Source organism: Malus sylvestris, chromosome 11, assembly GCF_916048215.2.
Source record: "Malus sylvestris chromosome 11, drMalSylv7.2, whole genome shotgun sequence".
Classification (NCBI taxonomy): Eukaryota; Viridiplantae; Streptophyta; class Magnoliopsida; order Rosales; family Rosaceae; genus Malus; species Malus sylvestris.
In genome coordinates this window covers 19,696,875-19,768,963 of record NC_062270.1, presented here as the reverse complement: position 1 = coordinate 19,768,963, position 72,089 = coordinate 19,696,875, and the positions used below count along the sequence as shown (strand labels likewise).

The window sequence follows — 72,089 nt, the reverse complement described above, 5'->3', positions numbered from 1 at the left end:
CGGAAGCAATTATAACAAATTATCAAAGCTATAGTCATGCAAATCCCCTTCAAGGTTCATAGGTTTATATATAATGCATCAAATAAAAATTTAGAGAAAAGAACAAAGTGAAGGTTTAGTCTTATACCTCTTGATCTAGACTTGAGACCAAGGATGGACCACCTCCAAGCCCTTTGTTCCTTGAACTCCTTGAGCCTAGCTTCCCTCCTTGCCTCCTCCACTTTGATAGAATGAGTGCTCCTAGGTTCTCTTCAAGTTTCCAAAGTAGGAAACCTCTAAAGATCCTCACCCACTAGAGTAGTGAGAAGGATGAAGGAATAACCAAAAGGGTGTAAGATATGTTAGTAAAAACACCCCTAAGGTGGCCGGCCTTTGTGGTTCAAGAGAGCTATTTTCTTTTGCCTCTTTGTTGTTCAAAACTCACAAAAAAACCCTTAGGAAAATATCACTATAAAGTTCCTTATATAGACAAAGAAACCTAGCCAACAACTTGACTAAATATCTCACCCTTTCCACACCTAAAATGGCCGGCCTCTTTGTTGTTTGTTTGGGCTTTGGGCTTTTATTATTTCAAGTCATCCAATGCTTGAATAAAAGCCCAATGCGTTTAGGCCCAATGGGCCCAATTAAACCCGAACGTTTCTTTAAGCCAAAAACGATCTTTATCGCTTTTATGATTTCTTTAGACTTTCTAAATCAATCACAACACTTAATTAATCCAATTAATTATTTTCTTCATCCATTAGTTACTCACTACAATAGTGTATTGGTGAACAATCTTTTAGGTTCTAATTAGCAAGGCAGTGAGGTGATTGGCATCAATCCAATTGATTATATTTAATTCAATCACTTAGTGAATTAAAACTTCATTTTAATTCACCTTTCTTCTTTGACGACTACATTTAATCGTCTAGAAGAACTCACAAGCTATGAGTGACATCTAACCATATGTCATAGCTACCCAAGCTAATGTAGAAGTTTATTCGGAGAACCTATTCAGTTGGAATTACAATGTAATTCGATCATTCTCTAAAACAATACTCTCAATCACATCATTAGGGTATGGATATATTATGTCAAACACCTAATGTGATTATTCCTTCTTATATGATTCAATTGAGTCGTATAGGAACGCTTTCCTTTATTACGCTCGATACTTCGGCTGAAGATTCCCAAATCATATCTTAGAGTATTCTTCCTCTCTTATCGAGGATTAGAGATTCGTTGTTGCGCATACACTTACCTTCATGACTAAGTGGCTTAACCCCAACTATGCCGTTGACATTCTGATAGAGTGACTTTTGACATAATCAAAGATCAAGTACTTAACCACAAGACAACGACGATGCCTCAGGTCAAAGGACTACTTACATTATTCCAACCATTAGAGTTACTTGCTTGACATGTGAGTAGACCTCCATGCAAGTACTCTCGTTCGATTGTGTTCAGTGAACTCATTCCCTTAATGAGCACCTACATACTTGTCTTAGTGTCACAACACGAATGGGATGAGACTTTCCATCCTTCCAATTGAAGCGGACACAGTATGTACCGGTCTACGTATTGTCAGTATCCCTCCGACAATCCAATGACCAGGAACCTTTTTGGACATTTGGTTATGTGAAGAAGGTTTTTGTAGTCTAACATCATTAGATTACTTCTTCAATCGATCCATTGTCCATGGATACACTATTTAGGACATATATCGTTTATTGAGATAGTCCTAATTAGTATCTTTGCCATTTGATGTATAAGAGTCATCCATACATCGATTCAATTGTCCTGAAAGGTTTCTTGCAAAGATTGACTTTCAGGGCATATTTCCAACATCAACCACATTGTTTGGTTTTATAGTTTATTCATGTCTACTATCCAATGTGATTATCTTACTTATATGATTACTTTGAACGTGATTTGGAACGACTTCCTAAATCTCATTCATACTTTGGCCAGAGATTCTTAATCATATTATAGCGTATTCTCCCTCAAACGATTTGAAGGTTAAAGATCCCTTGTTATGCATTCACTTGCCTCCATGGCTAAGTGGCCTAACCCCAACTATGTTGTGGACACCCTTTGACAGAGTGACTTTGACATAGTCAAAGATCAAGGACGTAACGACAAGACAACTATGATGCCTCAGGTCAAATGACTACTTTGCATTATCCCAATCATGAGTTCTCATGTGACATGAGTATGAGAAGTCCTTGTTGATCGTGTTCAATGGACTCATTCTCTATTAAGCACCTACATGTTTGTCTTGGTGTCAGTCACACCAATGACTTGAGACCAGTCACTCTCCCTAAGAGAAGACATAACACGTACCGATCAACGGACTATCAATGCCCAATTGGCAATCCTATGGTAAAAAACGTTTAAGATATGTATACGAAAGGGAATGGTCTCATAAATCTAACTTCTTTAAATCATTCTCCCAATTACATAATCCTTGGACTTATTGTTTAAGCATATAACATTTATATGCGAAGTGTGACTCGGCAAAAGTGAATGGCTTGGTGTCGCCTTGTATCACCTTCACCCCTTCTCGGTAAAACTTTAGGCATTGGTGGAGGATGGACAACACTATTCTATTCTTATGGATCCAAGGCCTTCCCAAGAACAAGCAATAGGAAGTTCTTGCATCAATCGCATGGAATAGGGTGCTTGATTTGAGTTCGCCAATAGTCATCTCCACGCGGACCATGCCCATCGCTCTTTATCCTTATTGGTTAAAACCTTGGATTAGAAGGCAGCTTAGGGATAGTTCATCAACCTTGATGCTGATTGTAGTCATTGTTGACTTTGGCATGATGTTTATGGCATATCCACCATCCACAAACATGCGATTGACTTTGTACTCTCTTACGTACCCTGAGATGAAGAAGGGATGGTTGTGAGGCTTTGATCCCATCAGCAAGTCTTCATCAATGAAGTTGATTGCGTCATGGGCGACACAACATGTGGCATATTCATTTGGCCGAAGCTTCAAGCCTTCATCCTTGCTTTCTTGCGCTTCGTGGACGTCGGGGCTCACCATGACCGTTACTAGTGCTCTTCACATCTTCTTAGGCAATCGCAGCGTCTCATCAATGCTAAAGTATGACGCCATGCTTTCTTCAGGTGTGGGAGTTTTCTCTTCATCAATGGCGATAACTTTGCCTTTTGAAGGCTCTTCTATCTCCACTTCAACCATATGCGGCAATGGTAATGCACTGTTGGAATAAGTCATTCAGGAAGCACTTGTGCAAGAAGACAGGAATGTGTAGATCTTGCTCCATAAGTTCCCCAGCGTACGTCGACTTAGCAATTCTTACGTTCTTTTAGGTTTCTTACTGTTGCGGCGGAGGTGCTTTCTCCCTTATTCCACCTTTGGCTTTATGGCTTGGGGTCTTGGCTTCCTTGTCTTATTGTAGGTCACCAGTGTTCATCCTTCTTCATCATCGGTAAGTGCATTTTGGTCACTTGCCCCCAACGATGGCTGTGTAGAAGGTGTCGTGCAGCTTGAGTAGGGATAGGAATGGGCATGCATCACTTGGAAAGGCACAAGATCGAAAGATCCAAACATAATTGAAGTAGTGTATGTTGCTGTCGTGTCTTCAAGGTCAAGCTCAATCTGCCATTGTTGTGCCAGCTTCATGATGAGCTCTTTGAGGACGAAACACTTGCTAACTAGATGACTTACGATACGATGGTATTTACAGTATCTAAGATCATTAATGCAATTAATCTCTTTAGGGCGTTTGCACTCATGTAGCTCGAACACCTTTTTCTCTAACAAGTCGTCTAGCATTGCGGCCACATCAAAGTTTAGAAAAGGGTACGTCTTTTGCTCTAGTTCCCTTAAGGTGTTTTTGTACCCATCTTGGGTGCGAGAAGCCTCACCTCTTTTTATCTCTTTCGCTTTGTTCTAGGAAGAGATCTTGACTAGGGCATGGGAGGTCTTGATAGGGGTAGTGTTGACGGCAAAAGCTTCCTTGGCGGGCTTATTCCCAGTCTTGTCTACCTTCGAAGTGAACACCTTGTCCTTCTTGAAGTCGGTGGTTGGCTTCTTTTTCCCTTGGTTGGCGACGCTCAGCTCCATATCGTGGGAACGAGTTGCCAGTTCCTCAAATGTCATTGGCTTTATGCCTTTGAGGATGTAGTGTAGCCCTCAATGCAAGCCTTGAACGCACATCTCAATGGCAGAGGTTTCAAAAAGCCAATCTTTGCAATCCAGACTTAATGAACGCCATCTGTTGATGTAGTCGACGACCAGTTCATCCTTCCATTGCTTCGTACTCGTCAACTCCAGCATGTTTACGATGCGGCAGGTGCTATATAAATGGTTAAGGAATTCCCTTTCAAGTTAATCCCAGTTGTTGATGGATTCAGGCTCGAGGTCAGTGTACCAGTGAAAGGCATTACCCTTCAACGAGCGCACGAACTACTTGACAAGGTAGTCTCCCTCTATCCCAGCGTTGTTACATGTTTTGATGAAATAGGCAATATGTTGTTTATGATTGCCCTTTCCATCGAACTGCATGAATTTTGGTGGCTGATAACCCTTTAGCATTCTCAAGGCATCAATCTTCTTGGAGTAGGGCTTTGAGAACAGTACAGAGTCATGCGAGCTTCCTTGGTACTGCGCCTTGATGGTGTTAGTGATCATCTCTTGTAGCTGCTGGATAGAAAGAGATCCCATGAGCATTGTTGCTTGGTCCAGTTTCTCCTCCGCTTTCTCTACCAAAGGCTCTTCCTTTTCGTCGGTTTCCTCAATTGGTGGATCAACCTTTAGGTTAGCTTTGTCGTCGTGCTGCTCATCTAGATGGTTAACGAGCATAGCAATTTGCAAGTCTCCTCCACAGTCCATGTCAACCTTGAAATTGCTTCACTCACTTGAGCCAGCTGCTCCTAGATGAAAGTCGCACCAGTAGTCATGACTTGCATGGCTACAGGACACAAGCTGTTTGAGTCAGCGTCAAAAGTCAAAAACTCAAGACTACTTTCTTGGACTTTCTCCCATTGGCGGCCTTAACGAGGCCAGGGTGATTATAGGTTCATGCCTTGGGTACTCTTGCTCATTCGGCAAAGTTGATGGAAGGGTGGAAGGCATGGCAAAGAGAGTTCTTACCTTGCTTGGGGTTGTGACGCCCAAAGTGCCACCACTTGTGGCAATGATGCCCTCGTTCTTTGTGTTGGTAGCTGGAACAACTTGATCATTTCTTGATGCCATTTGTGCGGGTTTTGAAGACAGAGATGAGAGGCAGAGAGATCCCACCAGGCTTGCCAAATTTGTAAACATGAAAATTCTATATTGAATGAAACGAGAACATGTGTACAAAGTACATTTATATTAATTTGAATTTGTAGGTTACAATCTCTGTTTACAATTTTCCTCTGATTCAATCTTCAAATTTGATGTAGATGCATGATTGTTGATCCAAGGGTCGCGATGACTTGATCTCGGACAAACGGTTGAACAATCGCTTTAAGTTTTGAGCTTGAAAACAACATGTGGATGATCTTCACCTCAAGGGTGCAACAAAGGTAGTGTTTGATGCGGGATTTTGTTGCTTCAAGAGTTTTGGCAACTTGATCTTGAAATGAGTTGCCACAAGTTTATAAGCTTGCAACAAAGTCTTAAAGGAATTAGCACGAGCGCTTGTTGATTCTTCAAGGAAGTACTTTGTCTTTGGTTAAGAGAAAGCTTCTGCTTTAGTTGAATGTTCTTCGAAGAGAGCTTTGGCAACATATTAGTCTTCAATGGTTTGGCAGAGGTTCTTCTATGTAGAGATTTTTCGACCCTTATGCTTGTGGGAGGACCTTGTATTTATAGGCTTTTCAAAGCTTGCCTTTGGGTGGATTTGACTTTGATTTATGTCCTAATTTGTCCATGTGATAATTTAGGCATGTTTTATGTTTTAATTTCAACCACTTTACTCCCTTGGCCGAAATTATGAGGCCTTGTTGCCTATTTTGTGAGAAATCTTCAATTCTCGCTTGTTTTATGAAGATGCCTTAACTTTCTTTCCAGTTTTGAAGGTATTTTAAGCCCTTGCCGAATTTAAGAGGGATTCTCCTTGTTTGCCGAGTTTTTGGGAAAGTTTTCTACTTCCTTTGCTTAATTTGTGCCACATGTCATTAATGACTTGTCCATTTATGATGAGTCATATGCCACGTGGAGCTTTGTGATGCATCATTTGTATACAACGAAATTTACATGTCTACATTACAATGCATGCCAAACCACAACATATAATTATCAATAAATTCCACAAAACTTAAAATGAAATTCAGCAGTTGAGATAAAAATAAAAGCACAAAATACTAACCCAAGCGCCTGCTGTGACAGCCTGTCCCGAATTAAAATATATTTTTATCCTCGAAAATGTGGAAATGATGAATTTGCCCTCGTGGACCTTGTGACATGAATGTATACATATGGTCTAAGTTATTTTTGACGTTACAAGAATGTCGACGCAATTTAGGGGCTAATGCAAAAATTATCTTAACACACAAATTAAACCCTCTTGTTGTCAATTGTAGTAAAGAATGTAAGTAGGGATCGTTCTAGGCCGGGGATTAGGAGGGATTGCTAAAACACTTGAAACTGACTTAAAAACGTAAAATTAAGTTTAAAACACCAAACTAGACTCAAAAGATGCAATACAAACTAAAAAGACTCAAAACTAGTTTAAAAGACTCAAAACTGCTTAAAACAATGAATTAGACTCTAAACTGACTCTAGGGATGGTTTTGGACGAAATTAGGTTCTAACTTGACTTAAGACACTTAAAAACACAAATCAAAACAGATTTTGACTAATAAAACACTTTAAAGTAAAGAGGGATTTGATTTTGACGAATTTGAAAACAAAACAAACAGATTGTAAACTAAAACAGATTTTGGACGAATTTGGGTAAACTATGGATGATGGGCTAGCTAGAGGGTTCTTCTCCACATATGACATACTTGCACATAAACCAATTTTCAGTTGTTCTTTCGATCAATCATGAAACTCAACACCCCAGGTTAATTAAGTCCACTTAAATTAACCTTCAAGTTCTCCTTAAGTTATTGAATTGGATGGGAAAGCGCATACAACAATTCAAGCATTCTTCAAAAGTCCTTTACGTGAACAGCACAATAAGGATACAATCAAAGATCATTAAGCATTAAGAAAACTATAAGTATTGACGAGGCATTCGTTACTATGATGAGCATGAAACTCCTGCCAAAAATTCATTTAACGCGATAGTTTATAAGCGACCTCCACTACTTGTGAATATAAGTTTGTAACTATTAGGTGAAACTCCCTTATACTCTAGCATCATATTCATGCATGCAAACTAAGTGTGCACTCTTAATAAACATACAGGAATAAGTTATCAATCAAGCAGTTAAACAAATTGAATTCACAACTTATGCAATCACAACTGAAGGTAATCAAATCATATTGCAAGCATGAACATAGTTTCGAATTCTCCCCTAGCTAAGGGGGGGTTTAGTTCCTCATACTTACAAAGCAAAGATAAACAAATTTAGACATTGAAAACAAAAGAAAGAAAACACCTAAACGCTTTAACGATCCAAGTTGGATAGCATGCACGTCCAAGCACTTTCCTTCCCTTCCTTTGCTACGGCACAAGGTGTTGGTGAGTGTTTGAAGGGTTGGTTGTATGGAGGAATGGATGTGAAGATAAATGGATGTGTTTGGATGAAGGGTGTATTGTCTCGGCCAAGGGAAATGAGTGTATCGCGTTGTGTTTTGAGATATATGGGAAATGAATGGATGAATGGATGGTGCTCATGGCCAAGGAATGAAAGTGTAAGTGTATGGAGTTGTGAGATGTGAATGTAGTGTCTTTGGATGGATCTCCCCCCCTCCCTTTGTTATGGTGAAGGGTGGATGTATTTATAGGCTAGGGATATGACCACCATCTAATTAAGGTGGTAGTGGTGTATGTTGTGGTAGTGGTGTATGTTGTGGTAATGAGTGAATGTAATGGGTGTAGTGGGTGAGTGTTTGGTAATGAGCGGATGTAATGGGTGTAGTGGATGGATGTTTGGTAATGAGTGGATGTAATGGGTGTAGTGGATAGATGTTTGGTAATGAATGAATGTAATGGGTGTAATGGATGAGTGTTTGGTAATGAGTGGACGTAATGGGTGTAGTGGATGGATGTTTGGTAATGAGTGGATGTAATGGGTGTAGTGGGTGAGTGTTGTGGTAATGAGTGGATGTAATGGGTGTAGTGGATGGATGTTTGTAGTTATAGGTCAACACACTTGCACACACACATGCTGATCTAGCCTTCAAATCTTAAAAAAAATTTCCACCCTTATGTCTCCATGCTTGCACTATCCAATCTTGGCCCAAGAATGCTCCAAAATGCTCCAAATAGCACTTTGTTGCCAACTTTGTTATTTGAACCTACAAACACACGAAAATAGCTTGAAGTACTAAAATAACTAGAATTAAACTAAGTAAATGCCAAGAAACAAGCTAACTAAGTTGCATAAATTTGCTCCTATCAGGGGCCGAATTGGGTTTATAGTGGAAATATTATTAAGGAATGGAGGAAATTGGATCGGACCTAAGTTTGCATAAGTCTAGGCATGCAGCCCAATTGGGCTTAGGATAATTTAAAATTTGCCCAATCCAGGCATGTACACACACACCCACACGTTCACCCTACCTTCTCTCTCTCTCTCTCTCTTTCTAGAACCTTTTTCCCCGTCCGTACAAACAAACCCCATAACCTTCAAACATCTTCATACAACTATAGATCGAGTGTGAATATAACATTCTCGTGCTTCCCTCGACCTCACAAGTCGAGCCGTACCCTCTGACTTGTAGAACTTGAGATACCCGAGCTCCGGCAAGGAGAGTAAATTGCTCCGACGTGATCACAACCGTTTTAGCTAGTGTTGAGACTTAAGAAGGTATTTTTCTAGCTTTTACGGTGTGTTGGAGTAATTTGGAAGTAGTTTGGACGTCGGGATAAGCTTAACTGTGGGTTTCTAGGTTTAGCCAGAATTTCGATGAACTTCCCGACCAGTTTTCGTCAGTTTTTGGACCTCTGAGAGGTAAGAAAATGTTCTACTCGTTTAGGGCTTCAATTTGACATAAATTTCGTGGAATTTGGTTGAAAAACAAGGAAGATATTAAAGTTTGAAAATTTTTCAATTCCCGACGACGCAGACAAAGGCCAGCGACGGCTCCGGTGAGGACCATCAGAGAAGACAAGGAATATTCCGTCAACTTTGACAAAATATGCTAACGGCGTCAGGTAACACCGTTAATTTTAAACAGAATATGTTGTTATTTGATGAAATATTCCCTAACGTCGTTAGGGATTCTGTCCATGTGCCAAGCACGTGCCTGCGCGTGGTCGGCGCGTGAGGGCGCGTGAGACGTTGGAAAATTTTTCTAAAAATATGGGGATGCTCATGGTGTTGAGTAGGCCACGAAGGTCTATTCAAACACTCAAATTGAACAACGTATGAGATGTTATTACACGATTTTGGTTATGTGCTTAAAATTAACGTTAAAATAGTGGTTTCACATATAGGTGAGACGTTTTCGGAAGGCGAGCGCAGCCAAGCGAGACTAGGGGTTACGACCCGGCTACATACGAGTGAGTGGGCTTTTTATTTTCTATATATACGTTTATATATGCTTTACGTTTTCCCAGAAATAGTTTTAAATGGTTTTTACATTTTAAAATGCCATGTCATATTTGCTTTATATTTAGCATATATTTTAGTATAGCTTTGCATAATATTGCATATTATTGCGGAGGCCAAGGTAAGTTCAGGTGAGTATACATTGTTGGTATGATTACGTAGTAGTTAGTAATGAATTGTTGTACGTAGAATTCATTGTCCTGCACCTCGGTGTTAGTGGTTCGCCCGAGGCCCGGGCCTAGCCTTCATGTGATCATTCAGCTCTCGCACCACACGCTCACCATGGATCCAAGGCTGGTGCCAACCTGTCATACAGACCACATTAGGTGGTTTCGACTCGTAGGTGACTTGCGATACTTTGCACATTCTTCACGTGATCGTAGCACTTGAGCGTATTTATTTACACCTAGTCTGTCGTACATACCACATTAGGTGGTTCCGACTCACTGATGAGTTATAGACTCAGCTGTATAGGTCACGTTAGGTGACTCCGGCTAATATGTCATTTTATATTGATTCATTTCACTTGGCTTACTTATGCATTGGAGATGATTGACATGGCATACATGTGGGTTTTGCTACTCTCGAGCATGGTTCTTACATACGTACGTAGTATTATTTTCTGGGAAATTATACGGGTTTTACGATGATGGGTTATTACTTTTGGAAAAATAAATTGTTTTGAAAAGCTTTGTTTTTGCCCACTCACATTTTCTGTTTTGTGCCCATCCGGGTTCTAGATAGTTCTTGCTGATGGCTCACGATGACTCCACAGCGGTTCTGACAGATATCCATCAGTGTAGGGTTTCTTTTATGATCTGTATAATTAGTAATTAGACTTCTGGACTGCATTATGATACCTACGCTCTGGTTGTGTATGTACCTACACTCTAAACACTTTCACTCGCACTGATATGCTAGTCCAGTGTAAATTAGTTAGTTGGCTTTTATTTATCCGTATTTTTACATCACGTTCACTTCCGCACAGCGCACATGGCTAGGTCACCCTCACGTGACGGCCAGCATGCCTCGATTGGGTCGGGGTGTGTCACCTGCACATATAAAAATAAAAAATAAAAAATAAACCAAAAACAACATAAAAAAATTACAAAAATTGTAAAAGAAGTCCAATTAAAAGTTTAATAATTCAACTCAAAGGAAGCTCTGTCAGTAAATTCGTTAGGCAAAAAAATTTGGATCTACAGATACTCACACAAAAGAATTCTTTAAGCACCGATTTTAACACCCACTTCAAAAAACCAAACTAATAGCATCAAAATTAACTAAAAAATATGCACACACTCATCAACCATACCTACACGAAGATAAAAAAACGGCGCAATGGGAGAGAAAGCTCTGTAAGTTAATTCGCTGGGCAAAAAAAATTGCATCAACATATTCTCACACAAAATAATTCTTTAAGTACCGATTTTAACCACCCATTTAAAAAACTAGACTAATAGCATCAAAATTAACTAAAAAAAACATACACACACCTAACAACCTTACCTCCACGAAAAGAAAAAATGGCAGTGCTCAGATACGACCAATCATTCCTCGCATTTGCACAGACACACAACTTTTTCAAATGGACTCGAACACGTGGGTTGGAGATAGAAAAGAAAGAGGCTTTTGTCCCAAAAATAGTGACACAGAGATAAGGACCCTTGAAAGCTAGATAATAACAATTGATAAGCAACGAAAATGATCTGTGAAGACGAACACCAAAAACGAAAGGTAAAGTAAGGAAAATTGACGAAAATGACAGGGTCCAAGGATGACCGACACGTTGCAAAAATGGGCAAAAACAACATTTGAAACCACTGAGTCCATCGATGAACCCACCCAGTTTCAATCGAAGGGCAATTCGAGAGAGAAAAGTGAAAAACAATAGAATGGCTAACAACTGGAGAGCAAGGGCATAAACACCTTTTCACTATGGAAAAGAAAATAAAAAACCCCAACCAACAAAGTATTTGGAGGGCATTTTCGCCTGTTCACTATTAGCAAACAATGATTTTGTGTTGGGTTTTAGGATAGGGATAATTTGGTAAGTCTATAAAGTTTCTTTACATTCAGTCCTTTACTTGTTCTTTTTTCTATTTTACTTTTTGTCTTTACATTTAAAAAGGGAATTGCAAACTGACTTAGACTACTTCTGAATAGTTTGTGGTTCTTTCTTGGCACCAATACAAAGAAAATATATAGTCCTTGTCACCAAGGCATAAAAAAAACACATAACATGAATTTAACCCTTCCATAGCACAATCCTTTATAAAAGGCTCAGTTTACTTGTGCCATAAACAAACAAACTTTACAAACATCTAAGAAACAATCAATCTGTTGGTCTTGGTCAATAGTGGCATGCCTAATCAATTCATTTAGAAGAGCCTAAAAGCCTGCTCAAAGCTTTGGCAAGACACCTTTAAATAAACACAAAGTCTATCACTTACGCAGGGAGAGTTACGTGTGGATCTCACATCTAACAGCTTCTCAGAGTACTGGATATGACCCATCGTTAATCTTAAACCGCAAATTCCATAGACGTTTGAAGAAGCCTAGATCGTGACCTCACATTGTGCCATGACAATACAACGTTATAAAGGTGGCGTACCTCGAAGTTGTCCCTGATCGTGACCTCGCGTTGCTCAAGCTCAGCACATTTTGGTCTCGTGCTCCAAAGTTTAGATTTTGAGCTTAATGGGCTCAGATTTCTTTAGGTGGTTCTGCTCGTGGGACAAGAGATGATGGATGACAAGGAATGACAAGGAATTTCTTTAAGAGGTTTTGCTTGACTGAGAAGATGGTGGTTTGTGATCTGTTTGTAATAAAGGGATCGAGAGAAGCAGAGAGAAAAAGGAAAAAGAGATAGGAACAGAGAGAGGAGAGAGAAACATACATTAATAAAAGGTTGATGGGTAAATGTAGAGAGAGGAGAGACCCGCCTTCACCCTATGCTTGCCTTCATTGCTTTGTTCCCAACCATTGAGATCATATCTAATGATCTTCATTGGTCTGTGGTTCCCAAAGACCAGTCTGTGTAAAAGAATTTGCGTTGGTTGATTTACTATATGAGAGATTTTTCAATATGTCCAGAAATATGATGATACACTATGTGTCATTATTATATAAATAGTGAGATACTTATATTGAAAAATTAATAACTTAAAATATAAAATATTCTTCTATCTATAAAATAACACGTGGTGTACCACTATGTTTGTGTCACATCCCGACCCGAGCCCCCACCACATCCCGAGCTCAACTCTGTTGTAGCACAATATTGTCTGCTTTGGGCCTCGACCAAGTCCTTACGGTTTTGTTTTTTGGAACTCACATGAGAACTTCCCAAGGGGTCACCCATTCTGGGAATGCTCTCGCACGAACTCGCTTAACTTCGGAGTTCCAATAGAACCCGAAACCAGTGAACTCCCAAAAAGCCTCGTGCTAGTTAAAGATGGGAATATATATATAAGGCTTACAGGATCCACTCCTCCAGACGATGTGGGATGTTACAATCCATCCCCCTTAGGGGCCCGACATCCTTATCGACACACTTCCGGCCAGGGAGCGGCTCTGATACCAAATTGTCACATCCCAGCCCTAGCACTCACCACATGGCTCGACTCTACCGTAGCACGATATTGTTCACTTTGGGCCCCGATCACGCTCTCATGGTTTTGTTTCTGGAAACTCACACGAGAACTTCTCAGTAGATCACCCATCATAGGATTGCTCTCGCGCAAACTTGCTTAACTTCGGAGTTCCGATAGAACCCAAAGCCAGCTCCCAAAAGGCCTCGTGCTAGGTAAATATGAGAATATACATATAAGGCTTACATGATCCACTCCCCATGGCGATGTGGGATGTTACAGTTTGGATGAGGGAAATAAACTTGGAATTTGGTAAAAGTCGGAATTTATAAATTGACATGCACCAATTTCTTTTTTTGGATTCATAAACATAGAAATTTAGAATTTCCACGTGGAAAAAAAAAAACTTGGAATTTAGAACCTTCAATTTCCAAGTTTAAATTCTATGAAAATATGTGTCATTTTCCAATTTCTATGATTAAGAGTTTAAAAATAAAAAATTTTGTATTCAATTTCATTATTCTTTAGATTAACAAAACAAGAAAAGTCACAAATTCTAAAAAATAAAATCTCGTCATTTCAATTTCTGTCATTTTAGATTTCTTTAATAATTTTAAATTTCTTTTCCCAAACATGTTGTTACCGTACTACCCGACACATACATATAAAGAAGAGCAAAGACCCTCTTCCCTCCTCGACTAGCTTCTGGTGATCGCCATTTTGCACTTCTCTTACTGCAAGCCTTTACTCTCCCTCTCCCTCTCCCTCTCCCTCTCCCTCTCTCACTTTCTCTCTCGTACCTTTCTGTGAGGTATTTCCATATCTCATTCTGCAGCTTCATTCAACCATGACAGTCGTGACGCCTGCCCCTATTGATGTATGACTCTCTCTCCTCTCTCTCTAAGTATACATGCATCTATGTGTTTGGTGTTTGCCGATATCAGAGGTTTGGTTTTTGGTTCAAATTTGTATGTATTTCCTAAGATTATTGTAATTGGGTTTTTTTTTTCCAGAACTAAAATTGAAATTTGGGGTTGTTTAGGGCTTTGGTTTCCAAATTTCTGCAATATGGTTATAATTCTCTCCATTGCTGTTTGAAATTTAGGGTTTTGTTGGAAATAGTAATAAGGGTTTGCTTTTGGTAAATGCTCAGAATTCTTCGTCACCCTTGTGTTTTTGTTTCAGCAACCAGAGGACGAGGAGATGCTTGTCCCGCATTCGGATTTGCCTGAAAACAATCACCAACCCATGGAAGGTATTATGATCCTTACAGCATGTCCATTCCCTGTAATTTTAGTGTTACTTGTATCTGACAAGTGGTTGTCTTCACTAGGATTATTTTTTTTGCATTTGAAAGCAAACTCTAGGAAGTTCTCATACAGTGTCCATTGAAAAAGATCATATATACATGTTCTGCACAGTTGGATACTGAAATAGATCCTTTGAGTTTAATATTTTAGTTTTCTGGCAGTACTGTTATTTTAGTTGTACGTTCAACAACTAACAGCAAGAAAATTTTGTAACATATTTATGTTTCATTTTTGTTTCTTTGCATATTAGTCGTTGCACAACCTGAAACTGCTAATAATGTGGAGAACCAGCCAGTGGAGGATCCTCCATCATCAAGATTCACATGGAGAGTTGACAACTTTACTAGGATGAATACAAAGAAGTATTATTCAGATGTATTTGTTGTTGGCGGCTATAAATGGTAATGGTCATCTTCTCTATTTTTTTTTTTTTACATCTTCACTTTGCTGTGATACATTCCTCTTTGACATGTTCCTCTTTGCTTTGCTTTGCTTTGGCAGGCGCGTGCTTATTTTTCCGAAGGGAAACAATGTGGATCATTTGTCTATGTATTTGGATGTTGCAGATTCTTCATGTTTGCCATATGGGTGGAGTAGATATGCACAGTTTAGCTTGGGGGTTATCAATCAAATTCATAACAAGTATTCAGTACGAAAAGGTAACTCCTCGGATATATATTCTTCTAATCTTCCAATGCTCATTAAATTTCGGATTGGAGCATTTGGCAATATAAGAATTTCCGGACTTAATCCATGATGTTGGGTGTGATTCTCTATCTATCATAACGTGTGTGCGTTTAAATGTGGAAATCAGGAATGTTGCAAATAATGGTTTCTTATGTTGATGAAAATAAGTAGATTTGCTAGGAAAGAAAATCGTTCATGGTTCATTACAAGTATCAGAGCCCAATGAATTCAGTGGAGGACTTGGTTGTAAGGAGTGCATTATGTAATAGGGAAATTCAGAATGTAGATGTGTTTGGCCTTTCGGTTTGCTTCTGGTACTTAAGCTTCAGCTCATGTGATCTAGAAATTCAATAGTTATGTTTAGGCTTGTATTAGTTGGAGTTGTTTCGAAAACCAAAATTTTACCAATTCCGTAAGCCGGTGCTGACATTTTGTATACTTACAGACAGAAACCTGCAGAATTAAACAAAAATGTGCATATAGATTTCAATTAACTGAGCGCAGTGGCATTCTAGGATTCTTCAGCCAACCCCACTTTGGGATAAGGCTTTGTTGTTGTTGTGCATATAAATTTCAACTTACTGTATTTGTGTGATACAGACACACAGCACCAGTTCAATGCGCGAGAAAGTGATTGGGGTTTTACATCCTTCATGCCTCTTAGTGAACTTTACGATCCCAGTAGAGGGTATCTTGTGAATGATACACTTATAGTTGAAGCCGAGGTTCTTGTTCGTAGGGTTGTAGATTACTGGACATATGACTCAAAAAAGGAGACAGGTTATGTGGGGCTTAAGAACCAAGGAGCAACGTGCTACATGAACTCTCTTCTCCAGACTCTGTATCATATTCCTTATTTCAGAAAGGTTAGCGGCTGCCGACATTTTTCTTCTCCCTCATGCTAACTTGTTTGTTTAGAGATCTGAGGAAAACAATTTCTTGGATTATATATTTCAGGCTGTTTACCATATGCCTACAACTGAGAATGATTTGCCATCGCAAAGCATACCATTGGCTCTGCAGAGTCTATTTTACAAGCTCCAGTACAGTGACAATAGTGTGGCGACCAAAGAGCTTACAAAGTCTTTTGGATGGGACACATATGATTCATTTATGCAGCATGATGTGCAAGAACTCAATAGAGTTTTGTGTGAAAAACTTGAGCACAAAATGAAGGTAAAATTCTAACTAAACTTAGTTTGATAAATTTGAAAATCTTATGAATTGGAAGCTCTGGATACTTAATGAAAAGTACACCAGGGAACTGTTGTAGAGGGAACTATACAGAAGTTATTCGAAGGACACCATATGAACTACATTGAATGCATCAACGTGGACTACAAATCTACAAGAAAGGAATCATTTTATGGTACTTTGTTGTTTATGTTTTGCGCTCTCCCATGTTATGCTCCTTTTGCATAACATTTTTTAATATGTGCCTGGCAGACCTTCAACTTGATGTCAAGGGCTGTCGTGATGTTTATGCTTCTTTTGATAAGTATGTTGAAGTGGAACGTCTTGAGGGTGATAACAAGTATCATGCTGAACAGTATGGATTACAGGTTGGTAGCTCTATTAAATTTTCAGGGTGTAGATAATTTGGACAATTTTGCATGAAATTCTGTGGGACTTATCTGCTTGCTAATTTGAGAAAATTTTAGATAATTCGTTGCTTTGGAGCGTTAAACTTATTTCTGTTGACTAAGCTTCTGAGCAGCTCACTTTTGCTTGCTCCTTGCATTGATCAAGATTGCAGGATGCTATTTTTGCAATGCCATCCGTGCCTTTTTATTTCGAATTTTAGTTTTGTGTCTTAGGACACTTTTGGCCCCAATGTAAACAAATAAACCTGATATCTTGGGTGGAGACAAATTAACTTGAGGCAGTCAAGGTAAAAATGATTGCAAATTAGATGGTGGCTAGCTTTTTTTTTTCTTCAACTTATCGAACCATTGCTTTTGCAAGGCATTTTCAACCCAAACAAGAGAAGAAAATTATAAAAAGCAAAGTCGCAAGGGTTGGGCATTCACAGGCCCTTCAAATTGATGAATAAGATTGAGGCGTGGTAAAATAGGTGTTACAACTGAGGGAGGGGAAGAAATAGGTTGGCAGTTGTTAAACTTAATTTTCTGAATACTGGAATGGATAGTCTACACAATCCAAGTTCATAAACCTTCAGGATTTTGGAAATATGATGAGTTATTTTATTATGAGAAAGAAAAAAGAAAGAAGAAGAAAATAGTGGATTGTTCTTCTCAGCTGCAAGGGGATAAAACAAATTCAGAAGTATGGTTTATCTGATTTGGTTGGGATCTGAAGGTTGTGGCAAGAGATACAAGTTGCTGCCTATCGACAGATCTTTCTAAAGGACACAGTTTAAAGTGAGGTTTTGGGAAAGACAGATGGATTGAGGATACAGAGTTTTGTTCGTTATATCTGCATCTGTACAGGTAATCACAATTTCATATCTATTCCAAGAATGTGTGTCAGTTCTTTCCTTTGCCTTTAAGTTGGGATTTTGGGTTTCAAAGGAATCTGAATGATCAAGAAGCAGAGTTGTCGCTGTTGTCAACTCTAGGACCAGTCTCCCTCATCCCTCATAAAGCAAAATTGGAGAGTTTGGAAGTTGGAGCATTCTGTAACGTTTTCTTCTAAGTCACTCAATACACGTTGGATATCTCGGCTCCGTCTCTTCTACTGAAATTTTGGAACTTTGGATCATTTGTTGTTGCCTTGTCCTGTGGCTTTTTCTTTGTGGGCTTGGTTAATTGAGGAGGCAGGGTTATGCTGGTCCATTCCAATGTCGTCTAATAAGTTATTATGTGAAAAGCTTTGAAAAGGGGGTTTAGTGCTGTGAATTTTTCCAGTGGTACGTGGAGATAAGAAAAGCAGAAATTTTGTGGATATTGTGAGGAGGTGGAATTCTTATGGGAAGGGGCATGCTGTTGGGCATCTTTGTGAGTGCGTGTAGCTTTGGAATTTAAAGAGAGCTCGTTTTCTGTTATTTTTCAAATTGGAAAGCCTCTATCTTGTAATTATTTGTTTTATGCTGTTTCTCAGAAATGGAAAAGCCTGTCTTGTAATTTAGAGAGATCTCGTTTTCTGTTGTATTGTTTTAATCTGAAATAAAAGTTTGGTTCTTTTTAAAACAAAATGTTTGAATAATGAGGCAGAACAAAGTTTGAATAGCCTAGTTGTACATGATATTAGGGGTGTTCAAAAGAAACTGACGGTCTTTTCAAACAAGTTGCTGCGTAAATTCAGTAGAAGTTGTAAAAGTGGATCTTATCTTAGAAAGTTGTAAAAACTTATATAAATGATTTGGTGGGTAGATTTAAGCATCAATATTTACGTTCAATTTTTTCTTTTCCTTGGCTTCTTCCTCTTGCCTACCTCTCTCCTATTTATTGTTCCTCTCTCTCTTTCCCATGCTAAATCTACCTTTGTCTTTTGTTTTGTGGAGGGATTGTAATGTCCCAATTCTAATAGTTGGTTTGCTTCAGCCACAAGTGTGATTATTTCTTCAGTTTGTTGCATTTTGTTTTTGGCTGTCTGTCATAAGAAAAACTATTGTTTTATTGGCTTATATTTGTTGGATGATCATTTTGGACGTTGTGGGATCTTTTCAGGATGCCAAGAAAGGTGTTCTGTTCATTGACTTCCCCCCTGTGCTTCAACTTCAACTGAAACGATTTGAGTATGACTTCATGCGGGACACAATGGTGAAGGTTGGAATTCAATAAGGGGAAAAAATTGATATAACATGCCATAATGACTGTTATTTGTGCATGATTAGTTTGTTACCATGAATTTCACTATAGTTTGTCCATCACAATTGTGTCCAAATGATTGTTTGAAAATGAAGATGGGAAACTGTTGTTTGTATTTAATGATCCATTTATTCGCAATCAGAGTATATTTACTTGATAAGTTGTGGTCAGTATGAATGCTGAGGAAAGAATACAAAAGAGAGTAAATTTAGACTGAAAGTTCAGTTTCAGTCAATTAAACCAGTTTTAATCAAAGTTTAGACAAAAAAGGGTAAGGACCCATGTTGTGTTTGCTTTAAAGTTGTCCTTATGATTGGCATGTCCTGTGATCTGGCCATTAATGGTTCTATTATCAGACATTTGACTTGAATGACCTGTTTATTAGACTGGTCTGTCATATATAGCGCCTTTCTAACCATCCATTCATAATTTATTCCAGATGAGATTGGAGTGATGTGATTAGCATTTGATTACATAAGACTGATAAACTGCATTTCTTTACTCGACATTAAATATAGTTCTTGATGGTCTCATTGTGTAGATTAATGATCGTTATGAGTTCCCTTTACAACTTGACCTTGATCGAGAGAATGGAAAATATTTATCGCCTGAAGCTGATAGGAGCGTTCACAACCTTTACACACTTCACAGGTACGTTTTCAGCACCATTGTTATTTGTCATGTATCGGAGGCCACTTTGTTTAGTTAAATCTCTTAGGGAAGCTTTCTGGTGATCCCTTTCATGTGATAATAATAGTTATGAGGTTCACTTACTGGTGCTTGATATAGTTGGGGAAGGATTCTATGTAGCTCTTGTTATTGAAAGAATTCTAAATTCCTCATGCATGCTTTGTAGGAAACCCCTTTGCTCTTTTAGCTGCATCTCCTTTTTCTGGACAGAAACATTTTTGTCCTTTAAGGAATCTTGGTAGGGTGCCAAAATTTCTGCTGTGAGGATATTTTGGTCGACGTTACTATCTGATAGTGATGCTGAATTTCACTTTTGTTGCACATTGTTTGTAAGGAAATAAATTGGTATCGAACTCGCCAGCCACAAGATTCATAGTACTAAGAGAGAAACAAATTTGATATGTAAAACCCACATTTACATCTCATTTTACATTTCCGGGAGGTGTAGTGTTAGTTTTACTCCAATGGGAGAGATGTGAAATTTGGAATTTCATTCATTGTTCGCTCTTTGATTGGCTGGGCGACCTCCAAAAGATGTAAATTTACATCCCTCCATTGGAGTGTTTTCAAGCCAACCAAAAAATGTAAATATCAATTTCAAGGCATTTTGCATCTTCCATTGGTGATGCTCTAAGTGGCCGTGTTCCTTTAGTTGTTATGATGTTATATGTATGTACAGGTTTCATTTTATATCTGTGGTGTGCATTCCTATTCTATTTTCTTCTTCTTCACCTTTAGTTGTTATGATGTTATATGTATGTACACGTTTCATTTTATATATGTTGTGTGCTTTCCTATTCTATTTTCTTCTTCTTGCTTGCTTTTTCCCTGTCTTGTACTGCTCATTCACCTATAATGTTTTTTTCTTACAAAAAAGAGTAAATTGTAGCAATGGTCCCTCAACTTTAATCAAATTGGAGCAATGATCCCTCAACTAAAAATCCATTACCATTGGTCACTCAACTCATCAAAACGTGCAGCTATGGTCCTTTTCGTCAACTTCATCAGAATTTTGTCAAAATGAGTTATGTTGGAAAGACCATTGCTGCAATTGAGTTAAAGTTGAGGGACCATTTCTCCAATTGGGTTAAAGTTGAGGGACCATTGGTAATGGATTTTTAGTTGAGGGACCATTACTCCAATTTACTCTACAAAAAATTATTGTTGTGGAATAAACAAACACTCTAAGGCATTTTTATGTCTCCCTTAGACACAGGATGACCATGTTTTGATCTCTCTATAAAAGAATTAGTTTCGATTTGTAGTTAATCTTTCTATTGTACTTACCCATTTTATGGTTGTTTACAGTGTTTTGGTGCATAGTGGTGGGGTGCATGGTGGACACTATTATGCCTTTATCAGGCCAACACTTTCTGATCAGTGGTATGTCACAGTTCTGTATCCATCTCTCAAGTGTGCACACATGTTTTGCTTGTCTGGAAAACTCATGATTGATTCTCATCACCTTGCTGCATCAACCCCCTAGTTTGGTTTTCATATTGTTTGTTTGAAGCCAGAATTTCTAGAAGCACACATGTACAAATATGCCTATATACTTTACGTTTTAAATTTGATCAACTTCTTTCCTAGCATCAGGAGGACCCTTTTCTGCATTTGTCTTTTCAGAAGAGACAATTTTATTGCCTATAAACAGTAGAAATCCAAATTTCAAAATTGGGAAGTGGACCACTTCAGAAAAGCTGGAAAAAAATAAAAAAACAAGAAGCTTATCTAATACAAAAGGGACCTTATATGTGAATTCTTTGAATCTTAAGGCAATTAATGACTCACTACAGTTGTATTGTCAACCTTTCTGGGTGAACTGTAGTTTGATTTTTAGCAGTGTCTATCTCTATCTATATGAAGATGGATGTGGTTGTAACTTTTATATAGCAATCTATCTATATGAGTATAACTAAGCATACCACCTTCATATCAATCTCCTCGATAAGTGGCAACCACACTCACATTCACTTTCAGTGTGCCACAATAAGGTAATTATAACATAGTAAATGACCATGCCATATGGATGTTTTGAGGCCTTGTGTCATAATAGGCACCTCAGTAGGTATGTTTCTTTGCCAATTCTGTTTCCCAAGTTTTATGCTAATTCTAGACATTTGATTGAATTTTGAGAAATGCTGGGAAAGCAAGGAACTGAAGTTGCTACTATCTTCAATCAAGCACCCTTTATTTCACGTCATTAAGAATGTGGTTCACAGGTATAAATTCGATGATGAGAGGGTAACAAAAGAAGATATAAAGAGGGCACTAGAGGAGCAGTATGGTGGTGAGGAAGAGGTATGCTTTTCCATTTTCTGCCTGCGATATTGAATCAATGTTTATAATTTTTTAAGTTTTTTTTTCTTTTTTTCATAATTTGCTTATTGTTTTACAGTTACCGCAGGCAAACCCTGGGTTTAATAACACTCCTTTCAAATTTACTAAATATTCAAATGCATACATGCTGGTGTACATTCGGGAAAGTGACAGAGATAAAATAATCTGCAATGTGGATGAAAGGGACATTGCTGAACATCTTAGGGTGAGATCCTGTTCTTAAGGCCAAGTTTTAGGGTATTTTATTCATTTTTAAGAAATTGGATGTGTGGCTTCTCCATTTGACGATGTATTTGAAAGAACCTCTGAACAATGCTTATCTCAATTATCCTGTTGTTTGAGATCAAATTCCCATAATGATCCAAGTGAAGTTCTACTTGAACTTGGAATCAGAAATAAATGAGATACAAATAAGGTCATGCTTTGCTTGTTTGTTTCATACATTTGGCACATCAACTGCTTTGTAGACAAACTTGCTTAATTTATGAGTTACTTATATACAAATGAAAACAAATACACTTTTGCCTTACGGGAGATAAGTTCCAAATAAATTCATTTGACTTGTGTCAGGAGAGGTTAAAAAAAGAACAAGAAGAAAAGGAGCACAAGAAGAAAGAAAAGGCAGAGGCACACCTGTATACTATTATAAAGGTTGGGGTTTAGCTGTTAATGTCTCCCTTATTAACAAGTGACTTTAATGGTCAATTTGTACAAGTTTCTAGTTTGAATATGCTTAAGAGGTATATGAATCGTCTAGGTTGCCAGGGATGAGAACCTCATGGAGCAAATTGGGAAGGATATTTATTTTGATCTTGTGGATCATGACAAAGTTAGAAGTTTTCGTATTCAGAAGCAGACCCCTTTTAACCTTTTTAAGGTACAATTCAGAAGGTGCTTGTTGCACCTGATTTCAAACCTTTTTTTTTCTTCTATCAATAAGAAAAAAAACTTTCTTGTCCCGCTGGTATCCAACTATCCATATTGTCTGCTAAATACGTTATGGCATTAATGGTTGCTTATGTCCTCTTTCGTTTTGCAAGATATTAGTTAGTGTATTAAAACTCGAAAGGCTAGAGTTATTGCTTTACTTGTCAATAGTTCTCCTTTTTTCTTAAAGAAAATAAGTTATTTTCCCCCCTTTGTAGGTTGGATGTAAGGTAGAAGCAGAGGATAGAACTCTAGATGCTTTCAAGTCCTCTTACATTGTCTAATAACAGTTAACTGACCTGTGTGTGTCATTGTTTTTTTCATTTGTATAGTTACGGTTTAGTAACTGTAACCATTCTACACAAGCAGAAGTACACACACAAAGAGGAATATATTTTATATATGTATATATATATGGTTTAGGATCTGGGGACACATGCTTTAAACACACATTTTGAAGCCCATTTTGTAGGGCCCACCTTGTAATGTACTTTAATGATCCAAACCATCTGTGTTTTAGATCATCCTTGCAGAAAATTAGACAAATCCAAAACCATTAAGACATTCATTTGTAATGAAGAAAATGCAAAAATACAGTTCTACAAGAAATATAGCAGAATCAGACGCTGTGGAACTGTTTGAATTCAAGGATACTGGAAAAAACAAGAAACTATTAAAGTACAGTGGAAGGAAAAGGCCGGCTTGCGTATCAGTCAAACATGAGGCACAAAATCAAACGTCCAAATTTATGTCAAATATGAAAGTTTCTTTGGTTCCTCTGAAAAGGTCTTTATTTCATGAAATGAAAACTGGGAAAGTTAAAGTTAACAAGATTGTGGGTGGAAACAAGGGAGACAAGAAATTTCAAATGGGCATAATCAGATTTAATGAAGATAATTAGCTGGAATGTTAGAGGATTGGGAAGTAGGCAGAAGAGGTTGATTTTGAAACAGCAGTTCCGACGCTTAATGCCCGATATCATTATCTTACAAGAAACTAAGAAAGCATCAATCGATAGGAGGCTTGTGGCTAGTGTTTAGGGAAGTAGATTTAAAGAGTAGAATTATGCTCCTGCACAAGGAAGTTCCGGGGGTATAGCTGTGATTTGGAACACCAAACACATCTCAGTTATTGAATCTTTGGTTGGAGCTTTCTCTCTCTCCATAAAAATTAAGGCCCTCAACGAGTTGGAATGGTGGTTATCAGGTGTTTATGGTCCTTGCAAAAATAGAGACCGAAGGGAGTTCTGGGAAGAATTGGCTGGCCTTTACGGCCTTTGCGGACCAAGATGGTGTGTAGGAGGAGATTTTAACGTGGTGAGATTTGTAAATGAGAAATCAAACGGGGGAAGGATGACTACAAGCATGAGGAATTTTAATGATTTCATCCGAGATACAAAACTCAAGGATTTGGAATTGCTTAACGCTCAATATACTTGGTCAAACCTCAGAGAAGAACCTGTGTGTCGAAGGTTAGACAAATTTATGTTCTCCGTAGGCTGTGAAGAGATTTTTCCAGAGGTAAGACAAATGGCTTTGGCAAGGGTCATTTCTGATCATTGCCCAATCCAGCTAGATACCAACAAGGTGAAATGGGGGGGCCAAGTCCTTTCAGATTCGAAAACATGTGGCTACAACACCCAGATTTCAGGAACGAGTTCAAACAATGGTGGCAATCTGAGCAGGTGGAAGGTTGGGAGGGTTATAAGTTTCTAATCAAATTAAAAGCCATAAAAAAAAAAGATGCAAAGATGGAGTAAGGAGAGTTTCGGTGATGTCGAGAACGACATTAAAGAAGCTGAGGCCAGCTTAGAGGAGTTAGATAGGAGAGAGGGGATGGAAGGGCTAGATGTTGCTGCTAGAAGTAAGAGGGAAGAGCTACTTTTCCTTGTGGAAGATATGGCTTACAAGGAAGAAGTGAAGTGGAGGCAAAGAGGTAAAGTGGAATGGGCTAAAGAAGGGGATGGTAATACTAAATTTTTCCATCGAATTGCAAGCGGGAGAAGGAAGAGAAACTATATAGAAAGGTTGGAAGCGGATGTCGGGGGAGTGATAGAGGATGCGGAAGAGATAGAACAACATATTGTCAACTTCTTCAGGTCCCTGTTTAGCAGCAACGAAGAGGCTTGTTGGGGCCTGGAAGGCATCAATGGGCCTCAATAAGCGAATCTGAGGCAGCTTGGCTTGAGAGGCCTTTTGAGGAATTGGAAGTTCAAAGAGCAGTTTTTGATTGTGGAACGGATAAATCGCCTGGACCAGATGGCTATTCTTTGCAAATGTTTCAACATTGTTGGGATATCTTGAAAGCAGATATTTTGAAGGTCATGGAGGAGTTCTTTGACACGGATAATAAATGTGGTGACAAATGAAACTTTTATTTGTCTAATTCTGAAAAGTCAGACTCTTTGAAAGTGACGGACTATAGGCCTATAAGTCTAGTTACTGGTTTGTACAAAATTATGGCGAAAACCCTGGCTTCAAGATTGAGGGAGGTCTTGGGCAGCACAATCTCTCCACATCAAGGAGTGTTTGTTAAGGGTTGACAAATTTTGGATGCTGTCCTTATTGCAAATGAAGTGGTAGAAGAGGTGAGGCAGAAGAAAGAGGAGGGATTGGTGTTCAAAATCGATTTTGGAAAGGTTTATGATCATGTCGAGTGGAGATTTTTGGACGAAGTCTTACAAAGAAAAGGCTTTGGCAATAGATGGAGGAAATGGGTGCAGGGATGCTTAAGTTCTGCAAATTTCTCCGTTTTGATCAATGGGAGGCCTAGGGGAAAATTTCAAGCTTCAAGAGTTCTGAGACAAGGCGACCCACTGTCACCTTTTCTTTTTACCTTAGTAGTTGATGTCTTGAGTAGATTAATGGAGAAGGCTCAAGAAAATCATCTGATCAAAGGTTTATGCATTGGGCAAGAAAAGGTGGAGATTTCTCATCTTCAATTTGCAGATGACACCATTTTCTTCTTGGAGGAAGATGAGGAAGTTTGGAACAATTTATTAGAGGTCCTCAATTTATTCTGTACCGTTTTAGGATTGAAAATCAACAAAGCTAAGTGTTATTTGGCTGGAATAAACTCAGATTGTGAGAAATTAAAAAGGTTGGCAGATTCTTGGGGTTGTGAGGTGGGTAATTGGCCAATAAAGTATTTGGGACTCCCTCTTGGGGGTAGGCCAAGAGCACTTAAGTTTTGGGATCCAGTGGTAGAAAAGATGGAAAAAAGACTTAAAAGTTGGAAGAAGGCCTTCTTATCCAGAGGAGGTAGATTAACTTTGATTCAATTTGTTTTGGGAAGCTTGCCGATCTACTACATGTCCTTGTTCAAAATTCCTTGCAGGGGTGATTGAATGCCTAGAAAAACTAATGAAAGGGTTTCTTTGGGAAGGTGTGGAGGAAGGAAAGAAAGGCCACCTGGTAAAATGGGAGATAGTTATTAAAAGTAAAGAGGAAGGAGGTTTAGGTGTGGGGAATTTGAGGAATCGGAATGAAGCCTTACTGGCTAAGTGGTTGTGGAGATTCCCAAAGGAACCACATTCTCTCTGGCACAAGGTGATAAGAAGCAAGTATGGGCTGCATAATAACGGGTGGAACGCAAATCCTCCGCTGAGGGGTTCATGTCGTAGCCCCTGGAAAGATATTTTGTGTGGTTCTCATTTGTTTCTTCAATTTTGCAAGCTTGAGGTGGGCAACGGGGAGAGGGTGAGATTTTGGGAGGATGGGTGGTTGGAAGGGGGACCATTGAAAGAGCAATTTCCTAGATTATTCTTGCTATCGAGATTGCACAATCAGAATATCTCAAGTTTTGCGGATCATTCTATCAATTCTTTGAGCTGGAATTTTGATTTCAGGAGAAATTTGAATGAGGCGGAGATAGAAGAGGCGGCTAGATTATTACAGAAAGTGGAAAATGTTCGCTTGGCTCAATCAAGAACGGATAACAGAAGGTGGAAACTGGACGCATCAGGACTGTTCACATGCAAATCCTATCGCTCTTTCTTGAGTAACAATGGGATTGTGCAACATTTTCCACCCTCTTCACAGATTTGGAAATCAAAAGTTCCTCCGAAGGTCAAAGTTTTTGTCTGGCTTGTGGCTAATGGGAAGCTCAACACTTGTGACCAAATTCAAAGGAGAAGCCCTTTTATTTGCTTATGCCCCCATTGGTGCAGTTTGTGCAAAGATAATGAGGAGAGTGTAAACCACATTTTTCTCCATTGTTCTTACTTGATTCAACTGTGGTGGAAATTGTTTCAGGAGGTTAGGTTAGTTGGGTCATTCCAAAGGGTTGTTTCGAGCTTCTAAGCACCAATTTTGAGGCCCTAGGAATTGGGAGGAATGCTAAAGCTTTGTGGGGTTGTCTGGTCTCAGCAGTTTTTTGGAACATTTGGTTGGAGCGTAACAAAAGAATTTTTGAGGATTATATTGGTGTGGGGGTAGAAGTACTTTGGGGAAGAGTAAGATTCTGGGCAGCCCTCTGGGCTTCAGTTTCAAATGATTTTAAAAATTACTCTCTTTCTCAGTTACTGTGGGATATGTTAGCAGCAGTAAAGTGATTTAGCTTTAGGTTTTGTTGTTTTAGCCAGATCCTCTTGAGAGATCTTCTTGTTTTTGTTCTTGGTGGATTTCTTATCCACTTCTGTGTATCTCTGTTCTTTTATAAAATGTTTGTTTCTTCTCAAAAAAAAAAAAAAAATTCCAACGGTCATACGGTTTTGGATTTGTGTGATTTTGGTAGACATGATCTTTGAGGTAGGACATAAAAGATGGACGTTTGGATTGTTTAAATACATTACGTAGTGGGCCCCACAAACACTTGTGTCAAAATGTGTGTCAGATGCGTCTCCACTATCCGGATCCTAACTAAGTAACTATATATACGTACGTACGTACATGTATGTATGTATGTCTGTATGTATGTGTGTGTGTGTGTGTATTATTGAGGGTCTGCACTATAGGGAATTAAAAGTAGTAAACATGACAATATTATGGCAACTGGCAAGTGAAGTGATAAATAGAGAACAAATGTATGATTAAATTTGGCGTTCATTCAATTGATAATCATGTGATGCTTTTGAGCACTAGATGACATTTATAGGTATACCAAAAGATATGTTCTATTTGTTTCTACCATGGATTTGGGACGGCAGGTCCTTGTTTTGTGTTTTTTTTTTTTTTTTTTGTATTATTTTGATTAAGTTTCATGGTGAGATATGGCTATTTATATTTTTCCTCCCAGTGGCTTAAATTTGATGCCATTGAGTAATTGTTAAACATATGATGCAGGGCTTAAATTTGTAGGAATCACTCCCAGTGGCTTTGCATGTAATTTTAGGTTTAGGTTGCAACACACAATCCTGATAGAAGCAAACCGATTTTCCTTCTGCTCAACCGGTGACTAAGTGCATCATGGTTTGGACTGCCAGATTTGATCCACGCTTAATTTTGTTGAACGGTCTTCAAATCCAGCGGTCCAAACACCAGTTGCATGTGGTGACCAGTAGTACCCAAGAAATATTGGAAGGAAATTATACAGCTGTAAATTTATTCAATCTTCCAAAATCCTCTAAGGGATTACAGTTGGAAACTTATAGAACCTAAACCTAAGAAAACCCTTGGGTAACAAAAGTACTAAAATACGCCAAACTAAATAATATGAAATAACAAGAGTCCAGCAGAAAACCTAAGGGAAACCGTAGGTAACTAAAGTACCTCTAACTTTATCGCAAATATTCCTAATACAATGGCATCATCTGGGATGTGCCAAATTAGGCTTGAATGGTATGTATGCTCGTCTGGGTTTTCTGGGCATACTCTGTTTTGAGAGTTAGGTGCTTTAGCTGTTTTTAAATTTCTCTGACTATGATTGCTCAATTTGTATCCCGATTTTATTAAATTTCTGGTTTCCTGTTGAGATTTAAAAATCAAAGGTATAAGTTTATGAAAATGGCAGCTAGGGCTCCCTTGCAGTTTTGTAGGTGGCTTTTTTGTTACATGGATTGTAGGTTAGGAAAACTTGTTGGTGAACTGGCTGGTAGCTCAGTGAAAAGTTTTGCTAGCAGATGAATCAAATTTCAATGAAACATTCCAAGGGATTTATGCCTTTTGCATAGTATTCTAAGTGGACTTCAAGGTATATAGCATATGGTGATTATATCCATTCTGAAATTTATTTAATTTATTATATATAAAAAAATAAAAAATAAAGCTGCTCCCAAAAAGATTTGTATAAGAAATGATTGATAACTAGGTACCTCCTCCAAATTCCGAATATGTATCACTGTCTTCACTTCCAATCTTGTGTTTTCTTTTTAGTGGTGATGTGCTGCTTCCAATAACATGGATTGTGTTTCCTTGCTGCGCTTCTTAATTGCTTTCCATAATGATTAATTCAGGAGGAGGTTGCAAAAGAGTTTGGCATACCAGTGCATTTTCAGCGTTTTTGGCTGTGGGCAAAGCGTCAAAACCATACATATCGTCCTAACCGTCCATTGACGCCTATGGAGGAAACACAATCTGTACTTATCTTGTGCTGCTACTATTTTTATGTTTTAAAGTTTTTTTTTTTCTTCTTTTTCTTCAATGTTTGTGGGACAGATGAAATTCATCTCCATATCCATTTGATGCCTACCATGCTCTTGATGATGCTTGCATGTACAAGCTAATGCTTTTTAGAGAGTGCGTTTTTTAAAATGGAAAAAAAGCTATAGTTTCTGTCTTTGACTTGTTGAAGCAGTTCTTTCATGTTGCATTACATCGGATGCCTTGCTATATTTTTTTTCTGTATAGAAGTCTTAATTCCATATTTGTGCACTATGTAGACTTATTGTTACACATGGTTGACTGGTGGTGAAGCCTGGCCAAGATTATATGATTTTTTTAGGCCACATTGTTTCAATGAGAATTGCTCCACATTGTTTCAATAAAAATGGTTGAACAATTAGTATGTCTTGGTTGGGAAAGGTTTTCCATGGAAAATTACAATTTTGAAGAAAATTAGTTTTTTATTTTTTGGAAACTCAGAAATATTATTTCTATAGCATCAAGTAAAGAGTTTTTTGCTTTTGTATTTTTAAATGAAACATTTTCTGGAAATAGCTGATGTGTACAGTACAGTAATAAAGGCCACATGGATGACTTGACTTTGCTTTTTCCATCATTAAACATAATCCAGAAAAGTGCTTTTTACATCAGTCTTTCTTTCATTGCATTGTAGGTTGGACAGTTGAGGGAGGTATCGAACAAGGTTCATAATGCAGAACTAAAGTTATTCTTAGAAGTAGAGCTTGGGCTGGTAATTGTACTTTACTGCTAAAGATTGTGTCATTCTTGTATGGAATGTTCTTTGTAGCATTTACCCAGATTTTCTGCATTTTTATTCAGGATTTACACCCTATTGCACCACCTGACAAGACAAAGGATGATATCCTTCTGTTCTTTAAGCTTTATGATCCAGAAAAAGAAGAATTACGGTACATTAATTTGGCATATTTGGGTTACTCTTACTCAATAAGTTACGGAAGAAGATGAAGTTTTATGTTTTTTGCTTATTTTCTCCATAATGTCAGATACGTTGGAAGACTTTTCGTGAAGAGTACTGGTAAGGCAGCTGAAATCTTGTCAAAATTAAATGAAATGGCTGGCTATGCTCCCGAGGAAGAGATTGACCTATATGAGGTTTGTATGCAATCACATCTTGTCTCAGCTCCTTGTGTCATTCTGTAGGCAACTTCTAGAACTACATGGTATATCTCCTTATGACAATGAAACTAGCAATTTAGCTAAGGATGGCACATTAGTCAGTTCACGACAGTAACCTTGACTGGGTGAAGAAGTTTCTGATTGTCTCATAGCGATATGATTTGTTTGTCTCATCTATAAACAAGTACCCAAAACCTTGTGCCTTTACCAATTGAATCCAAGGTTCATGAGCCATAAGTTGAGTTTGTCTGGTGTAGAGCTGCCTGATTACTGGTCTCTGTTATTTACTAATTATTTATGTGGCGGTTGATTTATTTTGATTCTTTCTTTAGTGGTCAACCATGGTTTCTTACCAATGCTCTGATTCCCAGGAAATTAAGTTTGAGCCCAATGTCATGTGTGAACCCATCGATAAGAAGTTCACATTTCGTGCCTGCCAGGTATTTTCTAAATATTATCAGTGTTCATTAGTACTTTTGCTCGTCAATATTTGAACTTGTTGTCATTGTATGCAGCTTGAGGATGGAGACATTGTCTGCTTTCAGAAGCCAACTTCATTTGAAGGTGAACATCTCCGCTATGATGATGTCCCATCTTTTCTGGAATATGTGCACAACCGTCAAGTAAGACTTCCTGAACTTATACTTAATGTGTTGGAATTTGGAAACTACTATTCCTTTGGTGCTTTATTTTAATTGGTAGTCATATGAGAACAGACTTTTGGTATAGCTGTGAGACTCTTACTGAAGCTTGATCTCATGCTGGTCCTGTTACTAGAAAAAGGATTTAAAATACATGCTTGTTTTCTGGATGATTGATTTGTTTCACCCCACCCATATAAGAAGTTAACTGTGGTAAACTGTGGGTGCTGTACCGTCATCATGTATAATAAGATGGAATAGTCATGTTTTCTAATTTCTGGGTAGACTTTTATACTGTAGATTACTAGACCTTGTTCTCTCATGACTATTGTGTCTGAATATCTAGTTGGTTCACCATAAATATTCTTGAGGAGCATTATTTCAGATAATGTATCCTATATCTCTATTATGTATGCTTGTGTTGGTGATATATTCTCATTGTCACAATTCTGTGATTTCAGGAGGTAAGTATTGTGTATTTTAATAAAATTGTTTCTCATAAAAAAAGGTACCTTAGTTTGGCTAAGTCTTTATCATCTGATATGTCACAGGTTGTTCATTTCCGATCCCTTGAGAAACCCAAAGAAGAGGATTTCTCCCTAGAACTGTAAGCCACATTATTGTTGGTTAATGTTTATCTACATTATTTACAATACCAATGCATTTGTGTTGATTAACTGTCCTGTATATGATCTAAAAGTGATTTTGTCATTACAATCTCACGGGTTGTCGTATTGATTTTAAGGTCAAAACTCCATACCTATGATGATGTTGTGGAACGAGTAGCTCAACAACTTGGTTTGGATGATCCATCCAAACTTAGGCTTACACCGCACAACTGTTACTCACAACAACCCAAACCCCAGCCAATTAAGTATCGTGGGGTTGACCACTTGACTGATATGCTGGTCCACTACAATCAGGTGATAATTCCACATCCCTAGGGGATATTTATTTTAATACCTAGAACAAAACTCTTACAACAATCTATGACAGACTTCAGATATATTGTACTATGAAGTGTTGGACATCCCTCTGCCTGAATTACAAGGTTTGAAAACTCTGAAAGTCGCATTCCATCATGCTACTAAGGAAGAAGTGAGTACACCTACAAGTTCGTACAAAGTTATGGTTTGTTAGTTTTAATTATTTTCTGACATTTCTGTCTTTTACCAGGTGGTTATTCACACCATAAGACTGCCAAAACAGAGCACTGTTGGGGATGTAATTAATGATCTTAAAACTAAGGTGGAACTTTTTGTTTTTTGGCCCGCTTTTTTGTTGATCTTGTCAATGGTTTACTTTAATCGTTTATTTACTTAGTTTAATACCCTGAGTTTATGGCTCTAACTGGTGTATCCCATCTTGGAACAGGTTGAATTGTCTCATCCGGATGCAGAACTTAGGTTGCTTGAAGTTTTCTATCACAAGATCTACAAGGTATGAGCTTCATCTTCCAATAAAAACGCTCTGACTACCATACCTGTGAAGTAGATAAGAAAAAATTGATAGGTATTGGTCTGATTAATGGATTCTTTCTAAAGTAAATTATACAATACCATCGCAAAAATAGGGTTTTATTTGTAATGTATACAGTTTGTAAGAACACACTTTGAAAGTAATGTTTTCTATGTCCCTGCTGTGTGAGCTAAGTGTTAATTGGCTTGTTTTCTATATCTGTGCATTGTCAAATGTCTCTGCGATATTAATGTTTTCTATGTCCCTGCTATTTGAGCTAAGTGTTAATTGGCTTGTTTTCTATATCTGTGCATGTCAAATGTACAACATTGTGAATTCTGCGATAGGCATAGCTTTTTATCAAAATTTATATTTATCAAGTATTACAGGTAAGGTGAGGACATAAAATCCAACCGTGAGTAAAATGAATCATGAGTCCACCACAAAAACCTAGGCCCTTTTTGTGTGGCATGACACTATTCTGTTAATTTACCTTTTGGGCTTTCCGTGGTTCTGTGAGATCTACCTTTCCTTTTTTCTAGTTCTTTTCTCAATCAAATGTTGATATAACTGGTTGGAAGAATGGGATTATTCACATTTGGGGGTTTTTATCCATTTTTCCATTTTCTATGGCCGTTAGAATGCTTATAAATACAAAGTTGATTTTTATTGTTATTGCTACTAATCAATCTTGCTGTAAAATATCTGCAGGTTTTTCCTCACAGTGAAAAGATTGAGAACATAAATGATCAATACTGGACATTACGAGCTGAAGAGGTCTATGTCTCTCTCTCTCTCATGCTTATGCTCTAAGAGGTCTTAATTCTAGCTATTGGTTGCGTTTTTTATGTTATGAGTGTCTAATCGATGTTTTTTTGTACCCTTTCAATTCATAGGTTCCTGAGGAAGAGAAAAATCTTGGTCCTAATGATCGTGTAATTCATGTTTACCATTTCACTAAAGACACAGCTCAAAACCAAATGGTAGTTGCAACTATTTAGTTTCACAGTTCTGCTATCCTCCAGATGTATGCTTGCCTTTCAAAAATGATTATCATATGAAGTTGTGTATCTTATATGCTCAAATTTTCCCTTTCCTAGCAAATTCAAAACTTTGGGGAACCTTTTTTCTTGGTCATACATGAAGGTGAAACTTTGGCTGAAATTAAAGCTCGAGTACAAAAGAAATTACAGGTTGCAGATGAGGAGTTCGCTAAGGTGCAACCTAAGTTATCATTATCATCATATTCACTTTTATAATTTTGTTAGAAAGATGGACATTCTCATAAGTTTTAAATGAAGAAATGGGATTTTTGTATTCTAATGATGAAACATCACTTTTTTTCCCTTTGCCAGTGGAAGTTTGCATTTCTTTCCCTAGGTCGCCCAGAATATCTTCAGGACTCGGACATTGTGTCTAGTCGGTTTCAGGTGTGAATTAGAAATTGCAAATCAGTGATATGGAAATCTTTAGAAATAGAAGTTTACATTATTACTTTCGTAGTATGTTTCTAATCTAAGATTTTATTTCCGTTGTTTTGTTTTTCATCTGCCATCCTATATAGAGAAGAGATGTCTATGGTGCTTGGGAGCAATATCTTGGGCTGGAGCACTCTGACAGTGCTCCTAAAAGATCTTATGCAGCTAATCAGGTGAGTTGCATATTTCCGTTTTGTTCGTCTTCCATGTGTCCATCTTTCTTTAAAAACAAGAATGGCATTGAAACTAGTAGATTATATTTTTGCTCAAATATATTTGTGGATAGGCTTGTATGTTGACGTGACTGCCATTTTTACAATTTGTGTTTTGCAGAATCGTCATACATTTGAAAAGCCAGTAAAAATTTACAACTAGGAAGTAGTTGGATGATTGAGCTTTTTGTCGTTCCAGAGATGCGTTGGGTAAATTCTTCACATCGTGTGGCTGTGAAGAGGGAATTGGTGAAAAGTGATTGTGCAGCCATCCAGTGATATTAACTTTTGAAAAGGCGTCTGGCAACGTTCGGTAGTCGAATTTGTTAGCTATATAATTCTTTATCCAGAGTGGTTGGGGACGACTCATTTCCTAAATCAGTGTCTTGAAGAAAAATCCCCTCTTGAGCTCGCTCAACTACAGTTTTGGACAGAGGTGCTTCATCTTTGGGTGACGTGTGAATGGACTTCCATCATCAGTTCAATTCAATGTAAACTTTGACAGTAAGTAAACAAGATTTTTGGACTAGTTTTTTGCATGTTTTGCTTCGCGTTTCTGGTCGGTTTAGATAGCGAGATGGACGGGGTGGCGTATGGGTTGATCAGTCAGTTCCCGAACATGTTTCTAAACTTTTGTAAAAGAGATTTGCCAGGCGCTGCTATTGAATTGAGGGCAGTAAATGCACCTGCTTTTCGTGTTTCAGCAACAGCTTCTGTTTTGCTTGTAGCAACCTTTTCAGAATCCGGGAACCAACCTTCGTCTGTTGATTTATCCTCTAACCTTGCGTTTGAACGAGGGAGTTAAACTTGAAATTTAGACGAAATTTTCTCATCGTCATCACCATCTCTTTCACTCTATTTATTTTAATTTCCCACTTACCAGGAAATATCCTTGGTTTTTTTTTGCAAAGCTTTGGGATTGTTCACCCAGAATGAAGATCGGGAGGGTAATAAGAAGAAAAGGGAAGCGTTCGCTTTGTAAACATCCTTCCACGGAGGATTTCAAGTCATCCTAGATGATTTTGATTTCTCTTTCAAACTCTCCCACGGTAGTCCTCATGTGGATTTGTATACCTAATCTCTGCATAACATTCTTGTTAGTTGGAGTTTAAAAAAAAAAACACTCAAAAGAGAGGTGGAGAGAGGAAGGGACGCGGCGGTTTTGTGAAAACTCAAAAATACCTCAGGGGTGTTAGTATAATTAATCTCTTACTAGTGGGTCCAACTATTACGATAAAACATTTTTAAAGTAATACTCTACAATGAAATTTATCAAAAGTTCCGGTCCCAACTTGGGCCCAACTATGTATTGAATCACTTCCATGTTGTAATAAGTTATAAATTTTTCTTGGTCTCATCTTAAGGAAACTCACCTCCACATATTTCTAATTGTCAATGAGGACAAAAATATGCAAGAAATAAAATACTTGGCGCTCAAAGAATCTTATTTAGTAAATGCAATATTCATTGAGGATAAATAAGTCAATAACTAATATTTTTTTAACTACACCTCTATTAAGTAAGAACCTTCCTAAGTTATAAAATTGGTTTAGTCTCAACTTTGTACAGGTTTTATTGTATCCATTCAGGTCTAACATATACCGAGTTAAGCCCATAGGTCGTTAATTCAAGTCCAATGACAGCCTAGTTGGGCTTTCACATGACTCTCTTTTTTTATGGGTGATAGATGTGGGCTAAGCAGCATAATAAGTTTTTCATAAGAGTAGTAATACACTTACTATCTATTTGTACCATATGTCTAATAGAGTTAGGATCCACAAACACATGTGTGTCGCATCTCTAATAAAGAGATGGTACAAATGACGGTAAAAATAGCATTATTCTTTTCATAATAACTTTGTATCAAACTCATTATCCACGAAATTCGTCTTAAAAACCTTCAACTTACAAGTTAAAGACGGAATATTTACCAAACAGTTGGAAGTCAAGGTCATGACAATGAAATAAAACTCCAAAGTAAAATAGTTTTCACACACCCATTTTACCATTCTAAGCAACCTTTTTTTTCTATGTCCCTTTTCTTTTTCGAATTATTAAATTAATGCCAAAAATAGAAAGAAAAAAAATTGAAAAAAGTTTCTTTTTCTTTTCCTTGCGAAAAAGTTCTAAATAAATAAGTAAAATAAATATATATAAATAAAAATAAATAAAAAAAACAAAAAAAAACAGAATAAGAGTACCGAAACTGAGCTCCACATACTCATTTAACTTGTATCCATGGCCACACTTTCCTGCTATTCCCTCCACCCTCTTTCTTCTTCTTCTTCTTCTTCTTTTCCTTCAACATCTCAATCTTTTCCACACCAACCTCAAACAAAACCCGAAACCCCTCCTCCGCTCATCCGCTGCTCCGCCACCGGCATTGCCACTATTGCCGCCCCCGGACGTGAAATCATAATTCAGCCAACCACTCGGCTGTTGGTCCAACCTATTCTCCTATTTGCTGGCTTCGATAGACCCTTGGACACCCAAACTTTTCTTGCCACTATCAGTGTCTTGGCCGCCATTGCTCTCTCCCTCTTTCTCGGCCTTAAGGTAACTACCTACTCCTTCTGCCTTTGTTTTTTCAAAAAATTATAAGGGCAATTAGCTACAATAAACATATTTTGACATTTCTTTGTAGAAATGATCAGTGTTGATTATGTCGTCATCATAACATCGTTGTGTTGTTGTGTCGTTGATATATGAGATCAATATGCCGTCTTTACTGAAAATTAATCATTTCTGCTAACCAAATATCAAAATACGTTTATTGTAGCTAGTTTTCCAAATTATAATTATCTTTACAAAATGGGGATTATGGATTTTAGCTTTTTTGGGTTAAATGTGATGAATCTTTTGCAGGGTGACCCTGTGCCTTGTGAGAGATGTGCTGGCAATGGTAATCACTTTCCGGTTGCTTTTGTTATCTTGGTTTTTAATTTTGAGATAAGAAATGAATGATTGACAGCAATATGAATATGATATGGATAAAGTTTCAGCACTTATGTCATTGAACTAGAGAAACACGTTGAACTTTTATTAAAAAACCCAAGTCTCTCAAAAAAGCACTTCTATGGCCCGTATGTACTTTTAAGTTTTTCTCCCAAACTAAGTCAAAAGAACTTTTGGTTGTTTGAAAACGCTTTCGGTTCTTCTCCTAGTAGTCCCATACAGGCCCTTAATATGCCACTCAGGTACTAATCAAATGGTGCAAGCAGAGACCAAGCAACTTTTCCTAATGGAGGCTTTAGGCCGCTAGGGCTCATGTCCACTTGTGTGGCATTTGCATTTTAGTTAGCCCTTTTTTTATGCATTTTTCATGCTAATATGGAAGGGAAAATTGTAACACTAATCATGCAGTAGAGTCTCTTATAGTTGATCAATTTTAAACTTAGGATCTGCAGCGAAGAAATAAGCCGAAGACGGACTTGGTTGACAACATGTGTTGTTTGGATCTCGATTAATATTATTTTTCACGTAGTTTCAGTCACCAGACAAGTAAGATTTTCCCAGTGCTTACCAGCGTAGGTTGAGATTTAAACATGGGACTGAACCCAACCAGTTTAGACTGAAGGGTTTTAAGTACAATTAGCCCTTTTGTAGCTTGCACTGTCGCACATTATAACTTGGGAACGGTCTACTCTGAATTTTATCTTAATCATGATTTTGAACTCTCTCAGTTTCAATGTGATGTGATTGCTACGATTTATCTTCTTGGAGTCTCTTTTTGTGAGCATTTCACAGTATTGTGCACAGTTTGAGCTAGGTTTTGGACGAGTTCTCGAGTCAGGGGAATCACGTTGGTACTCAACCATTAGAACGTCATGTAGTGTTGAACATCTAATTGTTGATCCCTGCTCTACAAAACCTTAGTTTGAAGCATCCAAGGATCTATCATATAGGATTAGGATCACAATGCTGCAAGCAAAAAATGTTAGTACTGGAATTAAAATATACGGATCTGTAAACCATCTGTTTAGTTTCTTTGTTTCAACATTTAGTAATTCTTTTATTTGTTTCAACATTTTGTCTATCACTGAGACTTGCCCCCGGTGGTGTCTCAGTACTGTCCGTCTTCTCCTAATACATAAATATTTTTGGGACTGGTAGGTGGTACGAAATGTGTCTTCTGCAACAATGGCAAAATGAAGCTAGAGACAGGCTTGGTTGACTGCAAGGTTTGCAAGGGTGCAGGTAATAGTTTCTGACATCTTCTTTGCTGAATTATTACGATCCTTAGACCTTAATTAGGCATGTATGATCATCGAAGGACATAATCGATCTAGGATTTTGGTTAATAATACTCTCTCGCCCTTCTGATTTTTTTGATGTCTGTGGTACTACAACTACAAGTACTACTGAAGTACCGTGTCGCATGTCACAAGTTGTAGTACTGAGCGAGTACCCAATAAGTAAATCGTGTAGATTAATACTAATGCAACCCTAATCATATCACTACTACTACTAAGTACTGAAATGCCATTGAACAAGTGAAGTAGTAGTCTTGTACTCCTATTGGCTATTCCTATTGGTTTCTGGGGACATAGATTATTAGGATCTTTTAGTCTTGAACTCTGCATGCCCCTCAATGATTCTGGTAGTAATCAGATTGTCAAGTTATTCACCAGATTGTGAACTTCTTCGATATTTGTTTTGTATGGTTCAATCTCTCATTTTCTCACATATTTATTTATTAGGTCGTAGCTTTCGCAGTAGCTTCATCGATTTTTTTATTTTTTTTTATTTTTTTGTAGGATTGGTACTTTGCAAGAAATGTGCAGGTTCTGGCTACTCTCGACGGCTATGAACTATGTAACAATTTTTAGAATATTACTCTGCTCTCTCTCTCTCTCTCTCTCTCTCTCTCTCTCTCTCTCTCTCTCTATTTGCAATTCTGAATGAACTTTCTCTAGCTCCAACTCCTTTTTGCCTAGATGTATATCTTCTTTTTGTACATTCAAGTGGTAGCCACATACTCTAATGTACATGTGCTAATTCCAAAAATTGCATTCTAATTCGTATTTTCTTCCGTTGTGTGTGTGTGTGTGTGTATTATTAGAATCGAAATCTTCTGAAGCATTGTTGGTTTAGTTGTAGTTTGAGATGTAAACCTAGTTAAACTCGAACACGCCTATCTAAATGATAAATCTTTATAAACAAATTGGATTCAAATCAGACCATGCTTAATCCTAATAACACAAGTTACGAGATTATAATGTGTTAGCCGCCACTAAATTAACCATATGATCCCATCATGAGATGACGTCATAAGCCGAACTTAATGATGAAAGTCATCATAAGATAATTATGATGTGAAGGAATTTGAACCAAACAGTTCATTATTCATAAATAAAAGCAACTACAAAGTGTTACTAATCAACCCCCCCCCCACTTGGGGACACATGTTCAGTGATACAATCTCATTATTATCACAACATACCATAGCTAGTAGTAGTTTCATACAACAGTAAACACAAAGTAGTGCAATGTCATGCATAATCGAAAGTATGATCATGCAATTATTACAAACTAAAGTAAACTGCAATAAGAGAGTCATCACCAAAATCTGAAGGTGAAGGTCTCACTGCCAAGCCCACTTGCCACTTCCTAAATTATCCTTGTTCTCTCGCTATATCCCGAAGTGTCGAAAAACAAAGTGTGAGTGGATCAAGTTTATTCTAGTCAAAATCATTCGAATATAATAACCTCCGTTTTGAAATCCCATAGATAGTTGAAAACTACATACATAGAGTACTATCGTAATAGTAATCAAGTTCTTATCACATCACTCGTCATATTAAAGAAAGTAATCTCAATCACATTATCAAAGTAAATAAAATGTATAGCAAGCAGGTGAAACGACATCTACCTGATTGATGACTAGCGTCTACTAGCGAATCTAGCCTCTCCTGAAAATATAAGTACCTGCAAAATAAACCTACAGCTGTGGCTAGCTATACGACGATATGTATGACTGCCATGAGGTTGATGACTACGTACACAACCTTTAATTTGACTGCCATGAGCAAATACACCAATTTTTGTGAAAGATTATTGATCAATCCTTTCAATTGATTGAACTCACGATGAAATATTGTTGATTAATAGAGTGTTTTGATAAATAATGAAAATCAAAACCATGCAGACTAAGAAAAAAATCAGTGGAACCATTTTACCCCTCCGTGCATTTTACACTCACATAACATGAATATTTAGGAAGACTAAGAAAATATAAGAAATTTAAATTCAAGTCAAGGCATGAAAATTACTTAACATTCCACTATGTCGAGAATAAAATATAATATTTTAAGACATGGGTTGTAACAGTCTACCCTCTTTAAGAGAATTTTATCCCCAAAATTTTTACAACAACTAGTAGAATAGATAGGGATATTATGCTATCATACTTTCAGTTACACAAACTGGTTCATCTTCATAGCTTATGATTGATGTTAGACAATCTATTGTTAATTTCAGCCTAGGTAAATGTTAGACAATTTGTTGTTAAAACCACTTTACGCCCTACTACAGTGCTCATGATTGATCAGCACTCGTCTCATTTTACTACTCTTAAGTATAATGAAATTCCCACTAATTTTCATTTTACTACTCCTAGTTGGGGTGAGAAGAAGTGAACGTGCTGGGAATTTGTAGAGACTTGACCTCGAACTAGACCACCAGCATAACGCAAGCCAAGATCGTGGTCATTGACGACCCACGACATCCGCGAGCAGACGCCAAATTCGACCCGAGATTAAAGAAAAGATAGGAAATCTGTCTTTTCAGAGCTATCGTCCCACTAAAAAAAATATTCTTGTGATAGGTCCGGTTCCTGGTCAGAAATATAGTGAAATCACCTTTCCTATTCTTTCCCCGAACCCCGCTACTAAGAAAGATGTGCACTTCTTAAAAACGTGCTGGGAATTTGTAGAGACTTGACCTCGAACTAGACCACCAGCATAACGCAAGCCAAGATCGTGGTCATTGACGACCCACGACATCCGCGAGCAGACGCCAAATTCGACAGCCTATTGACTGACAACATGGGAGCCATATCCGCACCTAGTGCCCCATGAAAACCCTTACATCATATCAAAGTCATTCTGATTTTGTAGTTCACAATCAAAGTCATTCGTTTTGCAAATGTCAACAAATGAAGAACAATGAAACTAGAAACGTCACAATTTCCATTTTGTATGTACGCTTTTTTTTTTCTTTTTGACAAAGGGGCATAGGCCTGAAAGAAAATGAAGATTACAATAGAATATCACAAGGCCATGAGACCCTAATTATATCTGCAACTTGCAACCGATGACAAGAATAAGGAGATTGCTTAAAAAACACTGGACCAAATGAGCTAAATCATCATCAGCAACAAAATTTCTTTTCACAATAGATATGACAAATTTCACAATACCAGATTTGGTGCATAACTGCTCGACAATTCAGTACTAAACTTCCCAGAGGGTGATTATCCACTTTTGCATTAAAAATCAATTGAACTGCAAGAGCAAAATCCGATTCTACCATAATCTTCTTAATTCCATTATTCCATGCAAATTACAGCCCAAAAAAAACATCCTAAACTTCAGAACATAGAATCTCACCTCGACCAAGATTAGCACAAAAACCAAAAACCCATGCCCCCGACGAGTTTCTAAGGACACTGCTAGCACCAATGAAGTTGGCCTCCCCCTCCATTATCCTAAACAAAACAAAAAGGGATTGAAATCACTAAGACAAACATAAACGGTTACTGCAACAAAGTTACTACGAAATTGAAATTACATTACCAACACCCAAAGTTGTAATTAACTGAAAATTGAAGGAAGATTGAATATCAGAGTAATAAAATTATCAAATAAAATCCACAAACATAAGCAAAGCCAAAAATTGAAACATTCAAGTTCAAAATTTATTACAAAATCACAAAATCATCAATCCAATGCAAGTAAACAATGAAAAAACATAGAAATAATTGAATGCATAGAACATAATTGAAATATAAAAACACACTACTCAATCATAAAATGCCAAATACGATTGATCTCCAAACACCACAGAAATTTGAAACTCTTAAGAGTATTTTGAGTCATAAGAATCAACCAAGCATCATGATCGAACTTGAAGTAAAAAATCGCAGAAAAAAATCCATCGCCATTAAAACTCTGGTGCGATACTTCAAGCTATTGAACGCGAGGGCTCTATTGGTGCGCCTAAATTGAAGAGGCTGATTTAATTGGCTGATGGATTTTTAAGGGTAAACACGTCATTTCCAATGAACCCATTAATTTTTAACAAACGATATTATCTATACTAAAAGAGTGGGAGAATAGGCTAAACCTCACAATGAACTAGCAATAATAGGGTTCAAATCCGTCTTTGGCGAGAATTGATCCAAAGACCTCTCACTTACAAGTGAATAGAAATACTACTAAACCGTAGTACTAAGTGACATGAGCCCATTAATTAAATCCAAACAAAACTTATGCATTGGTACATGGATAATTAGTAAACCTTTTAGTGATTTATGGCCAAACTCCCTCATAGAATTTGGAATGTTCATGGGATAGGAAATCTCAATCCTATCCTAAATGATTCTCTTCACCTAAACCCATTTACGTAGAGATTTTTCAATGTGTTGGGAACCCATTTTGGTATACAAAGTATAATAATATAATTAATTGAAAACTAGTAAAAGAAAATTCTAACTAATTATATAATGACACTTGATGCAACGAGCCGTATTTTTTGCACACTAAAAAATTTCTCATTTCATGTTAGTAGTGATTTTGTTTTCTGTTTTGGTTTACAACTGTGAAGACATACTACCGGATGTGTGAAAAATAAAAATGGATGTGTGAGTAACACTCTTCTTAGGATATTAGGTAAGTAGTGGTTATATTTTCAGATTATTTTAGTTGATCACTGAACGTTGATGTTTTTACAAAACAACCTATTATAAATGATTGTTGATGTAATAAGGATATAATATTATTTTGCTTTGCTTTTTAATTTGTTAGCAAACGCAAATGTGGAAGCGGTAAAATGATGCGAAAATTAACTTAAGACACAAATTAAAACCCTCTTTTGACTATTGTAGTATGTGTATAAGTAGGGATCGTTCTAAACCGGAGATTATGAGAGAATGCTAATCTAAACCAAACTGACCTAAAAACATAAAAACTAGACTCTAAAACTCTAACTAAGGTTATATGACTCAAACAACCTTAAAAGACTCAAAACAGCTTTAAACAATCAAATTGACTCAAACTAGACACTAGGAATGACTTTGAACGAAAATTGATTTGATTATGACTCAAGACATTCAAAAACACAAAATAACACCGATTCTAACCTAATTGACACTTAAAACAAAGGGGGGTTTTGGTTTTGACGAATTTGAACTAAAACAAGACAGTAACTAAACTAGACAAAGTTTGATACAAATTTGGATTTCTGGATGGTTTATGGGCTTAGCTAGAGGTTCTTTATCCACACATAATTATATGAACATGAATCGATTTCCAGTTACTCTTTTGTTGAATTATGAACGACAATGCCCCAGATTAACCGTGTCAATCACTAATTAACCCTCAGATTTTCCTTTAGTTATTGGATTGGATGACATCATTCGACAACCCAAAACATTCTTCAAAAGTTCCCTACATGACATCATAATGGAGATATAATCAAAGATCATTATGTTCTGTGAAAATCATAAGTATTGACAAAGCATTCGTAACTATGACATCATGATACTCATGCCAGGAATTTAACTTAACGCGATCGTGATTAGCAACCTTCACTACTTGTGAATATAAATTCCTAACGATTATGTGAAATTCCCTTATATTCTTGCATCAAATTCATGCATGCAAACTAAGTGTGCACCCTTAATCGACATACAAGAATAAGTTCTGAATAAAACAGTTAAGCAAATTGCATTCACGATCCACAAATTCATAACTGGATTTAATCAATTCATATTGCATATAAAATCATGGCTTCAAAGTCTCCCCTAGCTAAAACAAGTTTAGCCTCTCATATTCACAGCAAAACAAACAAAATTGAATTTAAACATTGAAAACAAAAGATTGATTACACCTAAAACGCCCAGCGAATCAACTTGAATGCCCTGCACGTTCAAGCTCCTCTCTCTTCTTTTCCTTGCTGCGGCACAGAGGTTAAGGGATGATTTTGGATGTGTTTTTGGGTTAGGAATGGATTTGGGTTGGTAAGGGTGTGCGGCAAAGTAAAGGGATGGTGTGTGGATGTGTTTTTGGTTGTGTTGAATGGTGGTGTATTATGGTGGAGGATGGATGAAATCTGGTACCCAATGGCTGTTACACACACCTAGTTAAATAGAAAAATATGTCAAAACATTAGGGAAATACAGCTAGGGTGCGGCAGAAAAACCAAGGGAAAGAAAGTAATGTCTGTAGAAGGATTTTTAACTCTAAATCAAATCAGAATCCAAGGAAAAGGTTAAGGGGACAAGGAAGGGGACACAAGGCAAAGGAAAGGGAAAGGTTATGACACAATAGTGAAAGTGAAAGTGAAAGTGAAAGTGAAAGTGAAAGTTGTGGCAGAAATCTAGAAGAAAGGGGAAGGAGTGCACAGCTAGGGAAAGGAAAGAGAGTGGTGTGACAAGGAAAAGGGAAGGAAAGGCAAAAGGTTAAGGCTGCAAGGAGGGAGACATGGATGTGTGCACAGCAAGGAAGGTGAAAGGTGGTGGAATGGTTCAGCAAGGGGACAATGAATGGGACAAGGGTGGTGTGTAAGGCAAGGAAGGGGAAAGTGATAAAATGGTGCAGCAATGAGACAATGGAGGGGACAAGAATGGTGTGCACGGCAAGGAAGGTGAAAGGTGGTGTGACACCCCTTTGTGGCTAAGATTAAGGCTTCTAGAATCCTTTATTTAGTGTCCTAATATCTTTAGGAACCCTCCTTGTGGCTGGAACTTAGTTGGATTAGGATTAAGGAAGGTTAAATCAAAATAAGGTAACTTGACTCATGTTTCTTCTTTTCTTGCTGAGCTCTTTATCTTCTTTAAATTAATTCTTCTTTCTCTTTAACACATTCCTAGCCTCTTTAGTCTTCAATTTCATCCATCCACCTTGCTCCATGCATGTGTTATCCATTTCAAGCCCAAAACTGCACCAAAATGCACCTTATTGCTTCATAAGGCCTATGGACCTACAAACACACGAAAATAGCTTAAAACACTAAAATAACTAAGAACTAATTAAGTAAATGCAATGAAACAAGCTAATTAAGTCGCATAAATATGCTCTTATCATAAAACAAACACAAGACTTTAGGTGCATGTTGAAATGTTTACATTAGTTGTGTGAGAGCTTGTTTATGAGTGGTTTTAGGTTAAAAAAAAGGACCTTTAACGAAAAGCCCATTGTACTGTTCACTTTAACGAAAAACCATATTTTTACACTAAAAAGTCAATCCTGGTACTATTCACTTTACCCTTTATTTTGTTCTTATCGTTAAAACTCAAAGTTTTCAAGCCCTTTTCATTAGTTTTCCTTAAAAAAAACACTTTAGATGTTCCATGTTTTCATGTATTCATGTGATGATTGTATGCAATACCTATACTCACTAGAATTATATGCAACTGTAAGATGATGATTGTACTATATACATGTATGTATTGTAGCTAATTCTAAATTTAAACCTAAACAAGTTTACACCTCACTACAATGCTCATGATGGATCAGCGCTTGTCTCATTTTACTACTCTCAAGTATCATGAAGTTCCCACTAATTCTCATCTTACTACTCCTAGCTAAGGGTGTGAAGAAGGTGAATGTCTGAGAAATTTATTGAGACTTGTCCTCACACTGGACCACCAGCATAATGCATGTCAATATCGTGGTCATTTACGACCCACAATATCAGCGAGCAGACGCCAAATTCGACAGCCTGTTGACTCACCACATAGGAGCCATTAACCGCACCAAGTGCCCCATGAAAGCTCCTACATCATATCAAAGCCATTCTCATTTTGTAGTGCACAATTAGGCTGCGAATACTTAAGTATTAAACTCTTCATGCACAACTCCTTAAACTTCAAATGAATTGTGTTGATGCACAAAATCGGTGAGAACTTTGGTACAACAGAAAGTGTTAAGTTTGTGACCTTTGCTAGACTACTCTGGTCACTAGTATGGATATGTATGTAAATGGACAGAAATAGGGAAGCAAACACAAGATGTATTTTGTTCACGCAGATTGGCTACGTCCACGGAGTAGAGGAGTTCTCATTAATTGTGAAAGATTTACACAAGTACATAGGTTCAAGCTCTCATTTAGTGAGTTCTAGTGAATGATTTAGTACAAATGACATTAGGGATTATTGTGGGAGAATGATCTCCTTTTATAGAATAGAGTTTCTAGCTTTGTTCTGACATTGACATGTGTCGTGTTGTGATTGGCCTCTGATGTTGACACGTGTTGTGCTGTGATTGGCTTCTGATGTCGACATGTGTCGCGCAGTAATTGGCCTCCTGGTTGGAGGGAAACTCTTCTGGATCCTTGAAGGTATAACGTTGACGGTGCTCGGTAATTTTGGGATTGGTCAAGTATGGTACAAACAAATTGTTTTGCAAATATCAACAAATGAAGAACAATGTGGAACTAGAAATCTCACAATTTCCATTTTGTATATACACTTTGCTATCACATAAAGCTCCATTATCCTAAACAAAACAAAAGGGGACTTAAATCACTAAGATAAAGCATAAACAGACACTACAACAAAGTTACTACAAAATTGAAATTATATCACCAACACCCAAAGCTGTAATTAATTGAAATTTCAAGGAAGATAAAATATCAAAGCAACAAAATTATCAAATCAAATCCACAACCATAGGCAAAGCAAAAAAATTGAAACATTCAAGTTCAAAATTTAATACAAAATTACAAAATTACATCAATTTGTGGCAAGTAAACAAAGAAAAAAAAACGTAGAAATAATTGAATGTGTTGGTACCACACATATTGGGCCTCAGGCTTTGACACATTGGGCCTCAACATTTGGGCCACATTACCCAACCCATAATTCTGTAAAAGGAGAAAGCTTTTATTCTATAAAAGGGGACTTCTCCCCCTCATAAATCAGACTCTGAGAACCCAACAGAGGGCAATACCCTCACAAATAGAGAAACTCTCTCAATCTCTCTCTTTCTTTGGGGGACTCCCCCTCACACTTGTAATCCATACATACAGTTACAGAGAAATACAATCAACATCAGTGTGGACGTAGCTCAAACATTGGGGTGAACCACGATACATCTTTGTGTTCTTGGGTGTTTGCATGATTCACGGTCGGATTTACGTTGTTCCAAGACCTTCCGGTTTTGTTCATCAACATTTGGCGCTGTCTATGGGAAACAACACGAAAAGCTATGTCGGTTCTCTTTCATGTTTTTTCATCTCACCACCTTGAATCTGCACAACCCAAGAACCTAAAACCTCCATCTTTGGGCTTTTCCAGAAAACCTTCAATGACTCCCTCACACACTCACTCTTCCCACTCTCTCTCTCTCTCACTCCTCACAACAATAAAGCTCCATAATCTTCCTCTGCCATTCCCTTTTATTTTCCTCTGACCATTGACAGAGCAATGGCCGCTTCTTCTTCTTTTTTCGTCGTCGTCGTCCGCACAATCATCGTTGTCCTCGACGGCAGCAGGAAATACTAATGGCAGTAACAGTACGGGTGAAAGGTCCTAGAGGCAAACGACATCATCGGCGCAAGTCCCTCTTACTCACTCCACTAGACAAACAACGTCGTCTTTGCGAGCCAACAGCCATCGCACACGACCCTCTTCTTCCAGTTCACGGCGCTCTGTCATACCCAGTTTGAGAACTCCTCACTCTAACCTCGAATATACCCATCAGATTTCTCCACCGCCCTCATTATTTTTCTTGGCGATTACCGCGACCGTGGCCCGGATACCAAAAAAGTCATCGATTTTCTCGTCTCCCTGCCCTCCAAGTACCCAAATCAGAAGCACGTAGTCCTCACCGGCAAATATTGGTATTGCTAGTAGTGAGAAGAGGTACGTGCTTGGCGTCCAGTATCTTAAAAAGATGAAAAAAGCCACTCCAACCTGGACAACTAAACACAACAGGTGCCTCAACCAAAGCTCATTGTCCTCCAACGCGTAAGCAGTGATGGTGTCTGGACCGCCAAGATGCACGAGAAGAAATGGTGCCCATAAAGCCATAATGGTATGGCTGTTTGGATGTGGGGAGCTTTCTTGATCGTCTACTTGGAAGCTGGATATCATTCCAAGCGTGACAGTAGCAACCCTATCCGTTGATAAATACGGTGTCCAAATGACGATTCTGATCCAAGTTTTAGCACTGTACTTTCTTCGGCTTCCCAACACTACTAGGATAGTTTGTAAGCATAGGCTGCAGAGAACCAGCCGAAGCAACCAGCAATGCAGCAGAAAACAACGAGCTATCTTTGGGAGATTTTGAAAAGGTTGCCGCCACCGTGGCTGTTGTCGGCGGCAATGGTGTGCAAGGGATGAAGGGAGACGACGAGGAGGTTGTGGAAGGCGGCGGAGATGCTTAGGATTAGGGTTCCGACGAGGGCATAGGTCGGTTATGTTGGATCGGTATTGCAGAAATGCCCGGGCCTCGTGAACTTATCTCTTAGAATGGAAAGTGATGTGGATGCAACATTGCTGGCGTGGATTACATTTTCATGCCCAAATCTTGATTACTATTGGAGCGAGGAGATCAAGAAAAGCAAATGGGTGGTGTCGGAAAGGTTTTCACTTTGGCTCAAGTCTTCAGGCACTTGATCATTAAGATAAGAACCTTATCAAGACCGATGGCTTTTGTCGACCACCAAAGAAGATGCCCACTCCATTGTCTAAAAAGATAAGTTTTTATTCTGTCTGCCATCTGCCATCACTCTATTATTAATTATATTATTATTCCGTCTGCCATTTACCATCTGCCAAAAGGAAAAAGAAAAAGAAAAAAAAAAGAAAAAGAGCTTTACTTTTCACATCATTACGTTTTCTCAATATCATTACCTATCTAATATTTTATTATTATTATTTTATGATATTTGTTAGCATGCTGCCTAGTGTCATGTGATTGCCCTTAACAATGTCATATATGATACAAATCATTTACCACACGACTGAATAAATTATTTGTTTATAGAAGGCACACAGTACAATATTTTGTCTTGACAAACTTTGTCAATTTGATTTATTCATTATACGATCATACTTATACTGTCACTTATTGTCAGGAATTATTGAGCAACTAGATCCATTGATCAACATTGTTGCTGATTAAAAGAACGCAATATGTGAACCTGACAAGCGGACCCAAATCATGTTGAGAATCAACTCATACTAAGTGCATGTCGACATAAAGTAGATACTTGCAATGAGGAATACCACGAGTTGAGCCGCCTCGCAGCGAGCATAGTTTCTAGCCGAGCAGCCTCGCAACGAGCATCACCTCCAGCCGAGCAACCGCCTCGCCGCGAGCATAACCTCTAGCCGAGCAGCCTCACAACGAGCATCGCCTCCAGCCGAGCAGTCTCGTAACATGTGACACCTCTAGCCAAGTATTGCTTTATGTTGAGCATTGCCTTGCGTTAAGTATTGGTTCAAGACATCTAGCCACTTCGGCCTGTACATGGATTGGATTTGAAGTCTCTAACCAAAAGACTCTCTTGACTGAAGACTTAGGGGACTGCTGTTGGTACCACGCATATTGGGCCTCAGGCTTTGACACATTGGGCCTCAACATTTGGACCTCATTAACAAGCCCATAATTATGTAAAAGGAGAAGCCCCTTATTCTATAAAAGGGGACTCATCCCCTTTCACAAACCAGACTCTGTGAACCCAACAGAGGGCAATACCCTCACAAACAAAGAAACTCTCTTAATCTCTCTCTTTCTCTAGGGGACTCCCCCTCACATTTGTAATCCATACATACAATTACAGAGAAATACAATCAACATCAATGTGGAAGTAGCCCAAACATTGGGGTGAACCACGATACATCTTTGTGTTCTTGGGTGTTTGCATGATTCACGGTCGGATTTACGTTATTCTAAAGCCTTTCGGTTTTGTGCATCAACAGAATGCATAAAACATAAGAATGCAAGTAAACAAACACACTACTCAATTTATATAACACCAAATACGATTGATCCCCAAACACCACAGAATTCTGAAAAATCTTAGAAGATTTTGAGTCTTAAGAATCAACCAAGCATCATGATTGAACGCAGAGTAAAAAATCGTAGAAAAAAAATAAATCCATCGCCATTAAAGCTCTGTTGCGATAGTTCAAGTTGTTGAACGTGACGGCTATCTTCGTGTGTCCAAATGGAATGGGTTGATTCAATTGCCTGATGGCTTTTAAAGGGTAAACACATCATTTGCAATTAGCCCATTGATTAAATAAATAAATAAAAACTTATGCATTGATATATGTGTAATTAGCAAAAATTTTATTGATTTATGGCCAAATTTCCTTTATAGAATTTGGAATGTTTTTAGGGATAGGAATTCTCAATCCGATATTATTATAATTAAATTTCGATCCATTGGCAATCCTAAATGGTTCTCTTTATCAAAACCCACACGCGAGAGATTTTTCAATGTGTTAGAAACACAGTTTGATATATCAAATATAATAATATAAGTAACTGAAAACTAGTAGAAGAGAATTCTAACTAATTATATTAGGAAACTTTAACGAAAAACTTCCGGTACTGTTCACTTTAACGAAAAACCACATTTTTATACTAAAATGTCAATTCTAGTACTATTCACTTTACCTTTTATTTTGTCCTTATCGTTAAAACTTAAAATTTTCAAGTCATTTTCATTAGTTTTCCTATTATATTATTACACTTGATGTATTGAGCTTGTTATCGGCACACTGAAAGATTTCTCATTTTATGTATGCATATAACGAAAATGGATCATCGTCGGATCCTCTTTGTGGGGATCCGGAGGATCAATCAATTACGTCCGTTCATCGTATATCGTGCGGTCAAAAATCATTTAAAATTTAAAATTTAAAATTAAATATAAATAGTATCTAACAAAAACTAATCATACGATGAACGATGAACGATGAACGAACGTGATTGATTGATTCCCAAATCCCCACAAAGAGGATCGGGGGAGAGGATCCTTTTCCGCATGTAACAACCACCATGTCCACACAAAAACTTAAAGACAAGTCACTAAAACTTGCTTTGCCTAATCACCATTGGACCCCACTTCTCCATTTTTTAACCATACGAAAACACCAAAAACGACAGGCAAAACCACCAACTCCATTACTAACCTCCCTATTTCTTTCCCACTTCACTTCCTTTCCCTTCTCACAATTCTCCCATTTATTCCTCACAATCCCTCCAAACATGTCACAAAACACCGCCATCACTCCAACCTTGCCCTACGAAGAATGCCGCGGCGTTCTCCGCGTCTACAGCGACGGCTCCATCGTCCGCTCTCCCAAACCAAGCTTCGACGTCCCTGTCCACGACGACGGCTCCGTTGACTGGAAAGACGTCGTTTTCGACCCAACCAATCAACTCCAACTCCGCCTCTACAAGCCAGCTGCAACGACACACTCCCCCTCGTCGTTGTCCAAAAAGCTCCCCATCTTCTACTACATCCACGGCGGCGGCTTCTGCATCGGCTCTCGCGCTTGGCCCAATTGCCAGAACTACTGTTTTCAGCTCGCCTCCCAGCTCCAATGCGTCGTCGTTGCACCTGACTATCGCCTCGCGCCAGAACACCGCCTCCCGGCTGCCATGGACGACGGCTTCGCGGCTATGAAATGGCTCCAAGCCATAGCCGAGGCTGAGGATCCGGACACGTGGCTGACTGAGGTGGCGGATTTTGGGAACGTGTTTGTTTCGGGTGACTCGGCTGGCGGGAATATTGCTCATAACTTGGCGGTTCAGCTCGGGGCCGGTTCGGTTGAATTGGGGCCGGTTCGGGTGAGAGGGTATGTACTTTTGGCACCGTTTTTTGGTGGGACGGTTTTGGCTAGGTCAGAAGCTGAGGACCCCAAAGAAGCCTTTCTCAATTGGGAGCTCATTGACAGGTTTCAACTTTCAATCTTCCCCCCACTTTCTTTTTCTTCATTTCATTTCATGTTAATAGTGATTTTGTTTTTGGTTTTGGTTTACAACTGTGGAGACATAAGATTAGGTGTGCAAGAAATGAAAATGGGTGAATGAATAACAATATTTTTAGTATATTAGAGTAAGTAGTAATTAGATGTTCAGATTATGTTAGTTGATCACATAACGTTATATATGATTGTTGGTGTAATAAGTATATAATATTCTTTTGCTTTGTTGTTAACAAACGCAAATGTGGAAGCGGTAAAACAAACACAAGACTTCATGTGCATGTTGAAATGTTTACATTAGTTGTGTAAGAGCTTGTTTATGAGTGATTTTTGGGTTAAAAAAACACTTTAGATGTTTCATAATTTCATGTATTCCTGTGGTAATTATATTAAATACATATCCATATGAATTATATGCAACTGTTAGATGATATAATTGTACTAATTACATGTAAATATTGTATCCAATATATTATTTGGTAATTAAATTAAAAATAAAATGAAAGAGGTTTGTGCATGAAAAAAATTAAGATTAAGCATGCATGTAGGTTTTGGAGGCTGTCAATACCAATTGGAGAGGACAGAGATCACCCACTTGTGAACCCATTTGGACCAAATAGCCAGAGCCTAGAAGAAGTGGCTTTTGATCCAATCCTAGTGGTTGTAGGTGGAAGTGATCTTCTCAAAGATCGAGCTAAAGATTATGCAAATAGGCTCAAAAATTGGGGAAACAAGGTTGAGTACGTGGAATTTGAAGGACAGCAGCATGGTTTCTTCACCATCCAACCCAGTTCCCAACCTGCAAAGGAATTGATGTTAATCATCAAACGATTCATTGCTCAAAATTCCACTTGCTGCTAAGACATGTATGCAGCTATGGGCGGCCATGGATCTAAGTCTCTAAGATTCTAAAACAACAACAACAACAACAAAAAAGCTCTTAATGTTGTCAAATATAGTAACAAATAATGTGAGAGTAAAATTGTATTTTTTTCTCTTATTTATTCTTAACATGTAAAATTATCTCTTATCGTTAGGGACAGTTTGGGATTGTTGTGCTTTGTTTAAAAACTGCTTGTACTTTAAGAATAATCAGCTGCAAAATAAAGTAGTTGAGCATTTGGTAAACTGTATTTTTAAAAGTATTGTGAGTATGAAAACCAATGAAAAAAGCGTTTGGTAAATTTTAATGTAAAAATGATATAATTGTGTATAATGGCAAAAAGAGACATGAAAGTGCGGTGATGACAACGACAACGGTGGCAAAGGCAATAGTTGTGATGACAGTGGTGATGGTTGTGGTTCGGTAGCAATGGTGGTGGTGGTGGTTGTTATTTTTATGGTGGTGGTCGTGGTGACGATGGCAGCCACAATGGTAGTGACAATTGTGGTGGTAGTGGTGGCAGATATGGTTGTGGTGAGGTGGGGGTTGTTAAAGTTTTGAGACTCCATGTCCCACATCAGGGAACATATGGTTCACAATGGTCTTTATATATGTTTTGTCCTTTGTACTAGTAGTTAGGATTTGGACCATTTGGAAAATGATTGAAGGCTTGGGTCTTATGGTTGTGTGGATTAGGCTTGTATAATATAGCCTAATATAATTATTATTAATTAATCAAGACAAGGGCATTGGAAGTTAAAATTAATCAGAGTTCATTAATTTTAATTTCGGATTAAGTTTTTAATTAACATATCCCGTTTTGATGAAGAGACACAGCTTTTAGAAAGAGTTGTGTACTTTCAAATACATTCAACAAGTATTTGAAAGGGTATGAAACAACCTATATATTTGCTGTCTTAGTTTCCAATAGAATCATCTTTTCTTCCTCTTTCTCTTATGTACAAAATTCTTAGAAAGTAAACACACAAAGCAATTCGCTAGAATTCTACAATCCAGTGCGGGTTATAGAATTAGATAATTGTATCCTAGTCAAGCAGACGTCGTAGAACCACAAGCACAAGAGTGGGACATAAATACTGTTCGAATGACATAGCTTTTTGCGCTAGCCTCTATCTATGATTAAATCAAGTTAGTATCATTTTAATTCTTGTAATTATTTTTGTTATTTCATTCTGTATTGCAATTATTTTTCATTAATAAAGAACCAGTATTTCAAGTTCTGTTATTTTTATTTATTTCTGAATTGTTCTCCAACTATCTTCAAACAATAATGGAACAATTAGAAACTAAACCTCATTCTGAAAAGCTTGAGAAATTTAAGGGTGGAGACTTCAAAAGATGGCAGCCGAAAATGCTATTTTATTTGGCAACTCTGAATTTGGCTAATGTTATGCATGAGACCGTGCCTAGTGCAGAAGGAGACAATATTTATGCAGACACTTTGAAGGTTATAGATGCTTGGAATCATAATGATTTCCTCTGCATAAACTATATTCTCAATGCATTGGATGATTCGTTGTATGACGACTATGTTATATTCAAAACAGCCAAGGAACTTTGGGAATCACTTGAGAGAAAAAAATATAAAACAGAGGATGCTGGTTCAAAGAAATTTGTCGTGGGTAAATTTTTAGACTACAAAATGGTTGATTCCAAATTCGTTGTCTCTCAAAGTGAAGATCTCCAGAAAATCATCCAAGACATTCATGTTGAAGGGATGGTGATCAATGAATCTTTTCAGGTGGCATCTTTTATTGAGAAATTGCCACCCTCTTGGAAAGTGTTCAAGAATTATCTCAAGCACAAACGCAAGAAGATGACCCTTGAGGATCTCATCGTGAGGTTGAGAATTAAGGAAGATAACAGAAAGAATGAGAAGGTTCTGGTTTCAAGTATGAAAGCTAAGGCGAGTGTTGTTGAAGGAAGTTCATCAAAGCAAAGGCCGAAATTCCAAAAAATTAAGAAGAAGGAAAAGAACTTTGTCCCTGGTGTGAAAGGCAAGGACTTCAAGAAAATTAAAGGAAGTTGATGGGTTTATGGGAAGCAAGGCCATATGGCTCAAGAGTGTCGCCATTGAAGGGATCAAAGTCTTGGAAATCAAGGTAACAACAACTGCACAAACCTGATTGAAAATGATGAGGATGTCCTAGTTGCGATGATTTCTGAAATCAATCTTGTATCTGACCACGCTAATTGGTGGATAGATACCGGTGCGACTCGCCATGTATGTGGAAAAATAGCAGTTGTTTATGGGAAATGCGTCTGCATCTGTTGTGGTTGGAATAAAGAAATGTATTCTGAAATTTACTTATGGAAATGAATTAACCCTCCTTGATATGTTGCATGTACCCGATATAAAGAAGAATCTTGTTTCTGGTCCTATCCTTAGTAATAAGGGATTCAAACTAGTTTTTAAGTCCAATAAGTTTGTACTAACTAAGGGGGGAATGTTTGTGGGAAATGGTTACCTTGCTGATGGATTATTCAAACTGAATGTACTTGCTAATGTTGTGAATGAAATAAATAATGCTTTTGCTTATTTGTTGATTCGCCTAATTTATGGCACTCTAGGTTAGGACATGTAATTTTTCGTTCTCTTTTTAGAATGCATTATTTAGGTTTGCTGTCCAAACTTAATTATTTAGATAATGTTAAATGTGAGACTTGTACAGTATCGAAATTTGCAAGTCAAAGCTTTAAATCAATGCATGAAAAATCCAATGATTTGTTAGATTTAATTCATAGTGACTTGTATGATTTTAGATCATATCCAACTCATGGTGGAAAGAACTATTATGTAACGTTTATAGATGATATCAGTAAGTATTGTTATGTTTATTTACTTCATAGTGTAGATGAGACCTTGGATATGTTTAAGACATATAAGGCAGAAGTTAAGAATCAACTTAACAAAAAGATTAAAGTCTTAAGGTCTGATAGGGGAGGAGAATATAAGTCTCATGCCTTTGCTAAATTTTGTGCCACTCATGGCATAATTCATCAAACAACAACCCCCTATACACCGCAACAAATGGTGTTGCTGAACGAAAAAAAAATATGACTTTTAAAGACATGATCAATTCCATGTTGTATAGCTTTGGGCTTCCAAACAATTTGTGGGTTTAAGCTCTACTTACTGCAAATAAAATTTTGAACGAATTACACCTAAAACGAGAAAGGAGTCACCATATGAATTATGGAAAGGAAGAACCCCAACATTTAAATTGCTTAAAGTGTGGGGTTGCTTGGCAAAAGTACAAGCCCATGGCCAAAGAGAACAAAATTAGGGCCTAAAACTATAGATTGTGTTTTATTGGTTTTGTATCTAATAGTTCAGCTTATAGATTCTTAGTTTTTTATTCCAAAGTAAGCGATATACATGTCAATACTATTATAAAATCTATAAATGTAATATTTTTTTAGGATGTATTCCCATACGAAATAGGCAAGTCTAATTTCTTGGAAAAGAGATTACATGATGATGTATCTGTGGTTAATGACGAACCTAGAGAACATGGTGATGATTCATCCTCATCTAGAGTTCAAGAAGAAGAACTTGAACCTAGAAGGAGTAAAAGGACAAAAATTCGAAAGGACTTTGGGCTTGATTTTGTGACCATATTAACTGAGACAGAACCTCAATCATTTAAGGAGGCAATGTCCATTCCTAAAGCTCCATTTTAGAAGGATGCAATTAATAGTGAAGTGGATTTCATTATGCAAAATCATACATAGGAATTAGTCAATTTGCCTCATGGCAATAAGCCAATTGAGTACAAATGGATATTTAAGAAGAAATTAAAACCAAATGGTACAATTGACAAATATAAGGCTCGTTTGATGGCTAAAGGATACCACCAAAAGCATGGTTTGGATTTCTTTGATACATACTCATATGTGACGAGAATTACTTCAATAAGACTATTGATTGTTATAGCTGCACTCCAGAACATGGAAATACATCAAATGGATGTAAAAACAGCATTCTTGAATGGAGACTTGGATGAGGAAATATATATGGAACAACCCGAGGGGTTTGTAGTTAAAGGTCAAGAACACGAAGTTTGTAAACTTGTGAAATCGCTATATAGACTTACACAAGCTCCAAAGCAATGACATGAAAAATTTGACCATATTATGATCACACATGGTTTACGATAAATGAGTGTGATAAGTATGTATACACAAAAACTCAAAATAATGCTTTCATTATGTTGTGTTTATATGTAGATAATATGCTTATAATGGGAACTAACAAAGAGATAATAAATTGGACCAAGATGATATTGAAATCGAGTTTTGATATGAAAGATCTTGGTCTAGCTGATGTGATTCTTGGTATAAAAATCAAAGGAAACCAAGAATGATATATTCTTACACAATCCCATAATATAGAAGCTACACTTAGAAAATATGGTCATTTGGAAAGTAAAGAGCCGATTACTCCTTTTGATGCCAATAGCAAACTAAAGAAAAATAGTGGTGATGCTATATCTCAACGTGAATATTCACAAGTTATTGGAAGTCTTATGTACATTATGAACTATACAAGGTTGATGTAGCATACTCAGTGAGTAGACTAAGCAGATATACATGCAATTCAATGCATGATCATTGGAAAGCATTAATTCGAGTATTGAGATACTTAAAGCATACAATGAATTATGGATTGCATTATACGAGGTATCCTCTGGTGCTTGAAGGATTTACTGATGCGAATTGGATATTCGATAGTACCGATACGAAATCCATAAGTGGATATGTATTTACTTTAAGGGGAGCAGTAGTATCTTGGAAATCTTCCAAACAAACATGCATAGCTCGATCAACAATGGAATCAAAATTTATGACTCTAGATAAGGCTAGAGAAGAAGCCGAGTGGCTAAGAAATTTTTGGAAGATGTTCCCATTTGGCCTAAACCTGTAACAGCGATATGTATACACTGTGACAATTTAGTTGCAAATATCGAGCTAAAAATAATGTATACAATGGGAAGTCTAGACAAATTAGACGAAGGCATAATACAATAAAGCAGTGGCTCTCTAGTGGTGTAATTTCTATTGACTATGTTAAGCCAAAAGATAATATTGTCGATCCACTTACTAAAGGTTTGTCTAGAGAGAAAGTTAAACATGCATCAAGGGGAATGAGTTTAAAGCCAATAGAGTATAATGAAATTGCCAAACGGAAACCTAACCTAGTTAATTGGAGATCCCATGGTCTAGGTTCAATAGGCAAATTGGTTTGGCTAGATTCAAAGAAGAAACACACTTACATACCCATTTCTATGATGGAAGAAGTGTGGTGACTGCTAATGGTTGTTGTAACATCCCACATCGCCCCGGGGGAGTGGATCCTGTAAGCCTTATATGTATATTCTCATCTCTACCTAGCATGAGGCCTTTTGGGAGCTCACTGGCTTCGGGTTCCATCAGAACTCCGAAGTTAAGCGAGTTCGGGCGAGCGCATTCCCAGGATGGGTGACCCACTGGGAAGTTCTAGTGTGAGTTCCCAGAAACAAAACCGTGAGGGCGTGGTCGGGGCCCAAAGCGGACAATATCGTGCAACGGCGAATTCGAGCCCAAGATGTGGTGGGGGCTCGGGCCGGGATGTGATAGTTGTATGATACATTAGTTTAATGTTATTGAATTGATATCACCTATATGAAAGTAAATGTGGGGTCACATTTATGAGAATTACATGGCTACATTATCTAAAGCTCTCATGAATTCAGGATTTGTTCAGGACCAAAAAGAACACAAAAGTATGAATTTATGATGTGTTGGTGTGACATATGTTTTGCTTATTGTCTTGGTTTACTACGGAGATGAACAGTTCAAGATTTTATATTCACTGCGTCATCTAGTAAATTCGATTAGTATATACTAAGGTAGGTTCAAGTCCAAAAGACACCTCTCCTGATGTATGTCGCATTTATTGTTTACTCTCGTATCTTAGTTTCTCTAGGACCTAATAGTCGTCTCAAAATGTGGGGTATTGTTGGAGTTTTGAGACTCAATGTCCCACATCAGGGAACATATGGTTCCCAATGGTCTTTATATATGTTTTGTCCTTTATGCTAGTAGTTAGGATTCAGACCATTTTGAAAAGAATTGAAGTCTTGGACCTTATGATTGTGTGGATTAGGCTTGTATAAGTCTAATATAATTATTATTAATTAATCAAGACAAGGGCCTTGGGCCTTGAGGCACTTGGGGCCTTGGAAGTTAAAATTAATCAGAGTTCATTAATTTGAATTTCGGATTAAGTTTTTAATTACATATTAATTAAAAACCGTTTTGATTAAGAAACACAACTTTTAGAAAAGAGTTGTGTACTTTCAAATACGTTCAACATGTATTTGAAAGGGTATGAAACAACCTATATATTTGAAGTCTCAGTTTCTATTAGAATCATTTTTTCTTCCTCTTTCTCTTCCATACAAAATTCCCAGAGAGTAAACACATAAAGCAATTAGCCAAAATTCTATAATCCAGTGCGGGTTGTAGAATTAGATAATTGTATCCTAGTCGAGTAGACGTCGTAGAACCACAAGCACAAGAGTGAGACGAAAATACTGTTCGAAGGACATAGATTTTTGTGTTAGCCTCTATCTATGATTAAATCAAGTCAGTATCATTTTAATTCTTTTAATTATTTTTGTTATTTCATTCTGTATTGCAAGTATTTTTCATTAATAAAGAATCAGTATTTCAAGTTCTGTTATTTTTATTTATTTCTGAATTGTTCTCCAACAGTGGTAATGGTAATGATGGCATAAGAAGTTAAGGTTTGTAGTGGTAGGTGGTGGTGGTCACTTTGTTCTCCAAGGATGAAATGTCTAGAAGGATAAATAATGTCACTTTTAAAAATTAATGAGTGTATTACAGGAATTTAAAATATTCATTAAAGGTTCAACTCCGTTTTTTCTTACAGCAGCTTTTAAAAGCAACCTACATGTTGCTTTTAAAAGCTACAGTCTTAAAGCCATTTCTCGTAAAATAGGCAGGATATTTTATTTTTACCAAAACATTTTTTTTACTGCTTAACTTTAAAGAGAAGCAACTTTAGTAAAAAAAGTAATACCAAACTGGGCCGAAGTCCTCGAGAATAAGTCCATCCCCCTCCCAAAAATAACTTAAGTCCGTCTCGAGTGCTTGTCGTGTTAGAATATGAGCTTTAAATGCAGGTGTACTTTTGCCGAATGTCTGAGTTTAAATTGGTTTATAAAGGTCTTATTGGAAGAGGTTTGTTTGTTCAACTTTTATAAATGATTGAAATTGGGAATGATACTAAGAGACAATGTTAGTTTCCTCTAAGTATTCTAGTAGGAGAATTGTAGAGATTGTCTGTCTATAGAAGGGTGGCATCGATCTATGCTCACATAAATTTAACCGGCTCATTATTGAACTAATACCTATTGTTAATTGAGCATTAAGAATCTGATAGAGAGGCGAAGATTATCATTGAACATCATAGCTTCATGGCTTCTTCATCGTATTTTACAAGTCATATTATTCTTAGCATTTGCTTAAACATAAATTTAACCCGCTCATTATTGAACTAAAACCTATTGTTAATTGAGCATTGAGAATCTAATAGAGAGGAGAAGGTCAGCTTTGAACAGCATAACTTCATGGCTTCATCGTATTCTACAGGTCATATTATCCTCCAAGTCGAGCCATCTATTTTGTCTGAAGTGTTATATATTTACTTGCTACCATAGTACTCGAGGGGTATCGAAATGAACTCGAGTTGTTCTGGAGGGCGTCTCAAGCAATGAGAACTAAACTATCTATGTCATCGCAAAGAAGATGAGAGATGCAAGCAAGGGGAAGAAGCAATTCTTGGCCACAAAACTTGTTGCCTTTGACAAATCTTGACCAGGAAGAGGCCAATGTCCAGCATCTAATACCATATCTTTCTTCATCCAACTTGGCAACAAAGCTAGCAGTCCAATTCCCATCCCTATCTCTGATCATACCTTCAGCACGGATCTCATTGGAGCCTATATTTGTTTTTCATATGTATGCTTCTCTTTTTCTGCAAGGAGACCAGCTACCTTATTTAAACCACATTTTCATACCACCTGATTTGGCAACTAATATGTGAAGGGCAATGTTCATAAATCCAAAGTCTATACATGCATGCACGATGATATAAATAACTAAAATCAACATGCATGCAACAAAGTATGATAAAGAAAACAAAAATAAACCCCCTTTCAAAGTCATTAATCTTGTACGGTTGATTTATTCACTTGTTTTCTGTAAAACAAAGTAGAAGCTGGAAGAACCATATCTTTTGAAACAGTACTTTGTTTTTCACAAAGTTATTTGATGAGTAGATTTTATATTATATATTTTACCCTAATCTTAGTATATTTTGGTTAATATATTGGAAGAATTTTGATACTTTGAATTGTATTTTCAATATAGGACTTTCGACTTCCTCTGGAGCAAAACAGGACCAAATGGACGAATTTTGGAGTAATTCCAATTGGAGGACGTTCGTGAGTCACTTAGCTTGACCGTATCAAAATTTGGGATTTTTCCACCAAGCGGTTATTTTCTGGCGATGAAATAAAGAAGCAGTGCGCAGTGCTGGAAAGTGACGTTTTTGAGCTTTAATTGCGTTTTTGGAGCCCAAAATGACATCGGATGGGTTCGTGGCCTTCTGGAAAAGTGTTCAGAATATTCCAAACATTCAATCCAGCTATATTGGGCCAGTTTTGGAGCAGCTTTTGGGCCAAAACGTGGCTGTTCAGATTTTAGACGAATTTTACTATTTTTATTTAGGGTTTTTATTCATTTTAGTTTGCTAGGGTTTGTGTGGTGGCTTAGCAAATATATTGCTTGGCCGTCTACAGTTTTAGGACTACGCTTTATTTTACGCAATATTGGAGACATAGAGAAGTGCTAGGGTTTTGAAGATTTTCTACTTGAAGGTGTTTTCAATCCTTTTCTTAGAAATATTTTTTCTATGATTTCAATTATGAATATGTAGAACTAATTTCTTTTGCTAGGGCGAAGCCTTGAGCCTTAGCATGAATATGTGATTTTTATTTAATTGTTTATGATTGATTGCATGCATATTTTGAATTGTTAATCACCGGGATAAAAACTATCTAATTGTCTTAATGCCTGATCACCATTAGGATCTTTAGAAAAGTAATTTGATGAAATTTTGGTCGGAAGGTTCCCTGAAATTGACGCTGGCTTCTTGTGATTAATAATTGTAATTTCTCTTAAGATGAATATCACGTCTTAAGGATTGCATGGTTTTTCAAAGGATTTTCATAAAGCATAATGAGTCTTTCATGTTTAGATTTGATCCGAACGTCCGGACAGGTTGCATGTTAGATATACGTTCTATGTTGGAGGTTCCAAGTAGAATATGAATTAGGAAAATCTAACCTTCAAAGTGGCATGTGTAGATCATAAGTAATTGGTAAAAATTCATAGGATTGCTAGGCGATGGTGGAACCCTAGTGCTTTCTTAATTTGATTTTCTCAAAACTGTTTTCTTCTCTCTAATCCTAATATTGCAGATTGTTTATTTTAATTCATTAAATTCGTTTTTATTTTAATTAGGTTATAAAATCAATCACTTCAATTTCTATTTTACAATAATTAAATGGAATCTGATTAGTTCGAATTATTTAATAATCCCTGTGGAGATGACCTTGCGAAATCCGTTTATACTACAATAACCTTATGATTCTTGCAAGTAAAATAGGAGATTTAAACCCGTTCACATGAGTAGTAAAAATCCTATCATTATTCATCCGAATGACACTAGTAGAAAAAAACAGCTTGTGCGACAATGACAATTTCATCGCTCAAAGTGTGTTTGCGCGATGAAACTAGGAACCCGTCGCACAAATGGTGAAAACTTTACACGACGAAGGATTTTGTCGCGCAAGATGTTTTTGCTCAAGGAACCAAACCCTTCGTCACGCAAAGAAGAAGGAAAAAGGCGGGTAAGGTGAGTTTTTAGCCCAACAAAAACTGAACGTTTCAGCCAATGTAATTACTGCAGCATTTGCACGACGAAATCTGCATTGCGCAAAGGTCCTGTGACAAGTTCTCTCCCTTTTACTCATAGCGTTTTCCCCAAAATCCTTTATTTTCCTACTTTTCTTTTGCCCCAAACCCCTCATATCCTAGTTCGTACGATGGCCAATTCCAACCCGTACTTTCTGTAAACACTAACAGAACTTGGTTTGATGATGGCCCTTACATTTTGGCAAAACATATTTTTTATGTAAATAACCCTAAGGCCTGAAGGGGGTGGAAAGTTGTTCAGATGATTGATCATAGGAATGTGTATGCTATACCGGACCAAGATCCTAGTGTTGACGACGACGATATCAATGTCGCTGACCAATGTCTAGAATCTTTGATAGAAATTGGTGCGGAAACACTTCGGGATAGTAATCTTGTCCTAGAACCATTTTAGACACCAACAGTTGCTGGAATTGAAATACCGATTGAGTCAATTACAATTAACCTCGGTGATCTTCCCCGATTGATTTCCAAACACCACAAAAATCTAAAAATCTTAGAAGATTTTGAGTCGTAAGAATCAACCAAGCATCATGGTCGAACTCAAAGTAAAAAATCGCAAAATAATATATCGCCATTAAAACTCTGCTGCGACAAGCTGTTGAACGCTAGGGCTCTCTTCGTGCGACTAAATTGAAAGGGCTGATTTAATTGGCTAATAGCTTTTAAGGGTAAACACGTCATTTAAAATGAGCTCATTAATTAAATTTAAAAAAAAACTTATGCATTGATATATGAATAATTAGTAAACTTTTTAGTGAATTATGGCCAAATTCCCTTTATAGAATTTGGAATGTTTATGGGATAGGAAATATCAATCCTATATTATAATTAAATTTTGATCCATTGGCAATCCTAAATGATTCTCTTCACCTGAATCCATTTACACGAGAAATCTTTCAGTATGTTGGGACAATGTCTGGTATATCAAGTGTAATAATATAATGGTCAAATCGAATAAATAGTCCATGTAGTTCTAAGGTATTTAGAAGATAGTCCATGTGGTAAAAAAAATCGAATTTAAACTTTGTGGTATAGTCCGTTAGCAAATTTAGTTCAAAGTGACTTTTCTGTTAAGTGTATGCTAAATGCATGGGTAAAATTGTACTTTTACTTCCATATTTTGGATCCCCTGCTAATCTCTCTCTTCCCTCGCTCTCCCCTTTTGCGTTCATGTTTTGGATCCCCTAACTCTCTCACCACCCCCTCTCCTCTCATCTCCTTTGGCCTCACCAATTCATTCTTCTCAGTTTCCCATTGATTCCTTCACCGCCCTTGCCTCTCGATTAACAATGGCCATAGTTCTTCAGTATTTATTTCAAAATTTCAAGTAATCTCTAATCTATGCATCCCCAAAATCATGATTTTTAGATGAAAAAATTCACAAATTTTTATTTTTCCAACACTGGATTCTGGGTTCTTCTCTGTTTCTAAAAAATTGCATATAATTCCATCGAAATTGGCTTCCTGCTATGATCCAACCCAGAAGCAGCTGATCAAAATTGACTTCCTACTGTGATCCAACCCACTTGGAAAACAATTTGTGAGAATAAGACGCATTCTCTCAGAGAAGGGGTCTTGAGCCTTGTGATGAGCAGCTTTCTTAACTAGTGCATTGCCTCCTGAGAGTCACAGTGCAAGAGTTGTGTTTCTTATTTAATCAGTGATATGATATAAAATAGCACACAAATTAAAACCCTTTTTTTTTATAGTTGTAGTATGTGTAAGTAGGGATCGTTCTAGGCCGGAGATTAGGAGGGCTGCTAATCTACACAAATTAAACTCTATTCACTAAACTAGACTCAAAAACAGAAAACTAAACTTAAACTACTCAAAATAAGCTAAACTGACTCAAAACACACAAACTAAGTTAAATTGACTGAAAATGGGAACTAAAGGGAAGTTTGGATGAATTTTAAACTTAACTTGACTCAAAATACCAAAGGGGAGTTGTTTTGACGAACTTAAGACTAAAACTAAGTAACTTGCAGAAAACAAACTAATTGATACAAAATTGGGGTGAATGAAAGGGGGTGAAAGGCTAACTAGAGGGTCCTTTTCCACACATGACACATATGCATACAAATCGATTTCCAGTTATTCTTCCCATAAACCATAAATGAAAATGCCCCAAATTAACCGTGAACTGCACAAATTAACCATCAGCTTTTCCTAAATTCATTGAATTGGACTTAGCGACGCAACCAAATTATTCTTATCAAGTTCTCTACATGAATTGCATAATTAAGTTCTATGAAAATCATAAGCATTGACAAAGCATTTGTAACTATGAACTGTGTTTGTACCATACTTGACTAATCTCGAAACTACTAAGCACCAGTCAACGTTATACCGTCAAGAACCTAGAAGAGTTTCCCTCCAACCAGAAGGCCAATCAGTGCGACACGTGTCGACATCAGAAGCCAATCATAGCGCGACACGTGTCAACATCAGAAGCCAATCACAACACAACACGTGTCAATGTTAGAATGAAACTAGAAACTCTCTTCTATAAATAGAGATCATTCTCTCACAATATTTCCGAATGTCATTTGTACTAAATCATTCACTAGTGCTCACAAAAGGAGAGCTTGAACCTATGTACTTGTGTAAACCCTTCACAATTAATGAGAACTCTTCTACTCCGTGGACGTAGCCAATCTGGGTGAACCACGTACATCTTGTGTTTGCTTCCCTGTCTCTATCCATTTACATACCTATCCACACTAGTGACCGAAGCAATCTAGCGAAGGTCACAAACTTAACACTTTTTGTTGTACCAAAGTTCTCACTGATTTTGTGCATCAACATTTGGCGCCATCTGTGGGAACGACACTTATTCCCACTCTCTTCAGCTTTGTCAAGCTGGTTTCCACCATTCGTACACTCTATTTTGACCAGGTATCCCTTTCCAACATGGGGAGCAAAGGAAGCCACAACACACAGAATGACACCCCCATCGCACCTAGTGCGAAGCAACGAAAGAAGGAAGGAAAGAGGGTTGATTTTCAAGCTAAAGTCGATGAGCTAGAAGCTCAAAACAACAAGATAGCAATGAAGATGAGGTCCTCCATGAGCAGTATGAAAAGCTCTTTGAGACACTCCACGAAACTAGGCGTACTCAAACACGCAAGCTCATTACCCCTGTTGACATCAACTATCATCTGGATGCCCCCCAACACGGAGGGTCACCTTCCTTCGACATGGGTATCCCTGATGAGGAGCAAGCTAATCATCAAAACATTGATCAACATGAGACTTCTCTCAACCCAGCTGCTTCGACTCAAAGTAGGAGAAGTGGAGGAAGACACCTCCTTACAGAATGAGTGGAAGGATCGAAAGCCGTTTTTCGCGACTGTCGAGATTTCCTAAAGCAACGTCGAGACAATCCCATCCATGTAAGCTCGAAGATCAATCCCCCAAGGGTCTCTGAAAGACTAGGTCTCCTCCTATGTCCCAGGTCGGCTACCAATTTGGGGAAGGGGCAACAAGTCTTAGAGAAACACAAAGGTCTAGGGGACTCAGAGATGTTCCGACAGACATAACTTGGAAGTTGGTACGGCGAGTCCAAGGAAAAATCACATGCTCTTGATCAAACCTTCATACTTCCAAGAGGACATGGAGATTTACGAAAGAAAGCTCTAGTGGTACATGACTCCACTCAGGACCCTTTTGTCCTACAACTTCTTAAGGAAGTAAACACAAATTGAAGGCCGAACGACAAGCTGAGATACCTGATTGGAACCAACCTAGGCCTGGTCCTCTTACAAGGAGGATCCTCGACACCCCCTCCAAGCAAAGGCAAAGCAGAAGCTTGGCTTGCAACTCTATACTGGAAAGAAGGACCCGATTGAACACCTTAACCTTTTTGAGTCCACCATGGCATACTGGATGCACACCGACGAAGAGCGATGTCTTCTTTTCCCCTCTACCCTCTCTGGTGGAGCTTTAAACTGGTATTGCCGTCTTTCACCTGAGACGGTAGACTCATTTGAGGAATTGAGGAAATTATTTGTTTCTCAACATATTTTCCAAACCGATCGCTTGCACTCTGCAGATGACTTGTACTCTATTTGCCAGAAGCCAGACGAGTCATTACGTATGTATGCTGGCCGTTTCAGCCATAAGTATTCTCGTTGTGCCGAGGTAGACGACAAGACTGCCCTCAAAGCCTTCACGGCAGACCTACGTGACAGTTTCTTTAAGTACATGATCAATGTCATCACTTGGAAGACTTACTCTGAGGTGATGGCACAGGCTTACAACCATGCCTCCGTCGAGGTAATGACATATCAAAGGAAACCCGCTACAGCCACCCCTTATCAGCAAGTAGGGAGTGAAAGCCAGATCCAACCAAATGAGAAGACCTCGACCTTCTAAACGGCAACGATGCCTCCCCCTGCCTTACTTAATACTTTGCCAAGTCAACAGACATATCAATCTCAGGGCAAAAGGAAAGATTTCCATCCTCACCAGTCTCATTTTAGTAAAAGGAGTAAGGGACACTACCGCGATAACCAAGGGTATCACCATGATAATCCCCGACCTCAAGCAGTTAACACAGTGGGTCAAGCACGTGTCAGGACAGCCCCTACCCCGAGGTATAAGGCATACACACCTTTGAATGCCACATGCGTGGCCATTTACCCCAGCATAACACACTTGATACCGAAGCCAAAGCCGAAGCACCCAGATTACAAGCCCACGAAGTGTTGGAAATGTGCCCTAAAACCAATCATATGATGATACTTTACGGACATTTCACATGTTAAACTAATATAGTTTAATTTAAAGGGCAAAGATTATTGTTTGAAGCCGTCTCATATAAATGTTATACGCTTAAACGATAAGTCCAAGGAATATGTAATTGGGAGAATGCGATCTAAAGAGATTCATGAGACCATTCTCTTTCGTATACATATCCTAAACGTTCCTGATCATAGGATTGCCAATTAGGCATTGACAGTCCGTTAAGATTAGTACGTGCTATGTATTCTCTTAGGGAGAGTGACTGGTCTCGAGTCATTGGTGTGACTGACACCAAGACAAGTACGTAGGTGCTCAATAGAGAATGAGTTCACTGAACACGATCAACAAGGAGTTCTCATACTCATGTCACATGAGAACTCATGGTTGGGATAATGCAAAGTAGTCCTTTGACCTGAGGCATCATAGTTGTCTTGTGGTTAGGTCCTTGATCTTTGACTATGTCAAAGTCACTCCATCCGAGGGTGTCCACAACATAGTTGGGGTTAAGCTACTTAGCCATGGAAGCAAGTGAATGCGCAACAAGGGATCTCTAACCTTCAAACTGTTTGAGGGAGAATACTATATGATATGATTAAGAATCTCTGGCCAAAGTATGAATGAGATTTAGGAAGTCGTTCCAAATCACATTCAAGGTAATCATATAAGTAAATGAATCACATTGGATAGTAGACATGAATAAACTATCAAACCAAACAATGTGGTCAAGAGTATTGTATTAGAGAAATACCATATTGCATTGTAATCCTAAACTGAATAAGTTCTACACCTCTTCTGATTAGCTTGGGTAACCATGACATACTGCTAGATGTCACTCATGGTTTATAGAAGCCCTAAATGCGTATAATCACTAAAAGGAGAATTGAAAGTAAGTTTTAATTCACAATCGATTTGAAAGAGTTCTAATCGCCCGCTGCCTCGCTAAAAAGAACCTAATGGATCGCACACCGTATAAGGTAATGCTTGAAGGATTTGACGGAGATGAGTAAGGACAATTAAATGGTTTAATTGTTTATGGCAAGAATGAATTAATATGTTAATTAATCAAACGAATAAGTTCGTTTTAAACCTTGAGTTAGTTTTGGGCCTTAAAGCCCAAATTGGGCTTCGAATCGTCAAGCCCATTAGCTTAAGTTGTATGACAACTTAACAAACAAAATTCAAGAAGCTCAAAACAGCCCAAATGCTTGGGAAAACTAGCCATAGAGAGAGGAAGGGCCTTTTGGTCCAAAATGCATACAAAAGTTGAAAGCATAGAAGGGGTATCTTTGCTCCATCCTCATTAGGGTTTTCTAAGGATGAAAAGTGAAAAAAAAACTCTCTCTCTTTTCTCTCTAGAATAGCCAGCCACCATGGGAGAGTTTACTAGCATCTAACTCTTCCATGGCCACTCATCTTCTTCCTCAACCATCCTTGGTGTATGAACTTAGAGGTCTCCAACTTTGGGGACTTTTGGAGAAACCAATTCTTCCATCCATATCCAAGAAGGCATGGAGCCAATAAGCAAAGTTCCTCCATCCACATCCATGGAGCCAAGGAGTAAGGTGACAAAGGAAAGAAGGCCCTCACATGGGTGATTAACCTTTGCTAAGCAAATAGGTGGTTCAAAGGTATAAAATTTCTCAACTCACTTTGTTCTTGAGTTGAGTCTTGGTTCACATAACCACTAGGCTTTGAATTTCATGGGTAATGTTTTGTTTTTGAGTGCATACAAGCATGATTCCGCCTTTAATTGTTAATTGCATGCCATAGATGTTGCTTAAATGAACATGTTTTTCACAAAATTTCCTTCACGAAGAACACGGGCACGTTTTGCTGCTACCACAAGCATAACAACCATGATGGCAAGAAGTGTATCACCCTTCGTGATCATATTGAAGCTTTGGCACGTGAAGGAAAAATTGATCAATTCCTCCTTCACCCTCCAAGGGGTAACCGTAACCAACGCCAGGTGAATGTGATATATTCCATAAGTGGTGGCACACCCATATCTAAATCTTCCAATAGGGCCATGAAAAATAGTGAACGAGCTTTAAGGTCTAGCCACCAAGTGTTTCACGTGGAAGACATCAGGGGAGGTAAGTATCAAAAGCCTAACTGGGATCCAATATGTTTCTACCCTGAGGAAGAAAGAGGTATCATCTACCCTCACAACGACCCACTGATCGTGGAAGCTCACATAGCCAACTTTGAAGTAGGACGAATCCTGGTAGACACGGGGGTTTCGGTCAATATCATGTTTGTTGAAGCTTTCAGGGCACTTAATGTAGCAACACATTTGCTTGATCGCTCGATTTCCACTTTGATAAGCTTCTTCGGTGATATCATGCAACCTTTAGGAAGCATACACTTACCTTTCACCATTGGTACATGCCCTTACACAGCTACCATTACCACTAACTTCCTGGTGGTTGATTGCCCAACGACATACAATGTCATCTTCGAACGCACAGGCATCAATGATCTCAAGGCCATGGTATCCACACATATGTTGTTGATGAAATTTCCAACCCCTATGGCAATGGTTACATCAGGGGAGATCAACTTAGTGCACGATCATGTTACAACAATTCGGTCAAGCAACATCACCTGCCTGTGCCCAAGGAAACCCTTTCTATACATGACCAAGTCATAAAGTCCAGCCCAGATGAAGCCAACTTGGATCTTCATAGTGGCAACAGTCAACTCGACGATCCTCGAGATGACTCTTTCACCCAGCAAGCACAACCCGCTGAAGAGTTAGAGAATGTCTCTATCTCAAAAGATTATCCAGATCATATGGTGAAGATTGGCACCACCTTGTCACCTCCCATTCGGTTGGCATTGATCTCTTTTTTGCAAGAGAACATTGAGGTCTTCGCCTGGTCATACGAAGACATGCTAGGCATCTCTCCCGATATCATCTGTCATCGCTTAAGTATTGACCCCAAGACCAAGCCAGTGAGACAGAAGCGAAGATCTTATGACGTTGAACGGTACGAGGCAATGAAGGCAGAAGTTGAAAAACTTAAAGGCATAGGCTTCGTCCGCGAAGTCAATTATCCACCGTAGGTAGCAAATGTTGTCCTTGTTAAGAAGAATCCGACCAAGGAAAGTCTCCTGCTCCAAAAGGTCTTGTGGAGAATGTGTGTCGATTACACCAACCTAAACAAAGGATGCCCGAATGATAGCTTTCCTCTTCCTCTCATAGATAGACTTATAGACTCTACACCAGGGTGTGAACTCCTGAGCTTCATGGATGCTTACTTAGGATACAACCAAATCCTCATGAACCCTCTGGACCAAGAACACACAACCTTTACTACTGACAGGGGACTATATTGCTATAAAGTCATGTCCTTCGGCCTAAAGAATGTAGGAGTGACTTATCAGAGACTGGTCAATTCAATGTTCGCCGAACAAATTGGGAAGAGCATGGAAGTTTACGTTGATGATATGCTAGTCAAGAGTAAACATGTTGACCAACACATCACCAACCTATCTGAAACTTTCACCATTCTGAAGAGGTATCAAATGAGGTTAAACCCCAACAAATGTGCCTTCGGCGTAGGCTCTAGCAAATTCTTAGGCTTCATGATAAGCCAATGAGGCATTGAGGCTAATCCCGAAAAGATCAAAGTAATCTTCGACATGAAGGAACCGGTAACTTCAAAATACATCCAGAGCCTTACTGGCAAGGTGGCAGCCTTAACTAGGTTCATCTCTAAGG

General features: G+C 37.9%; 3 protein-coding genes and 1 long non-coding RNA gene across 6 annotated transcripts; 3 read left to right on the top strand and 1 right to left on the bottom strand.

Annotated features, from left to right (window-relative positions):
• Positions 1–13,944: 13,944 nt before the first annotated feature.
• Positions 13,945–35,175, top strand: LOC126589535 (ubiquitin C-terminal hydrolase 12-like). 3 transcript variants are annotated; one of them, XM_050254854.1, is made up of 32 exons: positions 13,945–14,139; positions 14,448–14,517; positions 14,823–14,973; positions 15,074–15,231; positions 15,860–16,125; positions 16,217–16,435; positions 16,520–16,628; positions 16,706–16,821; positions 18,889–18,987; positions 19,571–19,680; positions 21,028–21,102; positions 21,942–22,020; positions 22,127–22,264; positions 22,630–22,710; positions 22,817–22,936; positions 29,378–29,500; positions 30,199–30,276; positions 30,366–30,454; positions 30,551–30,659; positions 31,055–31,123; positions 31,199–31,306; positions 31,876–31,931; positions 32,070–32,247; positions 32,321–32,422; positions 32,501–32,572; positions 32,699–32,764; positions 33,494–33,559; positions 33,679–33,765; positions 33,883–33,999; positions 34,138–34,212; positions 34,347–34,433; positions 34,594–35,175. In XM_050254854.1, exons 1-32 carry the CDS (start codon positions 14,110–14,112, stop codon positions 34,633–34,635), a joined length of 3,345 nt encoding a protein of 1,114 aa, XP_050110811.1. In that variant the 5' UTR covers positions 13,945–14,109; the 3' UTR covers positions 34,636–35,175. The 3 variants fall into 3 exon arrangements, with proteins under 3 accessions (XP_050110811.1, XP_050110810.1, XP_050110812.1); XM_050254853.1 differs by having other exon boundaries at positions 22,118–22,264; XM_050254855.1 differs by lacking the exons at positions 22,630–22,710; positions 22,817–22,936 and having other exon boundaries at positions 22,118–22,264.
• A 1,509-nt stretch (positions 35,176–36,684) lies between these two features.
• Positions 36,685–39,492, top strand: LOC126588166 (protein disulfide-isomerase LQY1, chloroplastic-like). The gene is made up of 4 exons (XM_050253226.1): positions 36,685–37,028; positions 37,338–37,374; positions 38,586–38,669; positions 39,230–39,492. The coding sequence occupies exons 1-4, from the start codon at positions 36,711–36,713 to the stop codon at positions 39,280–39,282; spliced, it is 492 nt and encodes a 163-aa protein (XP_050109183.1). The 5' UTR covers positions 36,685–36,710; the 3' UTR covers positions 39,283–39,492.
• A 1,210-nt stretch (positions 39,493–40,702) lies between these two features.
• LOC126588167 (uncharacterized) lies at positions 40,703–41,128 on the bottom strand. Its single transcript, XR_007611352.1, has 2 exons — positions 41,068–41,128; positions 40,703–41,025 (listed from the first exon to the last, which is right to left on the bottom strand). It is a non-coding gene; the product is annotated as an uncharacterized LOC126588167 (long non-coding RNA).
• Positions 41,129–51,832: 10,704 nt separating this feature from the next.
• LOC126591515 (probable carboxylesterase 15) lies at positions 51,833–53,825 on the top strand. Its single transcript, XM_050257217.1, has 2 exons — positions 51,833–52,611; positions 53,190–53,825. Exons 1-2 carry the CDS (start codon positions 51,920–51,922, stop codon positions 53,500–53,502), a joined length of 1,005 nt encoding a protein of 334 aa, XP_050113174.1. The 5' UTR covers positions 51,833–51,919; the 3' UTR covers positions 53,503–53,825.
• The last annotated feature ends 18,264 nt before the right edge of the window (positions 53,826–72,089 follow it).

What these genes read in the sequence shown, in the direction of transcription:
- LOC126588166 (XM_050253226.1), top strand. Translation starts at nt 36,711, where the DNA reads ATGGCCACACTTTCCTGCTATTCCCTCCACCCTCTTTCTTCTTCTTCT. An exon ending in CCCTCTTTCTCGGCCTTAAG is followed by an intron (nt 37,029 to 37,337) that starts GTAACTACCTAC and finishes AATCTTTTGCAG; the next exon opens with GGTGACCCTGTGCCTTGTGA. An exon ending in TGAGAGATGTGCTGGCAATG is followed by an intron (nt 37,375 to 38,585) that starts GTAATCACTTTC and finishes TGGGACTGGTAG; the next exon opens with GTGGTACGAAATGTGTCTTC.
- LOC126591515 (XM_050257217.1), top strand. Translation starts at nt 51,920, where the DNA reads ATGTCACAAAACACCGCCATCACTCCAACCTTGCCCTACGAAGAATGC. An exon ending in AATTGGGAGCTCATTGACAG is followed by an intron (nt 52,612 to 53,189) that starts GTTTCAACTTTC and finishes GCATGCATGTAG; the next exon opens with GTTTTGGAGGCTGTCAATAC.
- LOC126589535 (XM_050254853.1), top strand. Translation starts at nt 14,110, where the DNA reads ATGACAGTCGTGACGCCTGCCCCTATTGAT. An exon ending in TGCGGGACACAATGGTGAAG is followed by an intron (nt 18,988 to 19,570) that starts GTTGGAATTCAA and finishes CTCATTGTGTAG; the next exon opens with ATTAATGATCGTTATGAGTT. An exon ending in CCCCTTTTAACCTTTTTAAG is followed by an intron (nt 22,937 to 29,377) that starts GTACAATTCAGA and finishes TGATTAATTCAG; the next exon opens with GAGGAGGTTGCAAAAGAGTT.